This window comes from Miscanthus floridulus, chromosome 10 (genome assembly GCF_019320115.1).
Source record: "Miscanthus floridulus cultivar M001 chromosome 10, ASM1932011v1, whole genome shotgun sequence".
Lineage (NCBI taxonomy): Eukaryota > Viridiplantae > Streptophyta > Magnoliopsida > Poales > Poaceae > Miscanthus > Miscanthus floridulus.
In genome coordinates, this window is record NC_089589.1 from 81248109 (window position 1) to 81320197 (window position 72089).

Below are 72089 nucleotides of genomic sequence, written 5' to 3' on the forward strand. Positions count from 1 at the left end.
TGCTTATTGTAGGTTTAGTATTTTTCTTAGCTAGAGCATGTCAACACAAGATCAGCAAAATTAGAATCACAATTTTATCACTTTCCTAGCTCAAGTTATGCATTTTACAAGATTGAAAATAATTTAAAAGCACTTATATAACTCAATTGAATTCTCTCAGAAAACATCCCAAACAGTGGGTTTCATATTTTTATCAAATAGTACACTTCATGATGAATCTAACAAAATTTGGTTCACTTAATTTGGACAATCCTAGCTCAAGATATGAATTTTTTAAACATGTATTCAAATCTGTGAAAACAAATAAGAAAATCAAAGAATCACTCAGACTGATAGATGGGGCCCGTGGTCAACAGGGCCTGCTTGTCAGCGAAACCAAAATAGAGGACGATGTTTGACCGGCGATAGCTCACCAACGGCGAGGTCTCCGGTGATGAGGTTACCACCGTCGTGTTCCTCTTGTTAACCCACACCCAGGGGTACCTCACGTGGCTCGATGGCTCACCGGAGCAAGCTCTCCGATGAGCATGGCGGACGGTGGTGGTTGCGCGGTGGTGCACCGGCCATCTCTAGCCATGGCAGGCTCCAACGAGGATGGTCCTACCTCTACGCTAACCAAGCATAGCTCTAGAGCAAGATCTGGCCATGGTCAAGTAGTGGGGAAGCTCGACCGCATGCATGGCGGCACGGCGGGGGCCCAGTGCACGGTGGCGACGCTTGCTGTTCCGACAAACCGACAGTGAGAGGTGGGTCTCCATCTTTGCGGTAGGAGCTAGCATTCGTGGCTATGCAAAAACACCTTCGAGCGGGGGATGGCGAGACCTAGGGGCTGCTGGCCACAGCGAGCTCGAGCTCGCGGCCATGGCAGGCACGGCGGGAGCGGCGACGCATTCCTGCGTGACAGTGGCAGTAGCAATAAAATGGATGGTGGATCTAGATTTTAGGACCTATGGTGAAGACCAAATGAGGGAGAGAGTGGAGATGCATGGGTTGTGGCTGGCCTCACTTGGGTTTGAGCGGCTACAATGGCGGGTCAAGGTGGTAGAGCGAAGCAAGGTGGAGCTATTGGTGCGGGTAATTTGGAAATGGAGTGGTGACGGCTGCATGCGAGGTTGTGGGCCTACCGACCAGGGCTCCTCTGCCTAGCGCTCCTTGCCGAGCTGGTACCTTTAGTCACAAGAGGAGGGGGCAGAAGCTACTTTATGAGCAGCCCTCGCCACTAGTGTTTCTCCGTCCTCCTAGTCGTCTTCATCGTCGCTGTCGATGAAATATGATCGGTAGTCTATTGAGGGGTATGCCCACGGTAGTAGATGAATCGATGGAGGTGCACATGATGGGAACTAGATGGTGACACAGAATGTAAGAGATAGCAATTTAGGCAGGTTCAGGCCATCAGCTTGATGTAATACCCTACGTCCTGTGTCTTTGGTGGATTGTATTATGAGATGATGAGATGAAAATGAGAGGGGTCCCTACCCGCCTTATATAGTTTGGGGGTAGGGTTATAGGTCGGTTGTATCTATCTTGATCGGTTACATGATAAACATAAGGACTACGATATCTAGCATATCCGATTAGATTCTCCTTTGTCATCAAGGATGCTTCATGCAGGGTTGCAGCATATGCCGACCTGTGTCGTGCCCTGTGCGGCTTGATCTTGTGGGTTGGGCCTCCCTTGGTGGCTCGGCCCATGTATAGCACTATGGGTATTAGGGGTTATACCCCCACAGCTAGTCCTTGAGCACCTTGTATCTGCTGAGCAACATCGTCTTGAGCTTGTTCGAGCAGTTCATCATGTAGTCGATCACTAGAAGCAGGCGTCCAACCAGTTCATTTGGGAGCCAAGCTATTGAATCAGACATCCAACCAGTTTAACTGGGTGTCGAGTAGTTAGAACATGCATCTAGCTAGTCCAACTAGGAGCCTAGCTCAGACTCACTTGAAGGTAAGCTTTATCAGAAGGATGTAAGGAGCTCAAGTAAAAAAACTGAAGCCTTCACCTTAGGTGAAGTGTGCCCACTTAGGTTCTGGGTGGCGAAGTTGGACGCTTAGTGTCTCTGACTTAGTCAGCGCAGAGGAACATAGTCCCTCATGTGCAACAGTAGGTGCTTAGCATCCATGCCTTAGGCAAAAAGGAGGCTCTTAGAGCCAAGCATAGAACTTGCCATCCATGACTTAGTCATGTAGGAAAACATTGGGTCCTAGAGATAAGCACATTCAGCACAAGGTAAAGTGTGCCTAGTTAGTCCCCAAGCCTAACAGTAGGTGAAGTATTCATATGGTGCCAGGGTAAAAACAATAGACTCTAGATGTCAAATCAGTCCCTAGTTTAGCTGGAAACCAATCCCTAGCTTAGCTAAGAAAATCTAGCATAGAAAAAATAGTGCAGTCATCGTAAGATGACGTGTACACACGTAATCCCTGAGCCTGCTAGAAGATTGAGGAGAAATCTTATAGCAGGATCAAAGAATTTTAATGAAAGCTTACCAACATCATCTGCCATGTACTTATTAAGACCTCGAATGTGCTGCCCAAGATCAGCACCCTGATTCAAACAGCATGGAGCAACTTGATAGCACACTGATAAGACATAGCAAAATCTAACATCCAAAGGAGTCCCTAGCTTAGCTAGCGATTCTTGTATAAAGAAACCAAACACTAAGGAGTCCCCAACTTAGCTAGCGATGCTTGTACGAAGAATCTAAACACCGAGGAGTCCCCCGCTTAGCTAACGATGCTTGTACAAAGAATTTGAACACCGAGGAGTCCATAGCTTAGCTGGCGAGCCCCCTAGTGTAGCTGATGATGAAGCAATGAACAATCTGACCAGCTGGTTAGCGAAGAAGCAAGCACCGACCAGTCGGTCGGCAACGAAGTGAGCGCTGAGTAGAAGTGAGCACCGAACAGTCCAACCAACTAGTCAGCGATGAAGTCCATAAACCTAGCGATCTGACTAGTTGATCAGCGGAGAAGTCTGAATGCCAAGTGGTGAGACCACCCGGACGATGATCCTTCTGACCTTCCCAGGTGATCTAGTCCCTGAGCGTAAAAAATAAGCTCATTGACCGAGCCTGGTCCCTGCTCGGTGAATAAGAAAACAAGACGGAGTATATTAGGATAAACTTATGAAAGGATCCTATAGCTCGCCGAGCAGTTGGAGATAAACATTATGTTTATTTAAAGTTTGCTCATATTTTAAATATGAGTAAGTTTTCTTTCAGTTAGTGTAAACACTAAGTGTTCTTTTAGAGATGCATTTATATTTAATATAAATCGCTCCGAGCAGTTAGTTTGTGATTGAGCTCCCATTCCTGGTTAGCTCATAAACCGTAACGTGGAGCACTGGAGCTCATGTACGTGTAGGAAGACAAGCGTCACCGAGGAGTCACTACCGACCACCCATAACGCAGAGGGATGATGCTCATACATGTGTAGGGAGAAGCCAAAGATAGGGCCGTCTCTAGAAGCACAAACGTAAATGTGGCTGTTCGAGGAGCCATTGAGGCAAAAGCGTATGTCATCTTTAAGATGGTATACATGGAGAAAAGTCATTTGGAGAATAATCATGGAGAGAACAGTATGGAGAAACGTCATGGCAAAAACCTTATTAAATGTAGATATAGGAGAGGTACTTATCTATAGACAGAATGTCTGGTCGGTAGCGACGAAATTGCCCGGCCCTTGAACTTTTTGGCCTGTCGTCATGGCAGCGGTCATGATCGGCATAGCGCCGTTCTTTGTGGCAGACATCACTATGACATGATAGGCGGTCAGAGCGAATAGTTTGGGCTACATCGTCCTTGTATTACTGGTCGGCCTTAGGCAGATTAGATTCTGGGAGATCATTGACGTAGTCGCATTCGATTACTCGGGTGGCTCGCTTGGCGGCTAGCTTGATGGGTCAGTTGATGGCTTGGACGACTCACTTGACAGGTTGGATGGCTCTCTTAACAGGTCGGACGGCTCGCTCAGTGGCTTGGGCTCCTCCTAATACTCCATCGTGGTGTTGAACTTGGGGACATCCGGAGCTACGTCGCCTAGATCTTGTGGTCTTGCGTGGCAAAGGACCATGAGAACAGTTGCAGCGCCTCCGAGCAGGTGACATCCTTGCTCGATCATTGAAACAGAAATAGCTGGCAATGTAACTCGAGTCTGACTTGAATGCATGTATGCTGCTTGATGCCGTACATGCAAGCGTTAATGCATGTATGTTCAGAATCTTGATTACTTTATTTAGCCTCCATGGTTGCTGTCGCTGGTGGCGTCATGCCCTGGGACATCATGCTCGATGATTCTGATCAGGAAAGCGGAGCCTTCCCTTGGCTAGATTCTAGTATGTGGCTGTAGATCCATCAAATTCTCATGCATGTACTATTTGGTATAGTGCTGCCACTAAGATCTAGGTGCTGGCTTCTGACCTTAGAAAGTGTGATGGCACCAGGCTATGTCATGCATCAGCCAATGAATGAATCACATCTGACATGAACTCCTACTGGCGCCGATCATTGTGGCCACCGCTTGACTCCTTAAATCACCGTCGGATGCCCGAGTCATCGCGGACGATGCCGATGAAGAGAATTCTCATCTAGTTCTTTATGGGATCAGCACACACACTACTGACCTGACGCATCACTGTCAATGAAATATGGTCGGTAGTCTACTAAGGAGTATGTCCATGGTAGTAGATGAATCGGTGGAGGTACGTGTGACGGGAACTAGATGGTGACACAGAACACAAGAGACGCAATTTAGGCAGGTTCAGGCTATCAGTTTGATGTAATACCCTACGTCCTGTGTCTTTGATGGATTGTATTATGAGATGAGATAAAATGAGGGGGTCCCTACTCACCTTATATAGCTCAAGTGGTAGGGTTATAGGTCAGTTGTATCTATCATGAGCGGTCACATGATATGTGTTTATAAGAAATACAATATCTAGCATATCCGATCAGATTCTCCTTTGTCATCAAGGATGCTTCACGCAAGCTTGTGGCGCACGCCAACCTATGCCATGCCCCGCGTGGCTTGATCTTGTGGGCTAGGCCTCCCCTGGTGGCTAGGCCTCCCCTAGCGGCTCGACCCTTGTATAGCCCTATGGGTATCCGGGGTTATACCCCCACAGTCGCTCTCCAGCCTACTGATGTAATTTCGGTGCTTGCGGGGCGGGGAATCGCTGATGCTTATCTTGCCATCAATGCAAGGTGGTGTTGCAGCCTTCCTCTTCTTCTTAGCGGCTGGTGCCTCCTAGAGCAGTTGTTTGCCACTCCGTAGGTTGTGCCGATCTAGACTAGGCGTGGCCTCTCGCTCATCAGGGGAATCCAATGGCTCACCGCCGCCACCCATCGCCCTAGCTATCTCCACGGTCCCTCACGGCCTCTTGCCACTCTCCACACTGGTCGGCTAGTCCAAATTCGGTACCTCCAAGACATAAACATCCCGGTCCTGCACGACAACAAGTTGTTGAAGTCAAGTATACATCAAGGACATAAAGGAATTACTAGCTAAGCCAGTTGGGTCTACTTACTTGTGGGTGCGGATGACTCAAGCTATACGGCCTTTGCTAGTGTCTGTTCCCCAGCAACGTGTTGGCTATGGAGAATTTTGAAGCCCATTCGCCAATCTTGTTGTTTGTCAGCCTTTCGGGTGCCGCCCCACAAAATATGCATCCCGGTACTCATACGCGGGGTGTTTACTCTCTCCTTGTATGGATGGATCCACTGGCCAATGAAATTGAGTGTCGCACTGACCCCATTGATGTCAGTATCAGCAAGGATGTCCAGCAGCTCCTCCACCTGATGCATTTCATTGATGTTCAGCCTCGCCGTCCAGTTGGGGTTCGGTCTTGCCATGTTGTCAATGTCCGTAGAAATGCCATCTTCCACATTTTTCGATAAAACCACCTCGATTTTGACCCTTTCATCAAGGTGTTCAGCGGGACTATCTTGTACTCGGACGCCATGCCATCCCGTAGCACAAGATATGCCCCGCCCACTATTTTGGAGCCAGCGAAGGATTTGAGTGGAAGAAATAGCGGAAAAGATTGAAATGCGAATCTATACCGAGATAGGCTTCACATAGATTGATGAAAATGGAAAGATGAAGAATGCTATTGGGATTCATATGGACAAGGGTAATCCCATAATAATCAAGCAGCTTACACAAAAAGGGATGAGCAGGTAATCCAAACCCTTGACAGCCAAAATCCTCAAAGATGACTAGTTGGCCATCATGGGGGTTGTGAAAATGCAAATGAAGATTGCAAAATACAAATTGAAAAATGAAGAATGAAAAATGCAAATTGAAAAATGAAAGATGAGATAACTACCGATTTACTTATCGGCAAGGGCTCCTTGTTTTAAGTCCTTGGAGCAGGACTTCTCCGTCTTGTTCATTCCTCAGCCCGAAGATGGAGACCGAGGAGTGTGCACCTCCTTCACCCGCCAAACCTGTTCGGGTTTGGATTATGGTTTTGGTTCGATGGGTTTATCCTCCTTCACTTGTTCGGCCTTCTTGGCCTGTTCGCCCTTCTTTTGGTTCCCTTGGAGCTTTGTTGGGCGAGACCTCCTTTTGGGATGGGCTGTCTTAACCTATTTGTTAGCTTTATAACCATTGAAAGCTCATTTTACCTTCCATCTTGGGAATTGGAAGTGGATTTGGTCTAATCCCACATAGATGACTACGCTCGTGGTGTGGAGGAATGACCTTCCTAGGATGAGGGGAACTTCCTCATTGGCTCCCATGTCTAAGATGATGAAGTCGACGGGGACATAGTCATCCTAGAATTTCACCAGGATGTCTCTACTAACCCCTCCGGGAACCGGATTGTTTGATCCACCATCTATAAGCGAACATATATATGTAGGGCACAAGGGTCCCCCTAGCAAATTATCATAAGTTACCTTGGACATGATGTTGACGCCCGATCTAGGGTCGAAGAAGGTGTTGTGGAAGGTCTGTGGTCTGAATCTTCCTTCTTGGTGATGAAGGGACGATCGAGGAGATAGGCCCAATTTGATCGGAGCGGAGGCTTAACGTACTTTGTTGTGACCAAGTTTATAGTTTCAATTGGATCCCCAGGTTTCCTAGGGATCTTACCTTGTTCGAAGTATGGGACAGTGGCCGTGGCGGTAATTAAGCTAATTGTGTTTCTAGCATTTTATAAAAACTCAATTGATTTTTAACGACAAAGGAAAAGTTGTCCATTTTCTCACTAAGGTTTTCAAGTATCTTATCATTAGCCAACATCATTTTATTAATGCTATCACTGATTTTAGACTAGCTTAAGACAAGATCTTTTTAAAGAAGGCTGGTTATTATAAGAATTATTGAAATTATTATTGTAACCATTACCTTGGTAGAAGGGGCATCAATTCCATCCTCCTTGTTGTTGGGATCGGTACCCATTGTTGTCATTGTTGTTGATGTAGTTCACGTCTTCCCTTGTTTTGGGACAATTGTTGCCCAAATGATCATCTTCGCCACATACCTCACACCAGGGGTCTACTTCAACGGCTCGTGCGGTGGCGTGGAGTTGGATGGCCTCTTATTACTTTTTAGAACCTTCTTCAATCTTCTTCATCAAGAGGTCCATCTTGGTAGAGAGCATGTCCACCTCATGAACGGTGTGCATACCTCTCTTCTTTCGCTGGAGGCGCTCTTTGTTCCATCCTTGGTTGACCACCATCTTTTCAGTGAGGTCTTTAGCATCCTTCACATTGTGTTGAAGAAATGCTCCTCCAGTAGTAGCATCCAAGTGACTATGGGCCATGCCAGTTAGCCCATGGTAGAAACCTTGGATTAGGAGCCAATCTTCTATCCCATGATGAGGATAGGCATGAATGTACTCCTAGAGATGCTCCCATGCTTCAGGAATCAACTCATCAAACTATTGTTGGAAGCTAGAAATTTTCCCATGAAGGGCGTTGGTCTTGCCCATCGGGAAAAACTTCTTGAGGAATGTGTTGCTGCACTTCTCCCAAGTGATGGCTTCATCCTTGTTGGCGTAGAACCATTGCTTCGCCTTCCTAAGCAAAGAGAACGGTAAGAAGCGAAGGCGGATGGTGTATGATGTCACACCCTTGACGGTGAAGGTGCCACACACCTCCAAAAAGTGTTGAACGTGGGCATTGATGTCCTCATGAGGTTTCCCACAAAACGGGTTGGCTTACACCATGTTGATAAGCACAGGCTTAAGCTCAAAAGTGGCATCCCCCAAGTTGAATTTGGGTCCCATGGCCACATTAGCGGTTGACGGGGGCGAGTAGTTGGAGATCATCCTTTGAGCCACAACTTCCTTAGGTAGTGGTGCAGAGCCTCCTTCCTAGAACGGATTCAAGTTCTAGATGAACCCTTGAGGGGGAACTTGATGGCATCTACTTCTCCTCCATAATTTCTCAGGATCTTTAATGAAATTTCTCAGCAATTGGAAACCACATATACACTGTCTTGCTTCACGATAATGGGAAACAAAGACAGGGTTAAGCCCCTACACTAATTGATAACTAATTTGATGGTAAATTCTGGATTCAAATTTACTAAAATTCCTAGGCTGATGCTTTCCCTGACAACGATGCCAGAAATGCTTGTTGGTATTTCTTATGTCTATTGGATAATTCTGCAAGTTCACAGAATATACCACTGTAGCACTTCACCTAGGAGTATTCCAAGGTATCGTTATTTATTTTATCCCAAGGAAAAGCGGTAGCTAGGAATGATAATAAAAGAGAGATCCTTATATGCCACAACTTAGTATCAAGTAGTATAAGTGGGTAAATGGAATATGATAGGAAGGGATGATGATGCAACAAGCCAAGATAAAGATAAATAAGATAACTAGTAAGTATAGCTAGGTAGGAGGACAACGAGAGAGTAAAGGACTCCTGTATTTCTAACTTTATTCCTGTAACTTAGTCGAATCACACAACTGAGGCACACAAATTGATACCTCACAACAAGTATGCTAGGCGATAGGCAAACAATAGGGAGTGAAACCCTATCCGATACGACTACTTTTTTATGGAGGCCTTACCTTTTAAGAACTTGCCTACAACACGTGGTGGGCTACAAAGGCTAGACAGGGCTGTCACCACCTGCTAGCTACCACTAGCTATCCGTGCAACAAGTAGTAACCAAAAGCAAGATAATGTATAAGCACCACACTTACACCTTCTCTCACTACTCTAGCTGTAATTACACAGGCCAACTAGAGCACCCTATGATAGGCGATGATCGCATACAAACTGTGTTTCTAGGATCATAATCTAGTGTATAACAACTATATGACAAGATAAGCCACAATAATACTATGACTAGTATAATATTACACAAAGTAAAGACTTAGTAAAGTAGAGCAAGAGTAATATATTGAAATAAGTAAAGTCTTACAAAAAGGGAAAGATACAAGAGCTATACTAGACTCTCTAGAAGACAGCTCTGGAAGACCCGAGCAAAGCTCACTACTTAACTCTAATTCCCACACTAGACTACACTACTAAGATAAAGTGGACTAACTACTCTTCACTTGAGCTTCTAGGCTTCTTCACCATGAATGGAGAGGGGGTGTGACCCTATATTTATAGGTGGAGGTGGAGTCGACACCACGTTAGCGATCCATGTGACCTCCATCAAGCACCATTGGATCAAACCACCATTAAATCAAGGGTTGAGATCATTGGAGTGCATGGAGGCATGCACTAAGGCAGTGGGTGAAAGGTGGACGTTGGTGGCTCCATAGGGGGTCGGCCAAATCCCTATGATAGGTGGGACCTCTCTCTCCCTTCTAGAAGGATGGCCCACTGTCAACATAGTGTGCATTTGGCCACTTTTTGTCACATTGGATGCTTTGTTATGGGTCCATGAATCTAAGGGTGGGGAATGTCTTCAGGGTGCTTCTCATGGATCCTACCACCTTGGGAAGGCTTAGTGGGTCCATAGGGGGCCGAGCGGCCCCCATATGTTGGGTCCACAGGCTCATTTGCCTCCATTTGTCATCTCCTGCATGAAAGCATCTCAAGGCACAAGTAGAACTTATTATTGGTAAAATATGTTCATGTCATGTCATTCTTCCTTTGATCCGAGGCTATTGATGGTGTTTTGAGAGTGTGAATTTGTGACATTTTCACCACCAATAGATGTCACCCATGCGATCTACCACACATTCCAAAATGTAGGGTGCATTAGGAGGCACAACAATGTATAAACACCACGCTTACACAAAGTCTGCTGCTCAGCCCGATCGATTACTAGGCTAAGCGCTCTGTGATCCTATGCATAAATATAAAGATAACTATACTAAGCATATAACCAAAGTAAAAATAACCTTGTAGATAAAAATATGGCATATTAGTAATGAAGTCTCACAAGATATGAAAGTGAAGATACATTGACTTTATCGAGTCTTTGAGACCTAGATCCAGAACCTGAGCATGAGCCCAACTCGACCCTAACTCCCGAGCTACTAATTAACTACGTTGGAGAGCTCTAGACTTATTTCTCCTAGTGTTTCTTGATCCGAATGGATCCTTTTTGGGATGGGGTCTAGGGGTCCTTTTATAGGGGGCACCCGGCACCCTGTGGGCCTTGAATCCATGGCATGGCTCCATCTTATTCCTCCAATCCAAACTTACTTCTATGCATGGTGAAGACTGATTCTCAAGGTCGGTGAAGAGTCCACGTCTGAGGGGAGGCTGGTAGGTTGACCCCATAGGTCGCCCGACCTAGGGAGGGTCAACCAACCCCCTCTACCCTCCTCTACCATCGATCTTTGGCAGTAAGTAGGGGATGGTGGATATGAGGCCAGTGAAGTCGGTTTCATTGCGTATCATCTTGATTTTCTGACGTAATATGGCCCACTTAGTCCCATTTTCGGGATAAATCAGCTTGCATACAAATATTTACCAAGGCTTGTGGAATTCGTTAGTTTTAAATCTCTAAACCTATGTTGGTGATTGATTTTAAGTATAAATATATGCAGGTGAAATTGACGGTTTATTTTTGCTGTAGTGACCGTCAACAGGAGGTAGGTCCAAGCAGACAACCCCTAATGGTCAGAACGTTAGGGCCAGAAGCACCAGGCGGCGCCCAAGGCTCCCCGACTCCACAACAACGCTAGGGTCCATCCATGTCATAGCAGTGCCCTCCTAGACTCTGGCGCACGTAGACCATAGACTAAAACCCTCGAACTGCCTTGCACCTGACCTTCCTCGGTTGATAGGGCAGGTTGGATCCTATAGAGGGGGAGGTCGGAAAACAGACTAGAGAGGTCAAGCCTAGAGAGAACAGACCATAGTACTCGAGCTCTCTTAGAAGCAGAGCAAGTAGAGAGGAACGGCTGAGCGTTCCTCCCCATGAAAATCCGGTGAGAGAAAGGAGCGTTCTTCCTCCTCGCCGGGGAACCAACCTCTCTGCCGATGAGCCTAGGATAGCATTGAGTGATCCCCTGCCAAATCTATTTCTCTTTCGTTGTACCCCCCTTATTTGGGTGACCTTGAATACAAAGAACAATCACTGCTGGACGTAGGGCTCTGATAGCCTGAACCAAGATGCATCGCCGTGTCTTCTCTCGTATTCTTGAGTTCACCCGAGCCTCCGAAGACCCACACTCAGTGATCGATAAACAACAATGCTTGCCGTGGCAACGAACCCGTGACACCATGTATATAATCTGGTAAACACTCATGCATAACAATGCATAATAAGTCATGTCTCGCATACTACAAAGGCATTACTTAAGTAGGTCTTGGAGTTCTCTAGGGATATTGTCTTTACATTCATTTGCACTGCTCTTCAAAATGTTCATTAAGAATTCTGTCCTCAATGAATGTGATAGTTGTGCATGGTAGATAATAAGTTAATTATTAATTTGCTATGCAATCTACAAAATATACGTAGAGAATATATATGCTCACAGGGTTGATCACTGCCAATCTTTCACCATTCCACGACTTTAGGAAACTATATACAAGAAAGCCTGCCAATTTCCCAGAGAAGAGCAAGTGTTTGTTTGTTGTAGATAAATCAAATTACTATTTAATAAGAAAGATGAAACATATTATAAGTTATTACCGGTTCAAAGTTTTTGGAAGCCATGTTGGGAATTCATGATGCCAGACATAAATATTGTCGTTCCATGTATCGTCTAGAGTAGCCGATGGTACATATAGTCAATGAGCAAGACATCACCTAAAATATTCGATTGCACTGTTGTATACATCTCATCAATAATGTAAAGCATACCTTTGACATGGTTGTTGGTGACATCGCTTAGCATAGAGCGGGTATCTCTCAGCATAGACATTGTCAAATACCCCGGACGTCATATGCTTCAGCCAATTGCAGCACCACGAACGTCGGGATGAGAAGTATGCAACCGGCTGGGACGGAGACTGGCGTGTTGGGGGCAGGCGGTGTGTGCGCTACATGATGAGCTCCTTCAGATCATCTATGAACCTTGAGTGAGATTTGCTTCACCGATCATGCTATTGCTGCAGCCATAAGTGCATGTTCTTGTTTTCTTCGACAAATTATAAGGTAATGGTCAGAAAAAACTAAAATTAAAAAGGACCTAAAATGTTGCAGGCGGCACGGAGTAGCACGGCGGCTCTCGGTGCGGCGAACAGCAATGGGCTTCGATGGCGGAGCATTAGGGCGAGCGGTCGGTGCGACGCTGCAACACTCACGGCGCTCCTGCGGGGTTCTAGGGGCACTCTTGCATGACGTGAGGCGTAGGGCGTGGTGATGCAAACACTCCTGCGGCAGGCCTTCGTGATCGTGTGCGCGGCGGCAGCGTGGGTCTGCGCCAAACCGCGTGGCTTGGGGCGGTAGCGAGCGACGAGCAGAATCGTAACGGGCGGAGCATGGCGTGAGAGTTTTGGCGACGTGCAGGCGGTATGGAGCAACATGGGCAGGCGATAGGTCCGCGCGGTGGCATGCAGGCAGCACGAAGCAACATGGGCAAGTGGCGTGCAGGCGGTAGCGGCGGCGGGCAGGATCGAAACGACCGGAGCGCGTGAGGCATGAAGAAGGAAATTTTTTTCAAGGAAACTTTTTGGTTTATTTGGGGATTTTGGGATTCGATTATGGGTTTTTGGTTGTGAGGTGCGTCGACGCCGTGTAGGTGTGTGGGGGTGGGGGTGGGGGGTGGGGGGCGGCATGCGTCGAAGCCCAAGGGGTGGAGGTGATCCAAATAACGTTGGTTATTAGATCGAGTTGAAGTCTGTGAGAGAGAATTAGGAGCAATATATAGATTTTAATGTTGTTGAAATCTTGAGTGCAATTTTATTGGTGCACAATGGTCGGATTCTTTCGGCGGGGGACGCATATTTGGGGTTTACTAGAATAATTGATTGTTAGTAGAGATTATGTATCATTTTTTATAGATTTAACCAAATTTAAAAACGTTTGAATTTCTCAAAAAGTTTGAATTACAATTTGTTTTGGATGCAAGGAGTATATAACTGACTGGCAGAATTTTTCTTCGCGAAAAAGAAAACAAAGGTGTCGCGTAGTACATGGACGTGTTCATGGAAAGGGCAACAGTGGCGCAACCCACCCACCACTCCCCGCGCCAGCCCACACTCCCTCGGACGCACGCCGCAGACAGCCGAAGCAGACGAATGAAACGAAACGAGATTCATCCAGGAGAGAGAAGCTATAGAGAGAGAGAGACAAGTGGGAGAGAGGGGGGAACAGAACCACCGCGCGGCCGGAGACGCCAAAAATACATCTTCCCGGCCCAGGCAAGAAATCAAAATCCTCCGCGACAATCCGTCGCATTTGCGCCCCCTGTACGTCGAATCCGCCATGGGGAGGGCGAGATTTCTCCTCCCCCTCCTGCTCCTCCTCGCCGTCGCCAGCCTCGCCCCCGCCCCCGCCGCCGCGGCGACGGCCATGACCGCGGACGCGGGCGTCATCTTGGACCTAGCCATGTTGCTGACCAACCCGCCGCCGTCCTGGACCGGCACCGACGTCTGCGGCGGCGTCTCCTTCAGCGGCATCACCTGCGACGGCGCCGGCCGCGTCACCGGCATCAACCTCGTCAAGCTGCATTTATCCGGCACCCTTCCCTCGTCCCTCGCCAATCTCACCGCGCTCCAGTCGCTGCAGCTCCAAGGCAATGTGCTGGAGGGCGACGTGCCCTCCCTGGCCCGGATGGGTTCCCTCGAGACCCTTGTTCTCGACGGCAACGCCTTCTCCGCCCTGCCGCCGGACTTCCTCGAGGGTCTCCCCTCGCTGCTCAAGCTCAGCATGGACGACCTCCCTCTCGAGCCATGGAGCATCCCCGACGCCATTGCGGGGTGCGCCATGCTGCAGACCTTCTCGGCCTCCAACGCCTCTGTCTCTGGTCCCTTCCCGGCGGTTCTTGCCAACCTGACATCGCTGCAGACGCTGCGGCTGTCGTACAATAATCTCACCGGGGTCCTGCCGGTGGGGTTAGAGGCGTTGGGCGCGCTGGAGACACTGCAGCTCAACAACCAGAGGTCGGCTGGCAAGCTGTCAGGGCCAATTGATGTTGTGGTGAAGTTGCCGAGCTTGAAGACGCTGTTTCTTCAGTCCAACTCGTTCACCGGCCCAATCCCGGAGTTTGACCCCAACTCGCAGCTGGAGACTTTCAATGTCAGGGACAACAGTCTCACCGGACTGGTGCCACCGTCTCTTATAGGGATCGCAACCCTTCAGGATGTGACGCTGTCCAATAATTTTCTTCAAGGGCCAAAACCAAACTTCACAGCTAAGACTAAGGATATTGATTCTGGGAACGGGTTCTGTCACGAAGACCCTGGGCCATGCGATCCGCTGGTGATCACTCTGCTTGGGGTAGCTTTAGGGTTTGGATACCCATTGCAGCTTGCGAAGTGGGCAGGAAACAACCCATGCGATCCATGGCCTGGTCTTTCCTGCATCAAAATGGATGTAACTCAAATCAAATTGCCTCACCAGAACTTGTCAGGGATTATTTCACCAGCTTTTGCAAACCTGACTAGGCTTCAATGGTTGGATCTATCTAACAATCAACTCACGGGGGTGATACCAGATGCCTTGACGACACTGGAAAGCCTCAATTATCTTGATGTCTCAAATAATCGCCTTACTGGACAAGTGCCTGAGTTTAAGCAGCCTATAAAGCTTATGACTGCAGGCAACCGGTTTGTGGAATCAGATGGTGATAGTGGAGGGGGGTCCTCATCTTCCAATCCAACAGGTTCACATAACTCAAAGTCAAATGCTGGAATGATCATTGGAATTCTTCTAGCTGTCATTCTTCTTGTCATTTGCATTGGGCTTTTCCTACATCATCGAAGGAAAAAGAATGTGGACAAGTTCAGTCCTGTCTCAACAAAGAGCCCTTCTGGTGAATCTGAGATGATGAAGATTCAGGTAGTTGGGACAAATGGCCATAGCAACATAAGTGGTTCTGTAGGCCCAACTCAGCTTTACAGTCATTCAAGTGCTGACAGCACAAACATTGCTGACCTCTTCGAGTCCCATGGGATGCAATTACCGATGAGTGTGCTACTAAAGGCCACAAACAACTTTGATGAGGACTACATCTTAGGTAGAGGGGGCTTTGGGGTGGTTTTTAAGGGGACTCTCAATGGCAAGCTGGTTGCTGTGAAGAGGTGTGACAGTGGCACTATGGGAACTAAAGGGCTGCAAGAATTCATGGCTGAGATTGATGTTCTTAGGAAGGTGAGACATCGACACTTGGTTGCATTGCTTGGGTACTGCACGCATGGCAATGAGAGGCTCTTGGTCTATGAATATATGTCGGGAGGAACACTACGTGAGCACTTGTGTGATCTTCAGCAGAGTGGTTATACTCCTCTTACATGGACACAAAGGATGACAATAGCTTTGGATGTTGCCCGCGGGATAGAATATTTGCATGGTTTGGCGCAGGAGACTTTCATCCATAGGGATCTGAAGCCTTCCAACATATTGGTGGATCAAGATTTAAGAGCCAAGGTTTCGGACTTTGGATTGGTCAAGCTTGCGAAAGATACAGATAAGTCCATGATGACAAGAGTAGCAGGGACATTTGGATATCTTGCGCCTGAATATGCCAGTATGTTCACTTCTCACTTCTATAAATATTTTGTTCTCAAGTACAATCAGCATTTGTCTTGCATATAATTCTTACTTCTGTTACTTTGGCTGCTTTCAGTTAAGTCATACTTTATTTTTTACTTGAGCAATCTTTATGCTTTCAATTTACACTAGTCAGCAAGGTAGGATCATCTATAAATTACCTTAGGAACTCAACTCTTTACATGATCCTAACAAGCAGGATTCTTGCCACTGTAGAACTACACACAGCTGTGCTTAATTCAATTTGATTGTTTGGTAATACACTGACAGATTTCTCAGGTTGTATTTGAAAAGCAGAAACAAGAATCGCTAGCAGAGGTGTAGGTTGTGTTTGGTTCTGTGCAATGCATGACGCATGACCTTAGTTTGTCTTGTATCAGGGAGCCACACTCGAGCCAGGTTAGGTGTATGTAGGATCATTTTATCTGGTTGCATATATGTATTCAGCCTGGATGGGAAGAGATACTGTTTGGTTGCCTGCGTGTGTACATGTTTCATGAGATGAAAGTGCAAAATGAAGAGTTGAGGTCAATGTTTTCAAGGCGGTAAGGCGAGGCGTGGCGACTGACTACCGCCTTACGCTTAAGCGACTAAGGCGTGAGGCGAGGCGACGCCTTAACATCTTAAGGGAATCTTAAAAGAGCAGCTTAGAGTGGTAGATAATGAAGAAAAACAAAAAGGAAAAAGGAAAAAGAAAGGAGAAGGAGCAAGAAGTAGTCTGGCCCAGCCCACCAGGCAGCCCATATACCCCTCACCTTTGACCTTCTTGCTTCATCTCTCGAACTCCCAATCCTCTCTCTCCAGCGCCGCCGCACCTCTCTCTCTCTCGTTCTCCACTGCTGCTCCGCCTCCGCCCCTCTCTGTCTCTTGCTTCCCTCTCTCCTCCAGATGTGCTGCACTTCTTGCTTGATAGACGGAGGAACAGAAAGGCTTTGGACGCTGCAGCTCGATGGAGGAACAGAGGAGGCAAGATGTTGCAGGTCAGCGCCGATTGGGGGAACATGGCCGCAGCCTGCACAGGCGGCTGCATGGCTCGGCGGCGGGCGGGCAGCAACTTCTCCTGTCGGCGCGGGAGAACGCGTCCACACGGGCGAGCTGTGGCTTCTGGTTCCCCTCCCGCTCTCCTGCTGGTGAATCTCCTGCGCGCCCGCTCTCTCTCTCTCCCTCCGGCGTGCTCTGTTTCTCCTGTGCACCCCTTCTCTCTCAGTTTTCCCCGCCTAATCTCCCGCGCGCGATGCTTTCCCGCGCGCCTGCACTTTCCCCGTCCTTTCTCCTGCGCCCGCGTTTTCCTACCGTGTCCATCCCTGTATGGCGCCCGCCTTGCTTGATTTCGACGAATCGGACGCCAAATCGACGACTTCCGGACGCCATGGTAGTAAGGCGGACGCCATACCAATTTGAGGCGAGTCGTCCGCCAAATCGTCCCGCCTGTAGCGCCTTGCCGATTAGGCGACGCCAAAGCGATGCCTTAAAAACATTGGTTGAGGTTATAATTATTTTGTGTTATTATATTATAATAACCTTTACTTTTATCTTTCCAAGCCTTAGTCTACTTTAAAAGAAATTAAAGTCACTTAATATGCATTAATCACACACTAATAGCATAATTAGACTAAATCACACGTTCGGTGAACCTGGCTCTAGAGAAATGGCCAATTTCTGTGTATCTGCTCAGTGTGGTTGAGTAGCACCTTTTCGTATCCTGTGAGCCAGACCTAGTACCACGTACATTCAATAAACAACCGCTTCCTGCTTCCTACAGGCTAGGCTCGAGCATATGCAGGAAACCACACACACCCATACTTTTCTTGTGTTCACAGATAGGTCTTCGATGTTGTCAGACATTAGACATTGGTTTTTGGAATTTGGAACAAGGTTGATTCTTGATGCAGTCACTAATTCACTATCGTAGACTAGCGTACATCACTAATTCACCATCGTAGACTAGAGTACATCACTAATTCACCATCGTACACTAGAGTACGGAGTATCCCTTAAACCGAACATAGGTTATTGGCAGGATCGGACGACCCACCAAATGCTGAAAAGCCAGTTTTCCACAACGGACGAGCCGAGTTTCATTACTGGTAGTAACAAATTTAATCAAGGTTAGTCAATCACCCAGATTTATACCCAAGACCATTACTTGCCCTCCAGCCCAAGCACAAAGGGCTTTGCCACAGAAGCAACCAAAAGCATAAACGACAGTGACTATGCCACTCCCAGTAAACTACATGTTTAACACTGACATAAGAAGCTAACACTCAAAACCGACCAGACTTACAAGCCAGATGAGGCTGCCACGGCAAGCAGGCCAGCGAAGACAGACTTCCAAGCAACAGAACTGAAGCCATCACATCTTGATGATCACCTGAGATTCATCCCCCATCCGTTGGACTTGCTGGTGGAATTTCAAAGCCACCGACTTCAGAATTGCCGCCTCATGCTCCATTTGAGTCGCCGACTCCTGATTCTGCAGCCCTGTCCAATATACCAGCATAGAACATATCAAACATAGAATTTCTGTAGGAGCCTTTACTCTCTTCCAACAACAACACAACAACAACAAAGCTTTTAAGTCCCAAACAAGTTGGGGTAGGCTAGAGTTGAAACCCATCAGAAGCAATCAAGGTTCAGGCACGTGAATAGCTGTCTTCCAAGCACTCCTATCTAAGGCTAAGTCTTTGGGTATATTCTATCCTTTCAAGTCTCCTTTTATTGCCTCTACCCAAGTCAACTTCGGTCTTCCTCTGCCTCTCTTCACGTTACTATCCTGACTTAGGATTTCACTACGCACCGGTGCCTCTGGAGGTCTCCGTTGCACATGTCCAAATCATCTCAACTGGTGTTGACAAGCTTTTCTTCAATTGGCGCTACCCCTAATCTATCACGTATATCATCGTTCTGAACTCGATCCCTTCTTGTATGACCGCAAATCCAACGCAACATACACATTTCCGCGACACTTAGCTGTTGAACATGTCGTCTTTTCACAGGCCAACATTCTGCACCATACAACATAGCAGGTCTAATCGCCGTCATATAAAACCTGCCTTTTAGCTTCTGTGGTACCCTTTTGTCACATAGGACACCAGACGCTTGCCGCCACTTCATCCACCTTGCTTTGATTCTATGGCTAACATCTTCATCAATGTCCCCGTCCCTCTGTAGCATTGATCCTAAATATCGAAAGGTATCCTTCCTAGGCACTACCTGACCTTCCAAACTAACATCTTCCTCCTCCCGAGTAGTAGTGCTGAAGTCACATCTCATATACTCAGTTTTAGTTCTACTAAGTCTAAAACCTTTGGACTCCAAAGTCTCCCACCATAACTCCAGTTTCTGATTCACTCCTGTCCGGCTTTCATCAACTAGCACTACATCGTCCGCGAAAAGCATACACCAAGGGATGTCCCCTTGTATGTCCCTTGTGACCTCATTCATCACTAAAGTAAACAAATAAGGGCTCAAAGCTGACCCTTGATGTAGTCCTATCCTAATCGGGAAGTCATCCATGTCTCCATCACTTGTTCGAACCCTAGTCACAACATTGTTGTACATGTCCTTAATGAGCCCGACATACTTCGTTGGGACTTTATGTTTGTCCAAAGCCCACCACATAACATTCCTTGGTATTTTATCATAAGCCTTCTCCAAGTCAATAAAAATCATGTGTAGGTCATTCTTATTCTCCCTATACCGCTCCATAACTTGTCTTATTAAGAAAATAGCTTTCATGGTTGACCTTCCGGGCATGAAACCAAATTGGTTCATAGAGACCCGCGTTATTGCTCTCAAGCGATGTTCAATAACTCTCTCCCATAGCTTCATAGTATGGCTCATCAACTTAATTCTCCGGTAATTCGTACAACTTTGAATATCCCCTTTATTCTTGTAGATCGGTACCAATATATTTCTCCTCCACTCATCAGGCATCTTGTTCGATCGAAAAATATGGTTGAACAGCTTGGTTAGCCATACTATAGCTATGTCCCCGAGGCATCTCCACACCTCGATTGGGATACCATCCGGTCCCATCGCCTTACCTCCTTTCATCGTTTTCAACGCCTCTCTGACCTCAGATTCTTGGATTCTCCACACAAAGCGCCTATTGGTGTCATCAAAAGAGTCATCCAACTGAAAGGTTGTGTCCATATTCTCACCGTTGAACAATTTGTCAAAATACTCTTGCCATCGATGTCGGATCTCATCCTCCTTCACCAAGAGATGCTCCCTTTCATCCTTAATGCACTTAACTTGGTTGAAGTCCCGTGTCTTTCTCTCACGATCCCTAGCCATCCTATAAATGTCATTCTCTGCTTCCTTCGTACTCAAATGTTGGTAAAGATCCTCGTACGCTCTACTCTTTGCCATACTTACAGCTCGTTTTGCAGTCTTCTTTGCCACCTTGTACTTCTCTATGTTGTCCACACTCCTGTCATGGTACAAGTGTCTATAGCATTCTTTCTTCTCCTTAATAGCCCTTTGGACTTCCTCGTTCCACCACCAAGTATCTTTAGCCTCGTGTCTACTTCCTTTGGTTACTTCACACCTCTGAGGCCACCTTCCGAATGTTGGTTGCCATCTTGTCCCACATGTTGTTTATGTCGTCTTCTTCCTTCCAAGAGCCTTCTTTGATAACCCTTTCCCTGAATACCTCTGATGTCTCCCCTTTCAGTTTACACCACTTTGTTCTTTCAATCTTAGCTTGTTTATCCCTATGGGCACGCACCTGAAAACGAAAATCTGCCACCAAAAGCTTATGTTGAGAAACAACACACTCCTCTGTATCACCTTGCAATCCAAGCATGCTCGTTTGTCCTTTCTTCTTGCGAGGACAAAGTCAATCTGGCTACAGTGTTGTCCGCTACTGAAGGTCACTAGATGAGATTCTCTCTTTCTAAAGAAAGTGTTAGCTATCATTAGGTCAAAAGCTACCGAGAAGTCCAAAACTTTCTCCCCCTCCTGATTCCTACTACCATACCCAAAACCTCCATGAACTGCTTCGAAACCTGCGCTTGTAGTGCCTATATGCCCATTAAGATCTCCTCCTATAAAAAGCTTCTCACTACTAGGTATAGTTCTAACCAGACCATCTAAGTCTTCCCAGAACTGTCTCTTAGCACTCTCGTCGAGGCCTACTTGGGGGGCATACGCACTAATTACGTTCAAGACCATATCACCAACGACAAGCTTGACTAAGATAATCCTATCTCCTTGCCTTCTCACTCCCACCACACCATTCTTGAGACTCTTATCAATCAAAACTCCTACTCTATTTCTATTCATGACTGTCCCTGTGTACCAAAGCTTGAAACCTATATTGTTCATCTCCTTCGCCTTCTGACCCTTCCATTTAGTCTCTTGAACGCATAATATATTTACATGCCTCCTAGTCGCGGTATTAACTAATTCTCTTAACTTACCTGTAAGTGACCCTACATTCCAACTACCTAAACGGATCCTAGTTGGTTCGATTAGCTTCCTTACCCTTCGCACCCGTCGACTCAGATGCGAAGACCCTTGCTCATTTTCACTACACCTGGGCGCCGATGTAGCGCGCCACTAAGGAAGCGACGACCCGATCCTTGGTCACTTGACATCATGTCCAGATCACGAACCGGCGCGTCACGAGGGTGACGACCCGGCCCTTGCCCATTTAACACCATACCCGGGTTCCGATATGGCGCGTTGCTAAGAGGGTTACGCCCCAACGATTTTCTTTCGGGTTTCATCTCCATTAAAGTGGCTAATTTTTTACATTGGCTCGCCACGCCTAACACAACCCTCCTCCTTTACCAGGGCTTGGGACCTACTATGCTCGGACACCAAAGGCACCCCACCATAGGCGGAGTTAGCCTTTACTCTCTTCCCTTCAAAGAAATAGAATTCCTTGTTTTCCAGATAGCTCAGCAAACAGCAGCCAAACCAACCATATGAACCTTTTTCCTTCTTGGGAGGACCCAATTGAACCACATCCAATACTGAATAAAGGACGAAGGTCTAACAGATATCCAAAACTAAAGGCCAAGGAGTCCAATCATATTTGATAACATGGCACTCAAAGAAAAGAAGGCACATGAATCGTCACCTTTCCATTTCTTTTTAACCAGGTTATCCTTTGTCAGAATTGCATTTTGCTACACTAGGCACATAAAGAATTTTATTTTTAAAGTCAGAGCTTGGCTTCCAAACCTTCTTATTGTTTGGATCATAAGAGCTACTGCATAAGTGTTTGTAGACAGATTTGACAGAAAACTTCCCAGATTTCTCCGTTCCAACGAGCTACATCTGTTGAGTCATTTACTTTGTATCTGAAAATACTGTCATGTAAGCGCCTAAGCTGGTTGTCGGGTACCATAAAAGGGGTCCCCTAAGCAAGAACCGAAAAAATCACTTAGACCCTGCAAAAATCGAAGCCAAGAGACAACTACCGTCAAACCCCCACCTTATCCGAGACTCGGCTGGACCGCCTGGCCCACCTTGAACAGTACCCCAACTCGCCCGAGGCTCCGCCCGTAAGGCCTCGGACGGGGTGCTGATTCTCCGCCTCGCTCGAGGCCCCGCATGCAAGGCCTTGGACGGGGTGCTGATTCTCCGCCTCGCTCGAGGCCCCGCACGTAAGGCTCGGACGGGGTGCTGATTCTCCGCCTCGCTCGAGGCCCCGCACATAAGGCTCGGACGAGGTGCTGATTCTCTGCCTCGCTCGAGGCCCCGCACGTAAGGCTCGGACGAGGTGCCGATTCTCCGCCTCGCTCGAGGCCGGCTCGGCAACAACCCCGTCGCCTCCGCCTTGACCAACTTCTCCGATAGGACGTCACGTCCAACTAACGCGTTCAACCGCTCCCGCGATATCAGCCGAACGACGGCTCGACACAGTGGAGTGGCCGACGAGATGTAAGTCACATCGACGCCATGCCGTCCGGGACAGTACAAGGCAGGGGTTACCGGCCGCTGTGCTCGACACTGTGCCATGACGGACACCCATGCGGCACTATGCTGCCTAACCCCGCCTGCTCCAAGGACGGCGCGGCGTGGAGAGTCAGGTCCGGGTCCCTGTAGCCTCGGAATCAGTGTACAGGACCAGCTGCTCCCTCCGAGCCTCGGCTATCCGCTTCAGGGTCTCGGCAGCCTCGGGATTCGCGCCCGCCGAGCCCCCCATAATGGTTCGGCCTCGGCACTGACTGGGCCTCGGCTCTCTACGTCGTCAACATACAGCGACCAGCATGTCGTTTGCAGTACGCACCATACCCTGCGCCAAGCCATAGGAGCTCCCACGTCGCACAGGATCGGGCGTGACCGGCGCGTCGCTCCAGTGCATCAAGGACAAGACCACTCCGTCAACCATGCCGCCACAGTGACAAGCACAGGGCTCGGACATATCGCCTTTGTCCGCAAAACGCCGCGTAGCGAATGCATGTATCGCCTCTGTCCTCCCCTTCAACTATAAAAGGGGGTGACCGGGGCCGCTTCTAGGCATCGAAACCACGCTCGCCACTCTGTAATACGCACGCTTCCTCGCTGCCTGAGATCAACATCTCAAGCAACCCACGCCGCTCCACGCAGAGACCTGGGACTAGCTCCCTCTCTCGCCCTGCTTGTAAACCCCTACTACAAGCACCTCGGTGCAAGGAATACAAGATCGCTCTCTCGGACTGGACGTAGGGCACCTATTGCCTAAACCAGTATAAACCTTGTGTCTCTTTGCATCACCATCCGGGATTAGGGGAACACAGTTCAAATTCACTAGTTGGTTGTGGACCCCTCGGTCCGAAACACCGACAGTTGGCGCGCCAGGTAGGGGAGCTACTGCGTGTTAGCTTAATCGTCTCAACAAGTTCCGGATGGCAGACCCCGTGCGACCACTTCGTCTCGGCACGGTGATCTGGTTCGGGAGCCTAGAGTTTATGTCCCTAGGATCTGAGTACGATATGGTACTCCTCACACCCATAGTCCCACCGACTGACGATGACATCACGCATCAGCAGCCCAGGCGCAGGCGGAGCCCGGGCCACTGCTCTCGTCGCGCTCGCCAGACACACGCGGGCGGGACCACCCCGACACCGCGTGAGATCAGGGTGACGCACCGCGCTCCGCCGGTTCCCCATGCCCGGCTGTCGGCACAGAGTCCCTGGTTGGGGATCTGTCCAGCTTAGGCCTGGGCAAGGGAAAGACGCTGGTGGCATGCAGCGACGCCCCGTCATCGAGCTCTGCCCTGCCACCTCCTGAGGAGTAGACTCCGGCGGAGCGAAGCCCGGTGATGGCACCATCCCCGTACCCCTTCGGGTTGCGCAATGCCGCCGCCGCCTATGCTTCCGCCTACGCTTCCGCTCACGCGGAGCCCTCAGGACGCCACCAGCGCTTCGCCCTCGACCTCGACGTCACGACCTCGACCCATACCCACGCCGACTCCTCGGAGGACGAGGCGTGGGCCGGAGCGGACTTCTCCGGGCTTCGCGACTCTGAAGCCATGCGCCGCTTCCTGGCCGCGAGCGACTACTGCTTCGGCTACTCCGACTCCGACAACGAAGGCACTTACGATCCCACTCGTGAGTGCTTCTACGTCGAGTTCGGGATGCCGAGCGCGGGCGATGAGGAAGGAGGGGCAGGCAGTCGCTGCCCGCCCCGCCATGGGGCAGGCGACGCCACACCTCCACGCATCGAGCCTCCGGTAGCGCGGAACGAGAACCCCGCCCACGAGGAACTTCGACGCCTTGACCTAGAGCAGCTCTGTGAGCTTCAGGCCAAGGTCGAACAAGACCGACTCCTTCTGCAGCAGCTCCGAGACACTCGAGCAAGAGCAGCGGGGTCGCGGTGATGGCGGAGCAGCCCGGCGGAGGGCTTGCGATGTCAACCACTGCATCAACAACGACGAAGGGGGCGAGCAACCCCCTATCTTTAATCGCGCTAGCCAGAACGTCGCGGCAGCAGCGATGCTAGTCCAAACGATGCTCGAGCCCTCTACCACGGAGGGGCGACGGGTCCGTGTCGAGCTCCGGGATCTCCTCGAGACCGCCGCGGTACAGCAGGCCGAAAGTTCCGCCTCTCGACGGCGCGGGGGCGCTTCGGAACTACCCGCGGCATCACCTCGGCAAGATAGAGAGGCCTCGGTTTGTCCCGAGCCCGCTCGGGCGCCAACAGCCAACAGGGCCCCCTCGGTGCACGACCGACTCGGCGATCGACGCGAGGCGCAAGGCGACCACGATGTGGTCAGCAGGCGACGGCGCCACGACAATGATGGGCCCGTCCGAGGCTACCACCCGCACCGAGGCGGTCGCTATGACAGTGGGGAGGACCGCAGTCCTCCTGGCCACCTGGCCCTCGAGTCTTTAGCAGGTCCATCCGCGGCGCTCACTTCCCGGCCCGGTTTCGGCAACCGGCCAACCTCACAAAGTACAGCAGCAAGACTAACCCCGAGCTTTGGCTGGCCGATTAGCGCCTGGCTTGTCAGCTAGGCGGTGCGGATGATGACCTGCTCATCATCCACAACCTCCCGTTGTTCCTGTCAGACTCGGCGCGAGCCTGGCACGAACACCTCCCTCCCTCGTAGATCCACAACTGGCGCGACTTGGTAAAGGTTTTCGTCGGGAATTTCCAGGGCACATACGTGCGCCCCGGGAACTCCTGGGACCTCAAGAGTTGTCGCCAGGGGCCGGACGAGTCTCTCGGAGACTTCATCCGACGCTTCTCCAAGCAGTGCACCGAGTTGCTCAGCGTCGGCGACTCAGAAATTGTCTAGGCTTTCCTCTCCGGCACCACCTGCCGAGACCTGGTCCGAGAGTTAGTCCAGAACGTGCCAACCTCGGCGGCCGCGCTCTTCGACATCGCCACCAACTTCGCCTCGGGCGTAGAGGCCGTCGGGGCCATCTTCCCCGACAACGACGCCAAGGGGAAGCGGAGGGACGAGGCTCTCGGGGCCTCGGCTCCCCACCTCCCCAAGACAAAGAAAAAGGGTCGCCAAGGGAAACAGGAGGTCCTCGAGGCCGGTCTAGTCGTGGCCGCAGATCGCAAGGATCCCCGAGGCCCCAGGATCTTCGACGATATGCTTAAGAAACCCTGCCCTTACCACCAGGGCCCGGTGAAGCACACCCTCGAAGAGTGCACCATGCTCCGGCGTTACTACGCCAAGCTCGGGCTCCCCAATGGCGAGGCCAAGAGGAGGGACGCTGGCGATAGGGACAACGACAAAGACGACGGGTTCCCCGAGGTGTTCAACACTTTCATGATCTTCGGCGGGCCTTCAGCGTGCCTCACGGCACGTCAGCGAAAGAGGGAGCGCTGGGAGGTCTTCTCGGTTAAAGTGGCCACTCTCCGGTACCTTGACTGGTCTCGGGAGGCGATCACCTTCGATCGGGATGACCGCCCCGATTACGTCCCAAACCCCGGGCAGTACCCACTCGTTGTCGACCCGATCATCGGCAACACTCGGCTCTCCAAGGTGTTGATGGACGGAGGCAGCGGTCTCAACATCCTCTACGCCAGCACCCTGGAACTCCTGGGGATCGACCAGTCACAGCTCCGAGGTGATGCCGTGCCCTTCCACGGCATCGTGCCGGGGAAACGCACGCGACCCCTCGGGCGCATCAACTTGCCCGTCTACTTTGGCACTCCCTCCAACTACCGCAAGGAGGTTCTCACCTTCGAGGTGGTTGGGTTCAAGGGGACCTATCACGCCATCCTAGGGCGCCCGTGCTACGCCAAGTTCATGGCGATCCCCAACTACACCTACCTCAAGCTCAAGATGCCGGGCCCCAGCGGCGTCATCACTGTCGAGTCCACGTACGAGCATGCATACGACTGCGACGTCGAATGCATCGAGTACGCCGAGGCTCTCGTGGAGGCCGAGACCCTCATTCTCAACCTCGACTGACTTGGTAGCGAGGCGCCTGACTCCAAGCGTCGTGCTGGGACTTTCGAGCCCACGGAGGCCGTCAAGCTCATCCCGGTCGACCCCACCTGCTCCGACGACCGGGAGCTGAGGATCAGCGCTACCCTCGACATCAAATAGGAAGCCGTGCTCGTCGACTTTCTCCGCGCGAACGCCGATGTATTCGCGTGGAGTCCCTCGGACATGCCGGGCATACCGAGGGAAGTCGCCGAGCACGCCTTGGACATCCGGGCCGGCTCCAGACCGGTGAAGCAGCGCTGCGCCGATTCGACGAGGAAAAGCGCAGGGTGATCGGCGAGGAGGTGCAGAAGCTTTTCGCGGCCGGATTCATCAAGGAAGTGTCCCATCCGGAGTGGTTAGCTAATCCTGTATTAGTTAAGAAGAAAAATGGGAGGTGGAGAATGTGTGTAGACTACACCGGTTTGAATAAAGCATGTCCAAAAGTCCCATTCCCATTACCTCGAATCGACCAAATCATCAACTCCACCGCGGGATGCGAAACCTTATCCTTCCTTGATGCGTATTCTGGTTACCATCAAATCAAGATGAAAGAATCCGACCAGCTCGCGACTTCTTTTATCACTCCATTCGGCATGTACCGCTATGTGACTATGTCGTTCGGCCTCAGGAACGCAGGGGCCACTTACCAGCGGTGCATGACCCAGGTCTTTGGCGAGCACATCGGGCGAACCGTCGAGGCCTACGTGGACGACATCGTGGTCAAGTCCAGAAAGGCCAGTGATCTCATCGATGACCTGGAGATAGCCTTCAAATGCCTCAGAGAAAAGGGCATCAAGCTCAACCCCGAGAAGTGTGTATTCGGAGTCCCCCGAGGCATGCTCTTGGGATTCATAGTCTCGGAGCGCGGCATCGAGGCCAATCAGAGAAGGTCTCGGCCGTAACCAACGTGGGACCAATCCGAGACCTCAAGGGAGTGTAGAGGGTTATGGGATGCCTTGCGGCCCTGAGCCGCTTCATCTCGCGCCTTGGCGAAAAAGGCTTGCCTCTGTACCGCCTCTTGAGAAAATCCGAATGCTTTTCATGGACCCCCGAAACTGAAGAAGCCCTCACCAAGCTCAAGGCACTGCTCACCAATCCTCCCGTCCTAGTTCCGCCGACCAAAGGCGAGGCCCTCTTACTCTACGTCGCCGCAACGACCCAAGTGGTCAGCGCGGCCGTAGTAGTCGAGAGGCAGGAAGAGGGGCATACTCTACTCGTCCAACGACCTGTCTACTTCATCAGCGAGGTGCTTTCCGAGACTAAGACACGCTACCCCCACATCCAGAAGCTGATCTACGCCGTAATCTTGGCTCGACGCAAGCTGCGTCACTACTTCGAGTCCCACCCGGTGACCGTGGTGTCGTCTTTCCCCCTGGGAGAGATAATCCAGAACCGGGAGGCCTCGGGTAGGATAGCCAAGTGGGCCGTCGAACTCATGGGGGAAGCCTTGTCTTTTGCGCCTCGGAAAGCAATTAAATCTCAGGCCTTGACTGATTTTGTGGCTAAGTGGACCGACACGCAACTGCCACTTGCTCAAATCCAGACAGAATGCTGGACCATGTACTTTGATGGGTCCCTGATGAAGACCGGGGCATGCGTGGGTCTGCTCTTCATCTCACCCCTTAGAGTGCACATGCGCTACATGATTCGGCTTCACTTCGCCGCCTCCAACAACGCAGCCGAGTATGAAGCCCTCGTCAACGGCCTGCAGATCGCCATCGAACATGGAGCACGGCGTCTCGACGTGCAGGGCGATTCGCAACTCGTCGTCGATCAAGTGATGAAGGAGTCGAACTGCCATGACCCCAAAATGGAGGCGTACTGCAAGCTGGTACGTCGCCTTGAAGACAAGTTCGACAGTCTCGAACTCAACCACATCGCGCGAAAATTCAACGAGGCCGCGGACGAACTGGCAAAGATGGCATCGACGTGGGCCTCGGTCCCCCTGAACGTCTTCGCCAGAGACCTCCACAAGCCTTTCATCGACTACGCCTCGGCGGCGGAAGAGGGCCCACCGGTCGAACCCACCGCAGGGCTCGAAGGCCCCTCTGTCACCGAGACCCCTTCGGCCGAGCCCGAGGTCATGGAAGTCAACGCGGAGCCTCCCAAGGCCAACCAGGGCACGGACTGGCGAGGCCCGTTCCTTGATTGCCTCGCTCGAGGAGAGCTTCCTGCAGACAGGACCAAAGCCGACAGCTTGCGCGACGAGCCAAAACGTACGTCCTCAGCAACGGCGAGTTGTACAGGCGAAGCCCATCTGGCGTCCTCCAACGATGCATCACCACCGAGGCAGGCCAAGCCCTACTTTGGGACTTGCACGCGGGAGCCTGCGGGCACCATGCAGCGCCTTGGACGCTCGTCGGAAACGCCTTCCGCCAAGGATTTTACTGGCCAACGGCAGTTGCTGACGCCACCAAGCTCGTACGCTCCTGCGAGGGATGCCAGTACTTTGCACGGCAGACGCATCTCCCGGCCCAAGTCCTCCAGACCATCCCCATTACATGGCCATTCGCCGTATGGGGGCTCGACATGGTTGGGCCTCTTCAGAAGGCCCCCGGGGGCTACACCCATCTGCTGGTAGCGATCGATAAGTTCTCCAAGTGGATCGAGGCTCGTCCAATCAATCGAATCAAATCCGAGCAAGCTGTGCTGTTCTTCGCTGATATCATCCACAGGTTCGGGGTTCCAAACACCATCATCACTGACAATGGGACACAATTCACGGGCCACAAGTTCCTGACGTTCTGCGACGACCACCACATCCGTGTGGCCTGGTCGGCCATAGGACACCCTAGGACAAACGGCTAAGTAGAACGTGCTAACGGCATGATCCTACAGGGCCTCAAGCCGAGAATATACAACCGGTTGAAGAAGTTTGGCAAGAAATGGCTAGCCGAACTCCCGTCGGTCATCTGGAGCCGAGGCCATCCTCCCGACTGACTTGGAGTACGGTTCCCCAAGGTTACAGGCCTACAACAAGCAAAGCAACCGCGCTGCCCACGAGGACGCCCTCGACCAACTGGAGGAAGCCCGAGACGTTGCGCTGCTACATTCGGCCAGGTACCAGCAAGCCCTACGACGCTATCAAGCTCGGCGCATTCGAAGCCGAGACCTGAAGGTGGGCGACCTGGTGCTGAGACTGAGGCAGAGCAATAAAGGCCGCCACAAGCTGACCCCGCTATGGGAAGGGCCGTACATCGTTGCCCAAGTGCTAAAGCCCGGGACCTACAAGCTAGCCAACGAGAAGGGCGAAATCCTCACCAACGCTTGGAACATAGAACAGCTACGTCGTTTCTACCCTTAAATTTCCAAGCATTGTATACATTGTTTCTCAAAATACATTAAAGAAGCGTTCTTTAGTTCTAATTTTTCGAGAACCCCCCCCCCCCCCATCGACGAGGGATCGACGTTACGATAACGCTATAAGGGAAACTCGGCTCTACCTCTGCAGAGGTGCCCACCGCGGGGCTCGAACAAGACTTAGCTCTGCCTCCGCAGAACCGAGCCTTCCTCGGGGGCTAAAAGGGGGGGACCCCTTAAGTCCCAGGCACCATTTTTTAGTCGTTTTTCGAAAAAAATTTCTACGCCAAACTCTCTCACGTACCCTGACGAATCGACTGTAAAAAACTTAAGGACCGAAAGTCTGTCTCAGGGCCAAAAGGCTGGCCGAGCCGCGAGACGGCCTACGCCTCCGGGCTACGGCAACTCCCTCGCCACCTTTTACCCGAGGGGCAGCTTAGGCTCCGAGGAAGTTTTTTGCAAATGATATGTTCAGAGACGAGACAGAGGGCAGAGGCTCGAAAATACAATAAAACGATTAAAAAGCGTATACACATGAGTACTTTAGAAGGCCTCGACGGCCACAAGCGTCACGGTACGATAATAACCCTAATCTGTTTATATGGCCCCTTTGGCCCAGGCCAGAACTCAGGGTCGCCAACGTTGGCGGTCGGCGCAGGAGGAACCACCTCCTCTTCGAACAGCTTGGCCAGTGCCGTGCCAGGGGCATCGGCCGCCTCCATCAGCTTCATGACTTCCTCGTCGGCCTCCTCGTCATCCTCAGCCAAGACGTAACCGTCGCTGACTGCCTCGAGGTCGACGCCAGCGTAGTGCGAGGAGACGACGGCCAGGGCGCGCTTGACGCCCGTGTGCAGCCCCCCCCCCCGGAGCCGCTCGCGGACTCGGCCGCTCAACGCGATCAAACGGCTCTCGAGGGAGCTGCTTGGCTCGACCCCCCCAACCTCCAGGGCCTCGCAGGTGGTACGGGCGGCGCTCTATAGTGCGTTGTGCTCCTGGATCTCGGCCTTGAGCATCGCCTGCACTTCAACGGAGGCCTCAGCTGCCTAGGAGACCTCCTTCTCCAACCCTGCACCAAGACAAACGGGATGGGGGTTAAGCACAAAAGGAAATAAGCCGAATAAGGGCGAAGGCCTACGGGACTCACCCTCGGCTTTCTCTTTTCAGCTTTGGACCTCGACCGGAGAGGCCTCAGCCACATTGAGGGCCTCCGCCAAGGCACCTTTCATCAGCAGGTGTGCGCCCTGCTCCGCCCCTAGCTGCCCGGCGACGGCCTTGGCAGAGACCTCCGCTTGTTCGGCCCGAGACCTGAAGGTGTCCCGCTCACCGGCCACCCGGGTCAACTTCTGCAGCTCCTTGATCTGCGTTGCCAAAGGGGCGGCCTGCTCCCGAGCCGTGGCCGCCTCGGCCTTCATGTCAGCACAGCAAAGGCGGAGGTCCTCCCCCTCCGCGCTCCGTGCCGACAGAAGCTCATTGGCATTGGCGAGCAAGTCCTTCTGCTGCCGGAGCTGGTCCCAGACGCCCCTCTCCCGTTGGAGGAACAACGACTTCCTGAGGGACCGGGCCTCGAGCTCCTGGATAGGCAGAACGGACGTCAAGCACTGCGAGAAAACTCGGGAAAAAGACGACACCGCACGAGAAAAGAAGGCGCGTACCTGGGCAACGCCGGGCAGATCGTCGGCCATGACGGACAGCGCTGTCCGCAGCGACCGCTCCGCCAGCTGGCGGAATTGCTCGAAGGAGCCCCAGCGCCCCCCCTCGGTCGCGTCCTCGAGGGCGAACAGAGGCTCCCCCTGATGGATAAGTCTCATGTGTGGCTGGTCTTTGTGGGGCTGTGCTGCTCACATGGTTCTTGTGGCTGTTTTTCTATTTTTAGGACAGCATCTTAGACTAGCATCTTAGCATATGCTTGGCTAGCTAGCAGCCTATAAATATGTAACCCCAACCCCTTAGGTTGGTATGGCATTTGTGTGAGTTTGTGTGAGAAATAGACAAGAAAATTGCCCCAACTCCTAGTGTCATCCTCTCTCGATGAGAGTAAGAATTCTTCTACTACCAAGAGTGAGAATTCAACGACTAACAAGTGGTATCAAAGCCGTATTATCCTGTAGCCTGAGCATATCCTGCTCATCTCCTCTTCCAGCCACACAACAGCCCCAGCTACGAGCAGCAGCTCCGGCCGCTCCTGCTCACTCCTCCCCTGCGCAAGCAGCCCTCTCCCCACGCAGCAGCCCCCCGGTAGCGCGTCATGTCCGCAGGGTAGTATCAGCGCTCGGCCGCCTCGAGCACGCGGCGTCGATAGGAGGCCGAACTTGCCGTGGCAGAGGAACGCGAGCGAGCGGCGGCAAGGGCGTCGAGGCTGGCAGCGGCGGAGCTGGCAGCAGCCAGAGCGGAGGCGGAAGTAGCGGTGGCGGCGAATGCAGCGCGTGCGGCAGCAGTAGAGGTCGAGGCTCTGCGCGGCAGCATCGGCAGCTCCATTTCCGCTGACGACACTGCCGACGCGGACCTCGAGCTGCTAGAGAGGGAGGCAGCGCGAGCGCGGGCGGCGCAGTGGGCAGCCGCGCACGCCCACGAGCGTGGCGGCAGCCCAGACAGGCGCTGACGGCACTCCTGGAGGAGGCGCACACGGCGGTGGCGCTCATGGGGCAGCCGCGCACGCCCACTAGCGCGGCGGCAGCCCAGACAGGCGTGGACGCGCTGGCGGCGCTCTTGGAGGAGGCGCGCACGGCAACGGTGGCGGACGGGTCGATGGAGAGCGCGGCCTTCACAGGCAGCGTGGCTCTCTCCCCGGATCGGTACCATGGTTACCACGGGCTCCAGGCTGTTGTTAGGGACGTCGGTCCCGGCGGTGGGTGGCCTACCCTCACCAAGACCAACTACGTTGAGTGGGCTGCGGTGATGAGGGTAAAGCTCCAGGTGCAGCACATGTGGGAGGCAGTCCGGTACGGCGACGTCGACTACGACCTAGATCGACGGGCGCTGGATGCTCTCATCGCTGCAGTCCCACCCGAGATGCAGTTCTCGCTTACCAGCAAGCGGACTGCCAAGGAGGCTTGGGACGCCATCGCTGCGGCACGCATCGGCAGCGACTGCGCCCGTAAGTCCACACTGCAGGCACTTCGCAAGGAGTGGGAGAACCTGGCCTTCAAGCCAGGTGAGGACGTTGATGACTTTGCTCTCCGTCTCAACACTCTGTTGCAGAAGATGGTGCAGTTCGGCGATGACACCTACGGCGAGGAGAGAGCTGTCGAAAAGCTCTTCCGCTGCGTTCCCAAGAAGTACAAGCAGATGGCTCGCTCGATCGAGTCTCTGCTGGATCTCTCCATGATGTCGATCGAGGAGGCGATAGGTCGCCTCAAGGTCGTCGACAGCGATGAGCCACAGTCCCTCTCGGGGCCTATCACCACTGGCGGGAAGCTCCTTCTCACTCGGGAGCAGTGGCTTGCCAGCCAAGGTGACCGGAGGAAGGGGGAGCCTTCTTCCGCGATAGGCGGCCGCAGGCGTGGCAAGCCGCGCAAGGCACGCAGAGACGCCCAGGCCGGGGCGCGAGGACGTGCCGAGGGTGATGCCCGCAGAGGCGCCCAAGGCGGCGCCGCCGGCAGGCACAAGCCGGCACGAGACGACACCTGCCGCAACTGCGGCCAGGTTGGCCATTGGGCCAAGGACTGTCGACAGCCACGACGTGGCTAGGACCACGTCGCACAGGCAGAGGAGCCGGCTCTGTTCATGGCACATGCCAGCATCGAGCTACCTCCAGCGGCACCGGCCGCAGCGGTTCTCCTCCACCTCGACGAGCCAAAAGCACACGCCCTCCTCGGCGACAGCTCCGGCAACGACAAGACTGACGGGTGGTGCCTCGACATTGGCGCCACCCATCACATGACCGGTCAACGGGAGTTCTTCACCGAGCTTGACTCTAGTGTTCGAGGCTCCGTCAAGTTTGGGGATGCCTCCGGCGTGGAGATCAAGGGCGTCGGCTCCGTCATCTTCACCACCGTGTCTGGTGAGCACAGGCTGCTCACCGGAGTCTACTACATCCCTGCGTTGAGGAACTCCATCATCAGCTTGGGACAGCTGGATGAGAACAGTTTGCGCGTGGTGGTTGAGGACGGAGTCATGAGGATTTGGGATCGTCGTCGTCGCCTTCTTGCCAAGGTATCTAGAAGCGCAAATCGACTCTACGTCCTTAACGTGCAGGTGGCACAACCCCTCTGTCTCGCTGCTCGTCGGGACGACAAGGCGTGGCAGTGGCACGAGCGTTTCGGGCACCTTCACTTTGAGGCCCTGAAGCGGCTCAGTGCCACGGAGATGGTGCGAGGCCTGCCGTGCCTCGACCATGTGGAGCAGCTCTGCGACGTCTGCGTGTTGACGAAGCAGAGGCGACTCCCCTTTCCACAGCGGGCTAGCTTTCGAGCCAAGGAGAGGCTCGAGCTTGTGCACGGGGACTTGTGTGGCCCAGTGACACCAGCCACACCGGGAGGATGACGTTACTTCCTGCTGCTCGTCGACGACCTCTCCCGCTACATGTGGGTGATGGTCCTCGGCAGCAAAGGAGAGGCTGCGGACGTCATCAGGCGTGCGCAGGCTGCTGCGGAGGCGGAGTGCGGCCGCAAGCTGCGCGTGCTGCGCACCGACAACGGCGGCGAATTCACGGCGGCTGAATTCGCGTCATACTGCGCTGACGAGGGCATTCAGCACCACTACTCCGCGCCGTACAGCCCGCAGCAGAACGGCGTCGTCGAGCGGCGCAACCAGACGGTTGTGGGGATGGCTCGGGCCCTCCTCAAGCAGAGGGGGATGCCGCCGGCTTGCGCCCATGCCAAGCCTCGTACGGTGTCCTGCCGTCGAGCGCCTCCTCAAGCAGGGGGGGATGCCGTCGAGCGCTCGACGGCAGGACACCGTACGAGGCTTGGCATGGGCGCAAGCTGACGGTCTCCCACTTGTGGGTCTTTGGCTGCCTCGCGTTCGCCAAGGAGCTTGGCCACATCAGCAAGCTCGACGATAGGAGCACTCCTGGAGTGTTCATCGGCTACGCGGAGGGCTCGAAGGCCTACCGCATCCTCGATCCGAAGACAGCGTGTGCGCACGGCGCGCGATGTTGTGTTCGACGAAGGGCGAGGATGGGCGTGGGACAAGGCGGTGGACGACGGCTCGGCTCCGACGTACGACGACTTCACTGTCGAGTACGTCCACTTCGAGGGAGCTGGGGGAGTAGGCGGCTCTTCTTCGGCGAGCGCGTCTACCCTAGTCCCCGAGCCTCCACCGACCCCGGCGCCTGCTACTCCGACAGCACCACGCTCTCCAGCCAGGACCTCGGCTGCGATGAGTTCTTCGCCGGCTCCACCACAGCCGGCAATGCCACGCCCTCTAGCATCGACAGGCACTTCTCCGGGCACGTCTACTCCAGCTCGTGTCGAGCACAGCCCGGTTGAGCTCGCTACTCCGCTCTCTCACGACGAGGAGCGCGTCGACGCGTACCACGACGGCGAGCCATTGCAGTACTATACGATGGAGAACCTTCTCGGCGACCAGCCGGTGCCGGGACCGGTGCCTCACGACCTGGAGGCGCAGTTGCACCTTGCGTGTGACGACGGGGAGCCTCAGTCGTATGCAGAGGCCGAGAGACACGCGGCATGGCGCGCCGCGATGCAGTTGGAGATGGATGCGGTTGAGAAGAACCGCACCTGGGAGCTTGCTGACCTTCCTCGTGGTCACCGTGTGATCACCCTTAAGTGGGTGTACAAGCTGAAGAGGGATGAAGCCGGCGCCATCGTCAAGCACAAGGCTCGCTTGGTGGCACGAGGTTTCGTGCAGCAGGAGGGGGTCGACTTCGACGACGCCTTTGCTCTCGTGGCACGGATGGAGTCCGTGCGACTCCTCCTTGCGCTAGCTGCCCTGGAGGGTTGGCGTGTTCATCACATGGACGTCAAGTCGGCGTTCCTTAACGGCGACTTGAAGGAGGAGGTCTACGTGCACCAGCCGTCGGGATTTGCGATCCCCGACAAGGAGGGCAAGGTACTCCGCCTGCGTAAGGGCCTCTGTGGCTTGCGGCAGGCACCGAGGGCGTGGAATGCCAAGTTGGATTCCACGCTAAAGGGGATGGGCTTCGAGCAAAGCCCGCACGAGGCGGCCATCTACCGACGGGGCAATGGATGAAATGCCCTGCTGGTGGGTGTCTACGTCGACGACTTGGTGATCACCGGCACCAAGGATGCGGAGGTGGCGGCATTCAAGGAAGAGATGAAGGCCACCTTCTAGATGAGTGACCTGGGTCCTCTCCCCTTCTACCTGGGAATCGAGGTGCACCAGGATGACTCTGGGATCACGCTTCGACATACCGCCTACGCCAAGCGCGTCGTTGAGCTAGCTGGGCTCACCGACTGCAACCCAGCTCTCACTCCGATGGAGAGGCTGAAGCTGAGCCGCGACAGCACGACGGAGGAGGTGGACGCTACGCAATACCGGCGTCTTGTGGGGAGCATCAAGGCGAGCTACATCAACACCAAGGAACAGCTTGCGGACCTGCTCACCAAGCTCCTTGTGAGGATCAAGTTCCTTGAGCTCTGCTCTAGGACCGGGATGGTTCAACTCTCCCATAAGACGACGCACAAGACTTAGGGGGAGAATGATGGATAAGTCTCATGTGTGGCTAGTCTTTGTGGGGCTGTGCTGCTCACATGGTCCTTGTGGCTGTTTTTCTGTTTTTAGGACAACATCTTAGACTAGCATCTTGGCATATGCTTGGCTGGTTAGCGGCCTATAAATATGTAACCCCAACCCCTCAGGTTGGTATGACATTTGTGTGAGTTTGTGTGAGAAATAGACAAGAAAATTGCCACAAGTCCTAGTGTCATCCTCTCTCAATGAGAGTAAGAATTCTCCTACTACCGAGAGTGAGAATTCAGTGACTAACACCTCCTCAGGGTCGTCCCGGCTCCGCCACAATACACGCGGGTGATCCCATCTGCGGGGCTCGGGTTGTATCCGCACGAGGGCCGAGCTTCCCTCGCCAGAAGTCGGAGCTGGCTGCTCCACGGTGTTGGCCACCTCGGCATCTGCCACCTCCTTCCCCCGGGAAGTATCGTCGGAGGAGATCGAATGGACCTTCGCTTCCCGGGCGCTCTCTTGTGACGGCGGCGGGTCTTGGATCGAGGGCTGTACTGAGGCTTGCCTCGCCCCCATCTCTGCATCCTGGCCTGCCGGCTCCACCATACCCAAACTGGCCTCCGCCGCCTCGACCCCGGCAGTCCGAGGAGCCCCGACGCCCGCCACTTCGGCCTTCGAAGCCCCAAGGGCCCCGGCCTCCGTCGCTTCGGCCTCGGAGGTCCTAGGGGCCTCGGCCTCGCCCTCGGTGGCCTCAGCGACTAGGGGCACCTCGGCTTCATCTGACGCGCGGGCCTCGGCCTCGCGGGGCGTAGGCGCCTCCTGCCCCGCTTGCTTCATGGCCCCCTCGGCAGCCTCTCCTTGGGCGGGGGAGCTGGTGCTCACCTTGAGCGCCTTACGTGGCGCCAAGGCGCCTCCGCCTGACGCTTCCGGCTGAAGACAAAGCGCTCACAGGGTTAGCTTATGCCCAAAGAACGAGCAGGAAATGCCGCAACTCCACCGACAAAACACTCACCTCGAACAGGGACACAACCGCTTCGGCACTGCGTCCCTCCTCTGCAACGGCGGTGGCGGCGGCGGTGGCACGGCCTTCGTGTCCGCCGGTGCCGGCCGGCCTTCGCCGGACTCCGGCGCCCCCTCGACCCTCTGCGGAGGTGGTTGCGCCGCCCCCGTCGTCGCCTGCTCCACCTCCGCCGTCGAGCCCATCGGGCTGACGGCGCGCTTCCCTAACGCCCATGCCTTGGGCGCGTCGGCCTCGGCCCCGGGGCGGGCGATCGCCGGCCCCGAGGCGTCCTCTCCTCCTCCTGGAAACGCCGGGCTGCTCGCCGACGCCCCGAGCGCCGTCCCCCTGACGTCAGGGAGATGGTCCAGGGTACCCCGCCCCACCTCGCTCTCGTCGTCATCGCTCGAGGAAGCCGACAACGACAGTGACGGAGACGACTCCACCGGGAGACCATCGTGCCTCTGCTGCCGGCGACGCTTCTTCAGCTCTTCGCGCTCAAGGTTCTTCCTCTTGCGCCTTGCCTCCTCGGCGTCCTTCCGCTTCTTTTGCGCCTCGGCATGCGCCCTGTTCACCGCCCGCCGCTCCGCGTCCTCGAGAACGGGCGGCGGGGAGGCTCGCACATCCATCATCCCTTACAGGAACAGCGAACGCCAATAAGGGAACAGGAAAAATGCAAGGAGCAAAGAGGCCTCGGAGGCCGCAGCGGCGCATGACTTACCAGAGAGAGGTACCCCCGCGATGGGCGCATCGCGAACGGGGTCAGACCACCGCTCCTCAGCCGCCCCTCCACCGTCTCTCTCACCCGACGTAGAATCTATTCGTCGGAGAGGGCGACGGCAGACATCCGGATGCCCTCGATCGGCTCATCCGGTGTCATGTCGAACAGGCGCTGTCGCTGAGCCATCAGCGGCAGCACCCTCTGGCGGTGGAAGGCCGCCACGACCACAGCCGCCGTAAGGCCACGGCTGTGTAGCCTCTCCAGCCCCTCCAGGAGCGGCTGCAGCTTAGGCTGATCGACCACCGAGAGCCGTACTTCCACTTCTCCGACAGGCCCTCCACCGTCATCGTTGCGAAGGTAGAACCAGCTGTTGTACCAGCGACGGTTGGACGACGCGAGCTGGGCCGGGATGTAGAGGAGCTGCCGGTCTTGGCGCACTTGGAGAGTGCAGCCGCCGGCCCTCATTGCCTTCCGCGTGCCCGTCGTGCCCGTCGGCTTGGTGGTGAGCCCCGCCTGAAAGAGGTGAAGCCACAGCTCCCAGTGGGGAGCAATGCCCAGGTACCCCTCGCAGACGACGACGAAGATTGCCGCCTGCGCGATGGAGTTGGGGTTGAAGTTGTGGAGCTCCACGCCGTAGTAGTGCGGGAGCACCCGCATGAACCGGTCCGCCGGCAGGTCGAGACCACGCTCGTGGAAGGACACGAAGCTCACGATGTAGCCATCGCGTGGCCTCGGCTTCGGCTCGCCCCCCGGAGCAATCCACTCTGGTCTGTTGGGGTCGGTAACCGGGTGGAGAAGGCCGTCATCGACGAGCGACTGCAGCGTCTCCACGGACACGTCGGACGGACCCCAAGGATCCGCCTGAAAGACAACAGCGCCGTCGGCCATGGGTGCGGTGAAGAATGCGGCTACGGTGGTAAGGCGAGCTCTTGCTATCCCTCTCTCTCTCTTCCCCTTCTCCCTCCTCCCCGGCGCTTTCTGTTCTTAGCAACGGCTCGAGGGCAGAAAAGGCGAATGCAGGTAAGGTAAGGAGGAGAGGGACGAGGCTCGTCACGTATTTATGTGGGAAGGGGGCGAAACGGACGGGCGACGAAACCGGGGAAGTTTCCCTCAGATCTGGCGCAGTTAATCCAGATCCGATTAAACCGCCCACGCGCCCACCTTTCCCTTATTAATCGCGCACGCACAAGTAACGTCACATCCGCTGACATCGCGTCGCATCCGACCGCAGTGACGGCAGACGCCGTTTCGTCTCCCCAAGAAACCGCCTCAAAAGACGCACCTGCCGTTGTCAGCCAATGGGAGGGGAATATCCCCCACCCGATTCCTTTCAAACGAAGGAACTGGGCACCGAGCCCGTTACGGTCCAGGGGTTCGAAGGCTGGGCCCCCAAGGGTCTCGACAGCCGCCCCAGGACAACAGAGTCAGGGACGACTATGGGCGAGCCCGTACATGGCCGAGGCCCGAGCAAGCGATCGCTCGGGATGCCCTAAGTCGTGTCCGAGACCAGCAGGGAAGTCTCTGAATGGGATCCCACCGAAGGGAAGCATCGAGCCCCCGGGGCCAATCGAACGGCCCTAGGACCCACTAGAGAAGCCCTCTAGTACTTTTGGAGTGCATCTCTGGACCGCTAGCGGACCCCTATCGAATGGAGCACGGGCCTCCACTCGGACTTACCCGATAACAGCTCACCGGAGGGTCATTGCTCGTGCCCACCGAGGGTAGCCTGGCACACTCCACCCCTCCTTCCGAACGAAAAGGATGCGCGAGGGTCGCACAAAAAAGCCAGGGGAACTCCTGATCGCCCTCTCGCTCCGTACAGAGGCGCGGGGACTCTTCCTGTAACCAAGCTGAGACCCAGCGACCCAAACTCGCACCTGAGGGCTCGGCAAACAACCCCTCCTTCCGAACGAAAAGAATGCGCGAGGGTCGCATAAAAAAGATAGGGAAACTCCTGATCGTCCTCTCGCTCCGTGAAGATGCTCGGGAGCTCTTCCTACAACCACGCCGAGACCCAGCGACCCAGGCTCGCACTCGAGGGCTCGGCAAACAACCCCTCCTTCCGAACAAAAAGGATGCGCGAGGGTCGCACAAAAAAGACAAGGAAACTCCTGATCGCCCTCTCGCTCCGTGTAGAGGCTCGGGGGCTCCTCCTGCAACCAAGCCGAGATCCAGCGACCCAGGCTCGCACTCGAGGGCTCAGCAAACAACCCCTCCTTCCGAATGAAAAATGATGCGCGAGGGTCGCACGAAAAGCCAGGGGAACTCCTGATGGCCCTCTCGCTTCGTGCAGAGGCTCAGGGGCTTTTTCCTGCAACCTGGTCGAAGACAAGCAACCCGAACTCGCACTCGGGGGCTCGGCAAAACGCGATAAAGGGCACCGAGCCCGTTACGATCCAGGGGTTCGAAGCCTGGGCCCCCGAAGGTTTCGACAGCCGCCCCAGGACAACAGAGTCAGGGATGACTATGGGCGAGCCCGTACATGGCCGAGGCCCAAGCAAGCGATCGCTTGGGATGCCCTAAGTCCTGTCCGAGACCAGCAGAGAGGTCTCTGAATAGGATCCCACCGTAGGGAGGCACCGAGCCCTCGGGGCCAATCGAACGGCCCTGGGACCCACTAGAGAAGCCCTCTGGTACTTTTGGAGTGCGTCTCTAGACCGCTAGCCGACCCCTATCGAATGGGGCACGGGCCTCCACTCGGACTTACCCGATAACAGCTCACCGGAGGTGTCACTGCTCGCGCCCACCGAGGGTAGCCTGGCATATTCCACCCCTCCTTCCGAACAAAAAGGATGCGAGAGGGACGCACAAAAAAGACAGAACTTCTGATCGCCCTCTTGCTCCGAGCAGAGGCTCGGGGACTCTTCCTGGAACCAAGTCGGGGCCCAGCGACCCGAACTCGCACTCGTGGACTCGGCAAAACGCGATGAAACCCCTCGCTCAACATGAAAAGCCCCTGGAGGAATAAATTCACTCCTCCAGGGCCTCGGGGGCTACACCGGGCGGGTGCGCTCGCGCACACCCACCGAGGCCTCGACTACGAAACACCATCCCGCCAGGAGCTGACGCAAGCCTAGCCTAGTCAAAACCACAGGAAGAGCGCTCACGCTCTCACTAAGGCTCGGGGGCTACTGTCGGGTACCATAAAAAGGGTCCCCTAAGCAAGAATTGAAAAAATCGCTTAGACCTTGTAAAAATCGAAGCCAAGAGACAACTACCGACAAACCCCCACCTTATTCGAGACTCGGCTGGACCGCCTGGCCCACCTTGAACAGTACCCCAACTCGCCCGAGGCCCCGCCCGTAAGGCCTCGGACGAGGTGCTGATTCTCCGCCTCGCTCGAGGCCCCGCATGCAAGGCCTCGGACGGGGTGCTGATTCTCCGCCTCGCTCGAGGCCCCGCACGTAAGGCTCGGACGGGGTGCTAATTCTCCGCCTCGCTCGAGGCCCCGCACATAAGGCTCGGACGAGGTCCTGATTCTCCGCCTCGCTCGAGGCCCCGCACGCAAGGCTCGGACGAGGTGCTGATTCTCCGCCTCGCTCGAGGCCGGCTCGGCAACAACCCCGTCGCCTCCGCCTTGACCAACTTCTCCGACAGGACGTCACATCCAACTAACGCGTTCAACCGCTCCCGCGATATCAGTCGAACGACGGCTCGACACAGCGGAGTGGCCGACGAGATGTAAGTCACATCGACGCCATGCCGCCCGGGACAGGACGGGGCAGGGGTTACCGGCCGCTGTGCTCGGCACTGTGCCCACGACGGACACCCATGCGGCACTATGCTGCCTAACCCCGCCTGCTCCAAGGACGGCGCGGCGTGGAGAGTCAGGTCCGGGTCCCTGTAGCCTCGGAATCAATGTACAGGACCAGTTGCTCCCTCCGAGCCTTGGCTATCCGCTTCGGGGCCTCGGCAGCCTCAGGATTCGCGCCCGCCGAGCCCCCCGTAATGGTTCGGCCTCGGCACTGACTAGGCCTCGGCTCTCTACGTCGTCAACATACAGCGACCTGCACGTCGTCTGCAGTACGCACCATATCCTGCGCCAAGCCACAGGAGCTCCCACGTCGCACAGGATCGGGCGTGACCGGCGCGTCGCTCCAGTGCATCAAGGACAAGATCACTCCGTCAACCATGCTGCCACAGTGACAAGCACAGGGCTCGGACATACCGCCTTCGTCCGCAAAACGCCGCGTAGCGAACGCATGTATCGCCCCTGTCCTCCCCTTCAACTATAAAAGGGGGTGACCGGGGCCGCTTCTAGGCATCGAAACCACGCTCACCACTCTATAATACGCACGCTTCCTCGCTGCTTGTGATCAACATCTCAAGCAACCCACGCCGCTCCACGTAGAGACCTGGGACTAGCTCTTCTAGGCATCGAAACCACGCTCACCACTCTATAATACGCACGCTTCCTCGCTGCTTGAGATCAACATCTCAAGCAACCCACGCCGCTCCACGTAGAGACCTGGGACTAGCTCCCTCTCTCGCCCTGCTTGTAAACCCCTACTACAAGCACCTCGGTGCAAGGAATATAAGATCGCTCTCTCGGACTAGACGTAGGGCAGCTATTGCCTGAACCAGTATAAACCTTGTGTCTCTTTACATCACCATCCGGGATTAGGTGCACGCAGTTCAAATTCACTAGTTGGTTGAGGACCCCCCGGTCCGAAACACCGACACTGGTCTTGCAGGCCTTCATCTAACCTCCTTCGAAACTGTTCCAGTTTTTACCACATAGCTCATTCATTGAGCAAGTTTGAGTAGTACTTATGTCATTTGTCATATAAGCTAGGAAACTTGTCCTTCAGAGAAACATTTGCACACCAAATATCTCTCCAAAAACTTGGCCTGCAGGGACAACACAGCCCCCGGGCATTGCATTAAGAAGAAGAACTTACGCAGGTCGAGAAAACCCCTGAACCCCTGCCCCACCGATACACAGCGGCACCAAAATCACACATACGGCCATTTCCAACTTTCATTGACCTACCCATCAAGTAGACATGGTTTACTTTAAAATCTCATTCCACACAGGGGAATTATTAGCCTTGTAGGTAATTTGTTGCAAGCATTTCCCTTTCAGATACTTTTTCCTTACAATCTCCTGCCAAAGAAATCATTTTCAAGTTTCCACCACCATTTGCATAGCAGACTAATGTTCATCTTTCTTAAGTCCTTGACCCCCAAGCCCCCTTTTTCTTTGGGTTTAGTTATGGTTTCCCACCTAACCAAGTGGTATTTTCTTCTCAAACCCCCTCCTTGCCACAAAGATTTCTTCCTGGTTTTATCAAGCTTGTCAGTAGTAGTTATGGGAAAGAGGTACATACAGACATAGCATATATGGGCATGTTACTTAAAGATGAGTCCAAAAGGGTGGTTCTCCTACCAATGGACATTGAGCTGCCTTGCCGACCATCTAATCGTTTGAGCAATTTCTCATCAAGAAGAAGCCAATCGGCTATGTGTAGTCTGGATCTAGACACAGGGGCCCCTAGGTACTTTATAGGCCATTTCCCAACAGCGCAACTAAAGGTGTCGGCATACTCCAAAGACGTATCAACATCTTGGCTGATCATAATAGCTTCACTTTTAGCAAAATTAATCTTAATCCCAGACATGGACTCTTACAAATGTAACAGGAACTAGAGATTAGTTGCTTGTTCTTTGCCATCCTGAATGCACAAGATTGTGTCATCTGCGTATGCAGAATCACAATACCATTATTTACATACTCCTGATATGGATTGGCTGCGGTAGCAGGAAGAACCATTTCGTCCATAGACTATTTCTTAGGTTCTTCTTGCTTGATTACAATTGACACCGGGTTCTCTCTTTTATAGAGATGACTAACTTGACTCCTAAGGAAATATCCTAACCGAATTAATCTAACTTATCTCTTTCCTAACAAACCAAACCAATCTAATCTAATCTAATCCGCCACTGTTCACGCACTATAGTGCCGCGTGGGCCCCTGGGCCGGCTCCACTTGCCATAACACTACTCCACCCCTTCAAGGCAGCTCATCCTTGAGCTGTGGCGATTGCTGGAGCCTAAGACCTTGCAGGCCATGAGTAAGCTGCTTGGAGAATGTTGTCCACATGCCAATCATGGTGACTTAAAGGAGGTCGCCATGGCAGCTCGTGGAGATGGGCCCCCGTTAGCTGCCTGGAGCATGAGCATGGAAGGCAGCATCAGGTTGGGCGGCTGCGATGCTGAGCACCGCACCTAGACTTCACGGCCCCACTCCGGCAATTTTGAGTAGAGGGCCGCTAGTCCCATCGCGGTCCCAGGTGAATGAGCCCCTGGGTTGGGGACGCAGCCAAGGTTGCAGGGGCCGTGGACAGCAAGTCCGGAGTCTTCGCAATCTGAACTGTTCCCAATGGTGCCGCAGGTGTTGCCGTGGCTGCCAGTAAAACTGTTGGCGATGGCGCAGGAGGCGTTGATGCAGTCACCATGACCGCCAAAGTTGGTGCAGGAGTGATGGCATGTGCCAGCGGGGCTGTTGGCGAAGCTGCCAGTGGTGAAGATATACAGTGGCTGCTGGTACGGCATTCTGGGACTTTGTTTATGGCGAAGGAGGTGATGCCCGCAGAGGAGGTGGTGCTGCAGATGCGAGTGGTGTGGGTGGTGCCGGGATTGCCGCAGAAGATGCAGAAGGCACGGGCATCAGGGTGGGTGTGCAAGATGCTGCCGGAGTCGTGGCAGCATGGGCCTTCGCTGGTGGTGTCATAATTGTCGGGGTAGGGGTCGGTGATGCCGGAGATACCAGCGGCCCGGAGACAATGCCGAACGCATGTTCCAAGCGCCGGTTCACGGGCGTCAAGGTACTTGTTGAGGGTGACGAACTGGGCCAAGATGAGGTCGAGCTTGGCAGAGATGGTTGCAAGATCGGTGTCGAGGCCGGCCATGGACGGCGATAGCCTCGGTAGTGGTCTTTGATACCAATTGATATGGATTGGCTGGGTAGCAGGAAAAACCCTTTCATCCGTAGACTACTTCGTAGGTTCTTCTTGCTTGATTACAATCAATATGGGTTCTCTCTTTTATAGAGATGACTAACTTGACTCCTAAGGAAATATCCTAACCGAATCAATCTAACTTATTTCTTTCCTAACAAACCAAACCAATGTAATCTAATCTAACCTGGCACTGTTCACACGATGTATGTAAAGATTAAGACTAGTCCATGGCCTATTAGGGTCAATCTTCTTTAACTAGAGCCATCGTATCTGTAATGACCAGCTCATTATTTCAAGACTAAGGATCCCCAGCCCTCCCAAGTCCAGTGGTCGCTACACTTTATCCCAAGCTACCAAAAATTACCTCCATTGGCATTCTCTCGCCCCTTCCAAAGAAAAGCACGGCAGATTTTATCTACTGCCTGAATAAACCACTTGGGAACGTTTATTGCTATTAGCACATAGATAGCTATAGGAGAGAGAACAAAACGAACCCAAGCTGTTCGACCAGCTAAGTTCATCTATGATGCTTGCCATCCAGGAATTTTATTGCCAATCTTTTCAATCCAAGTAATAGATCATCTTTCCTTAATTTCTTGGTTGACACAAGTAAACCCAAATAAGTACAAGGAAAATCCATTGTGGCACATGACAGGGTGGAGGTGACCACTTGTAGCTGATCTTGTTCACATCTAATTGGTATCACACAACTTTTTTGCATATCGGTTTGAAGACCAGAAGCTTCACCAAAGCAAGCAAGGATGTTCATTGTCAGATTCATTTCATTCTCTACTGGTCTTATGAAAAGGGCAACATCATCAGTGTAAAGAGAGATCCTTTGCCCTTGATTACGGCGAGCCGAAGACCAGAAGCTTCACCAAAGCAAGCAAGGATGTTCATTGTCAGATTCATTTCATTCTCTACTGGTCTTATGAAAAGGGCAACATCATCAGCGTAAAGAGAGATCCTTTGCCCTTGATTACGGCGAGCCAATGGCTGTAGAAGGATTCTGTTCATTTGATTACCACTTATCCACAATAGATTTAGCTTTTATATCCTTTCCCCAAATGTGACCGGAAGGTCCCGGGTTCGAGTCGCGGTCTCCTCGCATTGCACAGGCGAGGGGTAAGGCTTGCCACTGACACTCTTACCCGGACCCCGCACAGAGCGGCAGCTCTCTGCACTGGGTACGCCCTTTATCCTTTCCCCAAATGTCCCTGATCTTAGTAGTGAAGCTAGGGTGTTTTAGCCAAGAAGTTTCAAAGCAGAAGGCTCTTGATACTACTTAATTTTCCAGATCAGAACCATAGACCAGAGGGTTATGGTCAGATTTATATCTGGGTATTTTCTTCACATTGCATAGAGGGAAGTCCTGTTCCTAATCCTTTGAAATAAGCACCCTATCAAGCTTTTCAAGAGTAGGGTTCATTCTATTACTCCAGGTGAACTTGCCTCCTTGCATTACCACTTCCCTTAGTTCATAGGAATTGATGATTAAGTTAAAAACCTCATTGTATTTGTTGTTTATAAACTTTGTATTCTTCTCACTACTATATCTTAGAATATTGAAGTCACCCCCCAAAATCATGGGGTATTTCATTTTAGAACAGAAATTGGCCAATTCAGCAATTGATCCTTTGAATGCTCTTGGGCACAAAAGCCAGTTAGACAATTACTTCTACCATCACACTCCAATTTTTTAGAGTGATAAGTTACAGGTGCATATGATCTGTCTGTTGCTATTATGATTGTTGGAGATCATCGGCACTCTATTTTCACATGAAAAAACAACTGCACGATATGATTGGAATCACATATACGCAGTACACATTTCATTTTGTTGGTCATTTGAGATGGATGTGAGTAGTTTTTGTCACTGCCAGTTATGTGTGTGAGTTTTCTTTCGCTTTTTTTTAGGAAGGGGGTGGTTGATAGTAAAGCCTCAGCGGCTAGTGTGCTGTGTCCTGTACCTTTGCTTACAAATAAGTGGTTTTAATAACTGCTTTACATGATCCTCACCCCATTTTCATCTCAAGATGGGTTCTGTAGCAACCGCTTCATGAGTCCTTTGTCTTGCCATTTTTTTTAGGGATTGTCTTGCCATTTTTGACTGTACAGATGATGTTTGATGCATCCAAACATTTGTTTGATAGTATATAGGTATGCTTCGTTCAGTCATATGCTTGTGAGGACGAACATTTCCCAAGCAAGCAACACAACAGTTATTCAGTTTTCTGCTGGTGATGCAATATTAACACACAAACTTTTGCTAAGCAGATATCTGGAAAAACGTACAATGTTATTGCTGATAGTTGAGGCCACTGGTCAAGTCCAAATGAAATTACTGAACCTTTTCCTTTGGTTTACGTCCATTCTTTCGAAAGTACAGAAAATCGTTTACATGCCTGTTCTTTTTTGTGATGTCAAAAATCGACTAGTAGTATATCTGGTTCATATCATGCTCCGCACCTAGTAAAGCCTGACCTTAGTTCTGTTATTCCTACTAAACAGTAACGTGGTTTTGCACCATTTAGTACATTGGAATACAATTAGGACAACTTACTCAAATAAAATTGGACTGGAACTGATTTCATGTATCCATTATTGACGGACAAAGATTCAAAAGACGGTGTCATAAATCAATTCTGGAGGACTTTTCAGTCATTTCCCAGACATTTTTTTCATTTGAGCTTAAATTTTATCCTTTTTCTGTACGTTTTCTTCAAATTCAGTATTTCAGCATTAATTCTTTTGGAAATAAATGCAGAGAATTGTATGTGAACAATTGTTTTTTCCCCATGTTTTTGCATTGTCATGTTTTTTATTTGTTCCATTTTGTGGCATAGTATTGACAAACATACTATTGATATGTATACAGCTACAGGAAAGGTCACTACAAAAGTTGATGTGTATGCATACGGTGTGATACTAATGGAGATGATTACAGGAAGGAAAGTACTCGATGACTCATTACCCGAGGATGAAACACATCTTGTAACAATCTTCCAAAAAAATATGCTTGACAAAGAGAAGTTCAGGAAGTTTTTGGACCACACCCTGGAGCTCAATGCTGAATCTTGGAACAGCTTGCTGGAGGTGGCTGATCTTGCTCGCCATTGCACGGCGCGGGAACCATACCAGCGGCCAGACATGTGTCACTGTGTGAACAGGCTTTCCAGCCTAGTGGATCAGTGGAAGCCAACAAATATTGTTGATGATGATGAGGAGGGTGGGACAAGCGAGATGGGTCTTCACCAACAGCTAGAAAGATGGAGGTGCGATGATTTCACTATATCAGATTCGGATTCATTCAGCACATACAACACATCAAGGAAGTACCATTGACAATTAGTGAGGCCTTTTTTGTCATATATAAATGAGGAACCATGATCTGACGCATCAAGAGGCTCTCTACAGTTCTGTGGATCACGGACAGCTTTGAAGGTCACTGTGCCAGCCTGTCAGGTGTTGTAGTTAGCCCATTGAAAACAAGGTTACTTGATAATCAGCATCTTCCTTCATTAAAGGCTGCAAACCAGGCTCAAACTTGAGGGAAGTCATGATACTTGAAACTTGTGCAGTATCTAGCTTATCCAGTTTATATAACTTGGTCACTGGGGACATCGAGAAACAGTTTGTTCTTGAATGGTCATGAGGGAAAAGAGATGAAAGAAACCATAGCTTCCGAACTGCATTCTGGTGGTTAGTTTTTTTAGGCCGTAGAGGGTTGCTTTTTGTGTACAACAAACCTTGATTTGTTATTATTTATCTAGTATTTGTATTTGCTCTGTACAACCAACCGTGAGGGTTGCTTTCTTCGAAAATACCTGAACATGTGAAATGATGCTACCTAACGTTCAAGTTCTGCGTTAGCTTTTTTGAAGTAAATTAAGAGGTTGCCAACCCGTACATTCCTATAAACCAATCTGTAGAATGTTATACCATTAAACAAGTCGCATTTTATAGAATCTAGTTGCTTTTATAGAATCTAGTTGCAATTCTTAGAACATTGACATGAACACATGTAAAAGTGCAGGAATCGGCACCATAGAAAATGTATTTCAATGACCTTTACATGAGAAATTGAAAAATGCAAGAACATGTTTTAAAGCCTATATCATCATGAGATACTAGGCCTGTCCACTCACGGTTTCCACAGGTTTGTTTTTTCATTCCAGTCTGCCGGTGTCCGGTTTGGCTTGGTCAGTCTGGTTAATTTGTATGTTGCTGCACACTTCTCATTGTTGATTGGCTGCCTCTCGCATTGGCTACTTCCTGTACAGAAAAAAAGGCGGTAACGATGGAACTCGGGCGTCCCGACGGACACCGAGTTTGGACGCCACCTCCGCGCTCCGTCGCTCCCATGCGACCCCGTGCCCACGTCCGTGTGCGCCTGCGCCCCACCAGAGATGAAGACGATGACGGCGGCAGCCTCCCTCTCCAACCTCTTCCCCTCTTCTTCTCCAACTCCGGCGGGCTTAGAAGGGGTTTTGGGAGGCAGGGTGGGGATGGTGGGCAGGCAGCTTAGGGTCCTGGCGGCGGTGGAGGTGGCTGGGTTAGGACGGGGCGAGGGCGTGGCAGTGCTCGCCAGCGCCCATGGCCATGGCGAGGTGGGAGGGGGAGAGGAAGGTGGAGGCCGCCGTGTCGGGGTGGTGGGCGGTGGGCAAGGAGGAAGATGACCATCGCGCGGGGAGAAAGTGGGCCGCAGGGGCCACCAGCGGTGGAGGGCTAGAGAGGGGCAGTCAGGCACGGGGAAGAAGAGGGCAGAGAGGAGGGTGTCCGGATTTGGGGGTGAGGGGGCTGCGTCGGGCGCGGGCGCGGGAGGACGGGACCGGTGGGAGAAAGCGAGTGGGAGCAGGCGCGGGTGTCCGGAGGTGGGCGTCCGTCCGGATGTCCGAGCGCTAGAATTCCCGATAAAAAAAGCTAGTAAGGCATGGTAGTACACATAACTTATGCTAATAACTGTGAAATATGGAAAGCCAATGTACACTAAAAACCAATGATACAATTTTCATCAGTGTAGGCATTGATACAACTAGATCAAACTTGAAATGTTGAACCCAACTTTGACAATAATAAACCGGAAAAAAATAAAGGATGAACACAAATTCTGTGAGTAAGAAGCATTTTTCAGCACCTATATATCAGTTCAACAATAGTACAAACATGGCACCACTTAAATAGTGTGCCATGCGTGTAGTCAAGCTGTAATCCCCACAATTTTGTGACCTGAACTACAACAATAATCAAAACAATGTTGACCAAAGTTCCTCCCGGAAATACGTATTTGATCGAGAAGTAAACATGGCACAAAGTGCAGTGGGATGAGTTCACTACTACTAGCATGCAAATTTTCATACTAGAAGCCTTGTACTAGCAACAACTAACAAACAAATGTCTAAGCTTTAGCTTGTACAGCTTGCATCCTCTATTGCAACTTGAATATCTGCATAGCAAAAGATAAGATGAATGAGAGAAATGTCCTAAATATACCTTGTCTTGGTAAGCACCATCAATCGTTATCATAACACCATTACCAAGCACACAACCAATGAAAAATCACGTGGCATATGTAGATCGTGGATGGATAAACATTACGTATAGGCGGGTTGGGCAAGTAGGGATGGCCACATGAATAGGAGTCGACAAGAGCATGGTCCAAGGATAGAGACATGACATGAGAGAGAGCATATAGATTAATTGACGAAGACAACCGAGCATGAGACTCTTACTTTAGTTCCAAGTACATCTTATGTCCACCAAAGAGATTACCAGATCAACAATTGTCACACCCGATTTTAAGGCCAAAATCAAATACACAGCATATGTATGCTAGGATCAATTTATTCATACATTTGTCGACTTCATTACAGTATTATAGTAGACTTGCTTACATAATAAAATCATTATTACAAAAACGACCCGTGGGTCTGAAAGAAAATCTACTAAGCTTCCAGTGGAAATGGACGTCATCTTCACAGGTACGTTGACCAGGGGCAACACCAGCCTAGAACACGTCGTTGGGGTCAAAGGCATCGTCTTCAATGTACTCCTCATCATCTCCGGCGTCTGGGTGGGGTAGCAGGGGGACAAAGAGGAAGGGTGAGTACATCGAAATGTACTCCGCAAGTGTAGGAAAAGTATGACATGAGGCTTAAAACAAGGATAGGCTTATACAGGTTGACACAGCACTTAAGCGACACACCTGTTACCTTAAATCTTAAGTACCTATTTATCTAAGTGAGATTTCGCCTTGTCCTCAGAGAACCAAACCACACTTGGATTCCATCCAAGCTCCCAACTGAACCACCCGTTCCCTTACCAAGGGAACCACCCAACCAAAACCAGCGCCATATAATCACGAAGAAGTCCAAGCCCGCTCTTGACCGTGAGCATGACTGATATATCAGTTTTACACTCTGCAGAGGTTACACACTTTCACCATGAGTCAAGTTTTCCCCATTACACTTCACACTACCTAGGTGCTTAGTAGGGTCACACTACAAGGCCTTTACCAAGCCCCAACAAGTCTGTTTTACACCTACCTCTAAGGTTTCTCCCCCGTACATAAGTCAAAGACCCCAGGGGACCCTCTTGGGCAACATAAACCGTCCCGATGTAGCATAACTTGGAGGAAACTAACTACCTAGCCAGATCCAGCCCATCTAGACCAGGTTGCACTATTTTGCCCGGTTACTTGTCCATGAACCGGTCCTTAAAATCTAGAGTAGGTACGAGCACCAACCCAAGGAACCCTATTATGTACCAAAACCAAATAACCATCATACCAATCCGCCCATCTTGCTCAGATTCCCTACTCACCATGTTGCTAAAAAGATTACCATCCCATGTTGCATAAGCCTTTAATCAATATTAAATTATATCCTTCCCAATCCATCCATGATAGCAAAGCTAAGCATGACTTCTACCCATCCCAACCGAGTTACAAGGATAATGTGACAAAAGCTAGTAAACCCTATCATAGGATTCAAATTAAGACTCTGCATGCAATTAATGGTCTAACTACTCTAACTCAAAATAAAATAAATGTAGGAGCAAGTATGGTCGAGGACATTTGCCTTCGAACTCCTGATCCTAGAAGTTCTCGCACTCAACACCTTCTGCTGACACAACAACAAACATGGCCCACAAAACATAAAAAGAACAGTACACCAAACAATGTAAAAACATGATATAAAGTTTATTAACGTGTAGTACTCGTCAATATGAACTCATGAGCAAAAGAACCACCTACAACGGCTACGGTTCGAAAGTTATGGGCTTTTGAAGTTCAGTGGCAAAATTGTAATTAAAAGGAACTAATTTTGCATTTTAAACAAACAAAACTAGAATTAAAAGGGATGTTGGACTACGAGTACAAACACGAGGGAAGGTAGGGGCTAAAATGGAAGAAAATAGGACTGGATTCTGATGCTTTTTAATAGGGCTTGGATGGCGGGTTGATTTCGGAAATGTTGAGGGCCTTTCTACAAAAGACTAGGGCCGGTCGGGGTTTGCCACGTCACCGCTGATGTGTGCGTCGCGTGCGCTGCGTGATTGGCCGGGTGCACCAGCTATGCGTGGACGCGGTGCGCTGGCGTTGTGGACCACGTCTACGGTCCCGTGGACAAAGAGAGAGGGAGGGGAAACTGGTGGATGGGCTGGCTCCCATGCCGGATTGGGCCACGGCCCAGGATGGGAAGGGGAGGTGGGCGCGAGAGAGCGAGAAGATGACCGGATTCAACCCAGGGAGTGACAGAGAGGGAGTTTAGCCTTTTTAATTTTTTGTAAATTCATTTGAAGTTCAAACTCAAATCCTTGTTAAACAAAACTTGCTTTTCAAATCAATTCTGAGTTTTTGGAAATTGAAACTATCTTTTGGGAAATAAAATTTTGGAACTTTACTTTTAGATAAACTTTTAAATAATTTATTTTATAAATTGAGCAAAACCGATTCGTATCTAAATCGAATTCTAATAAATTATTTTCCACTCAATAAAAATAATGCAAGCGACATAAATGCAACACAATAAATTTTAATTATCAACACATTATTTTCCCCCAACTATTGTTTGGACATAATCTAAATTTAAATTCTAATAAATTTTAGGAAATTACAAAATTTAAAATTTAGGGTGTTACAAACCTACCCCCTTAATATGAATCTCGTCCTCGAGATTAGGAAAGATCATCGAAGAGGTGAGGGGACTCTGCCTTCAGATCATTTTCTCTTTCCCATGTGGCGTCTTCCTTAGAATAATGCTTCCATTGCACTTTGCACATTCTAATTGTTGACGGTCACTACAGCAAGCATAAACCGTAAACTTTACCTTTATTAATACTTAATTCAATCACCAAACATAGGTATAGGAGTTTAAACTAATAAATTTCACAAGTTTTGATGAATCTGTGAATGCAAGAGGATTTATCTAGAAAACGGGTTAAGTGGGCCATATCATAAGAGTAAATCAAGATCATCTACGACGAAACTGACTTCCAGGGCCTCACATCTACCTTTCAAGACAAACCACTGAAGATTGAGCCGAACGGGCCTAGAAGGAGGCCGGTTGGCCCCACTTGTTGGACGGCCGGCCTGCTGAAAGGTCCTAAATGGCTAGAGGGCGGGTGAATAGCCAATAACAAATTTCTACAACAACACTAACACTACTACAGATTGATTTATCATTGTCGCCACTTTCACTATCGTAGCGATAGAAGCGACGGTGTTATACTTCCACCGCCGGCTGGACTGATAGCGAGGCCTCATAAGGAAGGAATCCGACAGTTGAACTTCTACCACCCATGGGTTAACAATAGATGCAGCAGTGGTATTTTCTCTATTGTCTAAAAAGCCGAGCCGACTAGGATAGGCGTTATGGCCGCTGGCCCTACACGACCGTTTGGTGTACCGGCAGTAGTAAATTCAGTGTGAGTTATTTCCCCATTTCCCAACTACCCACAACACAGTTGCATCACCATTACTTCCCTACGGAGTGTGCCTCGTCTTCCCTGATACATATTAACTGCTCCTCTCTGTTTCTCCATCTTCAAGGTTGGCCTATTTAAGTCAGGGCTGGATGCACTTCTTTGCAATCCACACACTCTTTCCTCCTTAGATATAGATAGATATAGAGAAAACTCTTGAGCCAAGTATCTATATTTTCTTCATTGCCATGGCACTCCTTCTCTAACTCCTCCGGTGGCAGCAGTGGTGTTGGGAGAAGGCCTTCAAGATTGGGTACTGCCAACATCTAAGCGCTGCGGGGGCTGCTCAATCTAGGTGCTAGTGGAAGCTTTGCGATTAAGGGGGTTTGCTTATTTGGGCAAGCCAAGGGGTACTGAATTCACTTTGGTAACCCTGGTTTGGTATCCGATATGTGCAGGGCCACTAGGAAGGTGATATGTCTGTATGTACAGTTGCCACCTTTCTACCCTGTGTATTTCTTGTACTGTCGCCGATTCATCAGTCCTGGTGCCCTAGCGATCATCTCCTTCCTCCAAAGCAGCAGCGATGATAGCGGTGCTTCTCTTCCATGCCTCCTCTTCTTGCCTCTGTTTCTCTCTCCTGACCATGAGAGGTGCAGTAAGGAAGGTAAAACACCTCACTAAGATACTGGTGGAAGTTTTGCGAGGTGCTACCTCATCCTTAGTTTGCACTGCTTGTCTCTAGACTCGACTATGGGATGTACCTGTACTCGATAGGTCTTTGTTATTGTATGCCCAGTAGTCTCCGATAGGTCTTTGTTATTGTACAACTATGGAACATAACTGAAGTTATCAATGAAATTGTTGTGATGCTTGTTACTATGTCATTTATATATAGTTTTTGCCTTAAAACAATTAATAACTGAATGGCTATGATGCTTGTTACTCTATTTTTTAAGTGTCGTAGTATTTGCCTTGGCTACATGGACGTGAGATAAAGAATCTCACTGAGATGGTGCTAGGGTGGAAGTATTTGCCTTGGTTTATTTGTAAATTGGTTTGTTGTATTTGCAAATTGTCATTATTGCAGCCCTCGTCGCCATTTCATATGGTGATTCAGCGTTAGTGTTAGATCGCAAAGTGCAGGGAATCAAATGGTCCGCATTGTCTTCCCTGCTCTGTCGCCCGTGACTCATGTGGGTGGCTATGGATGTCACGAACCTTGACTGTTGCCTTCCCCGCTTAGGTTTATTAGTGGAGATGACTGAATAACTTGTATTAAGAAATTGGAAACATGTGCAAGGGAATCTGAACCGCATCATACGAGAAGGAAGGTAACTGTAATGAGTTTAGAAAGAAATCGTACTTGCATATGATTGCATTGAGGAGAATGAAGACTTTATCATATAAATCCCCATCATCCAGATATATACATATCAACATTAATCTACCTAGAATCTACCACATACTTCTGAAGAACCTATCACACTCATTGCAGATCCTACACTCCTCGCTGTAGAACATAGCCCACTCCTGTCAACCTTTCCATCCTGCGTGGTCTCTGCAGCCTCTGCCTCTGCATTGATGTCCATCCTGGTGATGCACCGTCATGGCTAGAGGAGGTAGAGGACTAGACTCACCCAGCACTAGCCGCCCAGCCAAGTCCTACAACACCCATGTCCTGTTGGAGGCACCGTGTACATTTCTCGTTCTTCCACATCACATTCACCGTCAGGCCCGCTTCATCACCTTTGACTGTCCTCAACAACCACGGGGAAATGTTGTCATTACCGGCACCGCTATTGGACTTGTGGAGCACAAGGGAGAGAACAAATGCAGCAACATCATGGCCTATCACAATGGAGCACTCAAGCATGTCGAGCCATGGCATGAGCGCGCTGTGGTCTTCCACGAAGACGGTGTGCATCCCAACATAGAAGTAGGCCTCTGGGTTGCCGATGCTAGCAAGCCTGGCGATGAGCTTGGCATGGTACTCATGGTCGTAGAACTGCTTCTAGGTCCCATGTTGCATCCCATGCAGCAGCACCCGCTGTAGTGGTATGCTCCGTCCCACTACGATGTCGCCGCACAACCTACACATCTGCGAACAGGTTGCCCGTAGGTTGCCAAGATCTTCCATGGGATCTGCTGCAGCCGCAGTGACATAGCTAGCAATCTCAACAGCCATCTCCGTCAGGAGCTTCTCCATGGAACGAGGACATGCGCGGCGGTAGCAAAAGATGGATCCTTGGGCCAGGGAGCGACATCACGACAGAGTGGAGCACTAGGGAGGGGGATCAGAGAGGAGCAATGTGAGTTCCAAAAAACCCTCTTGGGATTTTATGATCGCTCCGTTCTTGAAGGTTCCATGACGTGGGGATGTCGAACATCTCGAGGAAGTGAATCGTCATCCTCTGAACCATGTGAATCGTGAAAACCATGTATGAAAATGCGACAAAAATTCAGAATGAAAGAATTTTATCTTACTCTCTTATTATTACTAATTAGAGGCCCCAACAGTATAAACCATGTGAACCACGTACATTGTGTATGTAAACCATGTGAACCCCCTAATTTTGCATGTAAATTACCCACCTCTACCATTACAAAAGATAATTCAAAGCAGTCGATAAGAATAAAATAGGCTAGCGGTTCGTCACTTCATCTCCCCCAAACCACGAGGTTAGCGCTAGAGGGGCCGAGCCACATGGTCAAGTCAATTTTCTCCGTCCAACTTCCAACACCATTCCATCAACATTACGTCCATTGGGAGAAGCGTGCTACACTAAGATCGTGCGAGATGTGGCCTCGCCTTAACTCCTGCTCTCGCTCAGTGCAATCGAAGGGAACTCCAACAGGCACCTATCTCACCCATCCTTCTATAAATGCGGAGGCTAAGGTGGGGAAGCAAGTACACGATTCCTTTTCTAAACTCGTTACACTTACCTATCTTCTCATTCTATCTTCTTCATCTAGTGCTCTGCCTCGACACCCCATCTTTTAGATCTCATCCAATGGTGGATCAGGCAATGAAGCACCCAATGGAAGAGTCATTGGAGGTTGTCCCTACTCGTCCCCGTATTCGTGCGATGCTGTGACGGGACAGGGATGGCAGTTCGGTGCCGTTGCCACTAGAGAGCCTATCCCCACTTCCGACTATCTCCTTCGACGATGATAGGGGGGATGATGTCCTCGAGTTGGTAGAGCACCTAGACGTGGCAACCTCCACCCTCCGCAAGGAGAGCTAGGAGGCAAATCGGTTGCACCTCTCTGTTGCCGCCGCGAGGCGGGAAATGGCCATGGTAGAGCTTTCCGCCACCGAGGCCCGGGTGCACCTCACTAATAAGGCATTAACCATGATATGATCTTGCTCTTTCACTATGTGTGACATCATGTCTTCAGTTGTAGCATTTTCTTGTCTCCATTTTAGCCATCCAGGAGCAACTGATCGTCACGCAGGTCGAGGCAGCGAAGGTGATTTGCCTTTGCCAGGTAGCTGAGGACAATGTCGGTGTCTCCTCCCGGATGGTGGCGAGAGCAATAGGCGCTACTAGGACCTCCACGCCATAGCAGGCAACACCATCCACGTGCTTTCGCCTCCTACGCTTGTGGGGATGACCCTAGTAGATTGCCTCGGCACCGTGCCACTACGGGTCATGGAGGTGGCCACGTACTGCATTCGCCTAGGGGCTACTTTGACCATGGTCACCATCCAGCTTTGGCTGGGTGAGGACCTGACCGTGGTGGATCCAAGGTTCTTGAGACAGACGGGCTATCGGCAGCGTGAGAACCTGATCAGCGAGTTCTCAATCATGGGTAATGGTGTCGTGGCCACGGTGGATGTAGAGGACATCATTCATAATGCTCCCCATGAGTAGTTCGATTGTAACATGCCTCTGCATTCTAAATAAAAATGTTCATAATATTTGGTAGTTATTACTTTGAGTTCATCTCTGTTTGCTATGACTTGAATGTTCCATTTGTGCGTCTTAGAGTTCACAGACCGTATGACACATCCGTCGTTAGTAGGTGCTAACATCTCCCAATGACCACCGCCGGTAACCTTCACCGCCACTTTTGTCAATTTCCAAGCCCAAGCGTGAGACCTATGCGTCACTCCCATGCATATTTATAAAGTTTTGCAGAAATTTGCATTCCCATGTCTGATATAGTTGCTTAGTGTTGCTGTTCCTCATCGTATCTTTCTCCTCCTCAGTGCTGCTGTTCCTCATCACCGCCCCTCCTCCCTAGTGCTGAACTAGGCGACCACCCCTACTCAGCGGCGTGTAGGCCACCAGTCACCGCCAACAAGCTAGTGCTCCGCACCGATACGCCTCATCAGTAGGTAGACAACACAGACCCACCGGTGACTAGGCTGGTACTCATCATCGTCGTCGCCACTCGAGCTCAATGCCACAAGATCCAAAGGCAATGGTAATGCTTTCGCACTTCTCTTATGCATTGTTCTTGGATTTTTATTCCCTTATTTACTCATCTGACTACGAATGAAGCTTCCATATGATTATTAACGAGCTCACGAACACATCCCCACAGTCGCTCCATCTCTGATTCAAGCGACAGCGCCGCTGCTTCCATCACCGTCCCCGCTCCACTAGATCCTCATCAAGATGGAGGAGGCCCCCAACAAGAGGAACAAAGTGGCCATCCTCACAGACCATGTCTTGATCCTCATCCTTAGCCGCCTCATTGCCTACTCCTTGTGTAGCTGCAAGTGTTTCTATCACTCCTGGAATAGCCTCATCTCAAGATCCGAGTGCCATAAGGAGCTGCCCCATATTCTCGCCGGATTCTTCTATCGCAGCTGGAAATGCAAACGCAACTTCACCAGCATCAATGGTGAATACCCCTCCTTGTCCTTCTTGCCCTTCCCCATTTAGGATGTCGTAATGTCAGATTACTCCCAGGGCCTCAACCTTTGCTGATACTTTGGGTTTTGCTATGGTGTCTACAATCTAGTGACTAAGAAATGGTTGCTACTGCCGGGTAGCAACCATTTTTTTGGTTCAGCTCGCTTGGGGTTTGATCCGACAGTCTCCTCGCACTTCCATGTGTTTGAATATTAGATCAACGATGATGACTCCTTAGGTGTCAACATCTACTCATCTAAAACTAGAGCATGGATCTTTAAAGAATCCAAATGGGGCGAGGGTATTGTAGTATCCATATATGGGAAAGGTGTGTTTGTTAATAGTTTTATGCACATGCTGGAGTTCACCTAGATAGTTGCTGTTGATATGGAGGGAAAGACAAGGAGGAAAATTCGTAGGTCAACTGGTGATGCAATCTCCATCCATGAAGCTCAGTTTTAGTTGTGTTTATGTACTGTTGATACTTTCAATAGGTATGAGCTTTCAATCTAGATCCTTGAAGACTATGGTACTAGTAAATGGACATTGAAGCATAAGGTGACCACGCTGAAGCTATTTTGTGGGGGGTATGACCATGAATACCCATGGTAGACCATATGGGCTACGCCCCTAGGGGTGGCCTAGCCCACAAGACAAAGCCTTGCAGGGCACGGCGCTGCTCGGCGCATCCCGTGAGACACTGGGAAGATATCCTGAAGATACCATGAGATCTGTTAGGATACGTATGATCCCATGATTCCTATAATCTATTATTACTTTCCAGTTATCTCCTAGATCTAACCGACTTGTAACCCTACCCCCCGGACTATATATGGTGGGGAGGGACCCTCTCCAAACACATGCAATATCATACAATAGCCAATACAATTCAACAGAACATAGGAGTAGGGTATTATATCGTGCTGATGGCCTGAACCTGTCTAACTCATGTGTCTCTGTTGCCTTCTTGTTCTCGATTACACGTACCTCTACCGATCAATCTACCTTCATGGGATACCCCTCGGAGGACTGTCGATGATATTCTGTTGACATATTTGGAAAGAAGAATATTAAAATTGGTACCGAGGTTTGTGATGCGGCCTATAGAGTGATTGTAATTCACCTAGAATAGAATTTGATTTTCCTTGTTGGGGAGGACAAAACACTGCTTGTATATGACATGAACCGTAGTAAAGTTCATGTCCTCCTTTCCTAGGCCATTAGCTATACTAGAAGTATCGGGAAACTATTATGTATGAGCAGCGGACCTCACTATCTTCCTTATGTTCCTTGTTCATGGAATCATTAGCAGAGCAGTAAAGGTGCATATGCTGTATTTTGTTGTAATTACATCATGCCTTTGTTCAGGTAGGTAGTTGTTTTGATTCTATATATAGGCCAATTTGGGCTTCGTAACTAAAGGAATGGTGTGTTGAATATTATTAATTCTGCTGCTCTGTGCAAGTGGAGTCTGAGTGCTTTTGAACAATTTTCCTACATTGGCTAGGAGGAAGAAGAGGGGTTCCATGGTGCATTGCCTACTAATTCGAAGGATGCACTAATTATATTCATTTTTTCCTAGCAAGCAGGAGCATCACATAGGAGGAGAACATCCACGTCATTTCGTTATATAAGTCTGAGAGATTAGTACCTTTAGTTTGCAATCTATGTACCGCTTGTGTTAGGACATCGGTTGAGAAAGATATTATGGTAAGCGTCCATTGTTATTGTAAGAACATGGTTTATGGATGTAATGATTATATCTGTATGCTTTGTGTTCAGTAAGCTATTAAGGGCCATTTATTGTTTTGTTATCACCACCACCATCGGTGGTGCAAATGTCCAACACCGTCGCTATACGTATTATGCGGCAGGGATAAAAGTGTATCACCGCCGAATCGTTTAGTAACCTAACACCGACTAAACAATCATCAAAGGTGGATCATAGTGCAAGGCGATGGTGACCATGACCTTTGTACTGACGGTTCATATGCTGAAGCAACGGGGATGTTTACCTCTACAGACGTCTTGGCCGTTGAAGCGATAGTGAAGCTACACCATAGACAGTCGGGTCGAAGTACAAGGCGACGGTGCTAGTGACCACTACACAAGCGGTTGATGTGCCCACACAACGGTGATGATAGCCTCCACACAGGTGGATCGTTTGCCAATGCGGCAGTGTTAGTGTATACCCACAGACGGGTCATGCTCCAATGCGATGAAAGTAAGGACCTTATCATGGATGGATCATAAGCCAATACGATGGTGTAGTGTACACTGTGGTCAGTCTCAGATTCCGACAGTGAGGGCTATGACCATCACTGCCAATAGCTTACTGCCGAGGCCAAAATGAGGCTGCGATGGGGGTTACGATGTGGCTATGAAAGGTCCGAGTGTAGTAGTGTAAGACAAGTGGTTAGATCACTAAATGGCAAAACAGGTGTTGCACTACCACTACTAGGGTTGCAAGCCACCTAACCACAATTCTAGTATTCTATGATCTCTATATATCACACGAAGGCTAAGTCACTACTTTACACCTAGTGAGCAAACTAAAGAGCTAATTACAACTAATTAAGCTACACTACTAACTAGCTACAACTAGCACTACATAAGAATGATAGAAGGTAAATACAAGGGCTAGAAGTGATGTACCGAGCCGAGCAAGAGATCAATTACAATGAATACCAATGAAATCCTTGGAGACAAGATGAAACAATGATTTTTCTCTAAGGTTCACTTGCTTGCCGACAAGTTAGTCCCCGCTGTGGCGATTCACTCACTTGGACGTTCACGCGCTAATAGGCATCACACGCCTAACCCGCAACCGGGTACCGCACAACCAACACAAAATGAGGATCCTCAAGCCACGAGCAATCCACTAGAGTACCTTTTGGCTCTTCGCCCGAGAAAGGTCAAGAACCCCTCACAATCACCATGATTAGAGCCGGAGACAAGCACCACCCTCCGCTCAATGATCCTCGCTGCTCCAAGCCGTCTAGGTGTCGGCAAACACCAAGACTAACAAGCGAAATCCACAACAAAACACAATCACCAAGTGCCTCTAGATGCTATCACTCAAAACAATGCACTTCGATGCTCTCCAATCTCACCAAATGATGAATCAGTCAAGCAAGATGAGTTACAGAGGAATGGCTAGGCTCACTAGATTGTATTCTCAATAGAAATGGCCATTGATAGTTGCAGGATAAGGTTCCCAAGGTCAAGCTTATAACCATAAACAAAGCACTACCGGGAGATACCCCAGATTATCATGAAAAAAATAAAAATATATATTAATAATAAAAAAAGAAAATGAACAAATAAAAACAAGTTCCTCTTCAATAAAAAGCAAGAACATGTTGTTAGGGTAGTATGCACCTTCAAGTATTCTTGTTTGCTAACCCTTTCAGGTTAAGATCAAGAAGAACAGGGGACATACAATGCCTAAAAACATGAGAGCTGCATCGACTACATACCTTGATGATCTTTTGTGATAGAACACGCTCAAAAAGGAGACCCTAAAATTACACACTTGAATTTTACACAAAACTCCAAGTGTGGGGGAGGATGGTGAGAGTCTCACCACAAGTTCCTTACACACCAAAAGCCATCTTGGTCAAAAAGAAAAAAATAATAACAGCTCTGTCTTGCTGAAAAAAGAGAAAAATATATGTTATAAAAAAGAAAGATATATATATAATAGAGAGAGAGAGAAGAGAGAAGGAGCAGGACACCATAAACACAAAAGTGCCGCTTGACTCCATCAAAGGTTCTCCTCTTTTATACCTTTGCCGCTAGCACCAAAGCCATGGTCCCTACACACTATTTGTGTGTATGGTCTAGCCTTGTTGCTGCCTGAGTCAGTATGGTGTGCCTTCCTCTATTTCAACTGAGAGGAGTCAACAGCAACCATATGTGATCATGCAACCGTTGTAGCAACTTAGAAGCTTCATTTACATATGCTACCGGTAAGAGCACTCAGGTATGCAAGGGTAACCAAATGTTCACCAACCCTTTTGCTCATGTTTATCTCCATGTGAATATAGCTTAATCATACAAATACATGCTTCTTTTGTTTATGTCGTATGCTCTAGTTTAGATGTATTCACAAGAGATACATCCATAGGCATTTTAAATTAAGCATGGTGCTTAGGATAAAATTGCCTTCTTTAATCAAACTTAGACATAGTGTTTAATTTGGTTAATGAACTTGAGTAATTACTTTCATAAATAATAGAAGAAATCCATGATGGAGATGAATCAAGGCTAGGATTATTTTGCAAACTTTACCTTAGCCTTGCTTGAGCTATGCTAAAAAGATGAAAAGTTGGATGAACAAATTAAAAAAATAGTATATTAATAATTTTTTTACAATAATAATAATAATAATTAATAAAGGTTAAGGCTCTCCAGTGTTTGAGCTGGTAGAACCCTTATTTGTTTCCATTTTTTTGTTTCTCTATTAAATAAATAGGTACAAGAATAAGTGTGGGGGAGATCTCTCATGTAGTACGAACACACATTCGAGATCTCACACCAACATGTTGCACAACATTGGGCAATCCAACATGTAAGAAGGACAGGACGAATAGCTCCAGAGGGAATTGACTGAACCTCAGGTTCAACCAAATCACCTCTGATCCCTAAACTGCCTCCTCTTCAAATGATGATTTGTGCAACATTACCCTCAACTCCCTATAATCTTGAGTTTAAAACAAAAATAATCTTGATCATTAAAACTAAACTCAATAATCCAACAATGCCTCTATGCAATTTTACAAACCACACTTCATTTAATTTTTTTTGAAAAGTGACATGTTCATAACATTTTTAAGATAGAAGCATAAAGTTTGTTCCATATACATACACTTATGCTTGTGGGAAAATACTTTAATAGGACAATCATGTTGACTAAGTTGTTGTGAGGTGTGATATAGTTCTGACTTAGAAATCCTACCATTTCTATTCAAAGTACTTGGAGAATTTATTTTGATAAAAAATGTTGATGGCAAAAAGAGCCTCGCTGCCAACATGTTAGCAAGCCGAGAGAAACTACATGGAGTAGATCCCAAGCTCTCTCTGGGCTTAGGGAGGACACAGGACTGGATGTCATGACCTAAGGCATGCAAGTCAATTTGACCCTACAATTGACAAGAAGAGAAAATAGATCAATAATTGAAAGTGGAACATGCCGGTGTTATTCCAGATAGTTCCAAATATGTGGCTGAATAGCCGATGAGATAAGGCTATCGACTAGAGAGTCAATATCCAGCATGTTCATGATACATAATAAGTAAAATAAGCATACGACAATTATCAGTTTTTCAAGTGTATAGATCTTAATAATCATGAGAGCATGTAAAGGTGTGGTGGATAAACATGAAAGTATAATTGAGAAAACATTCTAGCTTTTAACCAAGATAAAAGCAAGTACAATCATATGAATAGCCAGTGAATTCTCAATAAGCAGGTTATCGGCTAAAATATCCAATTCCAGCGAAAGAAGGTTCATAACATGTAGACACTCAACCATTAAACAAGGACAGATTCATAAACCTATCAAATCTAACCTATTATCTGTAACAGTGGGTTTTGACCGGATCGATGGCAGCCGTAATAAAGATAACAGATTAAACCTTCAAAGAATATAAATCTATTCACACTTAACGGGATCGTGAAAGCATGTTATGGTCATGAAAGCATAGGCGATCGGCTAAATAGCCGATGCGAACATAGCATGCAGCTAGAGGCCTTGTTTGACCATAAGCAAGACTTACTACTTGATAATTTCTAATCTATAGTGCTAACAGTGGGGATCGATCGGATCGATGGCAACCATAATAGCAGTTCTAGACCAGATTTCATTAACTAGCAAGCTTACTTAGGATCAAACATGTCCTGACCACATGCTATCTTCGATCAAGATTGTGACAGAACCACCAAATTTATACAAGATCAAGTACGGCTGTCCCCGTTTAACACGTTAACGCGCACATACTTTCACTTATACAAACCCGGTAGTCCACCGAGTGTCACAAAGGACCTTGGAAAATCAACATCATAACCAAGATCACATGATTAAGCAAATACACATCACATACACAGAGTTGCAGCAGAAATAATATTACAAATGGGTTCACAAATAATAGTACAAGTTTGGGTTTCAAAACCGGTTAAGGGAAACAACATAGCTTTCAAATAATTACATTAATATAAGTTCCAAATACATTGCTTGCATAAGTGACATCCTCTAACAAAAGCATATAGATGAGAAATAAATATAGAGTCACCGAGCCCACCAGCGGTTAGCCACCATCTTCAGCAGGCCGAGAACTTCACCTGCAACCAATGTTTTCCTAAATGGTAAACGGACTTTACACGGTCGCCCTTCGTTTAGCGTTTAGGCTGTTTACATGGTATTTAAATGAAGTTAAACAGTCTAAACGGTTTTATACTTTAAAAAATACATATAATTATATATGTCCATGTAAAAAATTAAGTATTCTAGCATTTATACATATTTATCCGAGTAAAAATCAATTATTTTGATATGCATATATATTTATGCATGTGAAAAGAACCAAATATAGATATTTATCCATGTAACATATCAAGTGTACACATTTATAAATATAATAAATTTAAGTATACAAATTTATCCATACAAAACTAAACTAGATTTACCTCGTGTTCGTCTAAATAGCCGTTTAAACAGCTGTTTAGCCCGTTTAATACTATTTATCTTCGTTCCGTTTAGGCCGTTTAGACCATTTTTCCCGTTTTTTACCGTTTAAACGGTCAACCATTTAATTTCCGTTTACCCCCTAAACAAAATAGTTTACCACCGTTTACCGTTTAGTGGCTGTTTAATCGGCCATTTAGGCTGTTTAGGCGAACACTGCCTACAACATGGTGGGATTAACCCTGAGTACTCAAATATACTCAGCTAGACTTACCTGTCATAAACCAAAAATAAAGTGACACCAAGGATTATGCAAGGCTTTATAAGTGGAGCTAGCTTGATAACATTTTGCATAAAAAGCCACTAATTCAGCTATACATTTTATAATTTGGCCATCAAGTGAATTATAGCTATTCATCTCTAGATTAGCAAGTAACCTGTGCCAAACATGTGGTATACTATTTAGTAGCATAACAATCGTAACCATAGCCGGTGTAAGATTTTCATATTCATCAGAACCATCATATTCCATAATCCAGTTACTATGATGTTGAAGCTAGCCAAGTTTCACACTGTCCGAGAGAGACGACGATTCGATTTCAACCAGCTAGGAATTTATTCCTAACACAAACCCAGACATACCTGTGCCAAGGTAGTCTTAGGTCACCTTTGGTACAACTCAGGTCCACATTTCATGGGTTCGACTAGCACCGCACAATCAGGGACAACTAGCTACCAGGACGATCAGGACTACCCTGCCCTTGGGCTCACGTCTGGCTCCCCGCACATCCTTACTACCATCTAGTGTGCGCACTTTTATAGAACGGGGCCTAGCCTGAGTTGAGCTACTCGGCTTCATGGTAGGAACGAGTTATCCGGCTAGCCAAGTGAGAGGCATGCGTTCAATCTCGACAGAAGTGCCAACAACGGTACGATCCTTAACCGGCACAGATGGAATCATATGAGTCAACCTACATAGACTCTGCCCAGCCTCCAGTTATATTACCCCATGGTTGTGTTCCACAATATCAAATATAGCCAACCGTGCTCTAGTATCCACCTATATCTCGTAGGTGACAGGAAATCACCTGACTTCTACCGGTCTAAGCATTGCTAAGCATATGTTCGATTCTAAAGCTACATAAGGTTCAAGGTATATTTCTGGACAAGGTAGTTCTATGCATCAAGTGGTTCCAATCAACTCTTATAACATAATGCATCAAACATAAAGGACTCAAGTGATATTTGTAAAAACATAGGAGGCTTAGAATGCTCCGGGGCTTGCCTGGGATCCAACACAAGTTAGTTCAGTTAGCTCGGCCCATCTTGATGATATTTTCGGTCCTAGCACTTGCTTAGTCCTTCCATCTTCAGGATAGGTCCACCATACACCATCTTCGGGTTAGGCTCTAATGGGGACAGAGATCCTAATCTTCCATCAGGTATAGGTAACTATCGTTGTGGCGGAGAATGACACACCAATCCAGCTTCAGATCGAAAGATCGAACCCTACAATCTTAGCACCACAACTCCTCTAGTTATCAACCGAGATACGGATCCAGTTGACCTCGCCAAGAAGGCTAATCCATGCCTGCACAATGAAGAATACAAGCAAGAACAAGAAAGAAAACAATCAAATTACAGATGAATGATTAATCTCACGATGTTGGAGTCTCACAAACCGATGAACGATAAAACTGTTCTTAATAGATTAATCTAAGAAAAACCCAAAACATAATGATGGTGGCGGCGTATGATTATAAAGGTCTTAGGGTCATCGCCTACCCTAGACTCGCCCCCTCTAACAGGCTCCAAGACGATACATGGCCCATTGGACCAAATACGGTGACACAACACCTAGATAGATTTTAGATGCTGACTTGTTTTGACAATTCCTATGGATTCCGAAGAGCTTTTGATGTGAGACCACTTGAATTGGCTTCCTTATCAAATTAGCTTTCCAACCATATGTGGATTGTCGAAAACGGAGTCCGGATGTGTCCTGGGTGACCAGTTTAAGGCAGACTGGTCCTAGAGGCCAAGGCAGACTCGAAATTATATTGGACCGGGCCTCTGGTTTCTGTTGGACGTCCTTGCTGGTCGTCATCACCTCCACATCTTCCTCTAAGTCCCTCATGACCCTCTCCAATGTTCCTAAGCAAGATAACATCATTTGGTAGTAGTCTATTCTCAAAAGTATGAAATGGATCGCTTAAGAACGAGCTCACCTCTAAATTGAGTTGACGCATTCGAGCTCAGGTCATTGGACCTTGCATGACGGTTGGAGGATCAGCGGGTACATCTAAAGGAGTGATATCCTCATCATCCTCCCCCTCTTGAAACTAAGTCTTCCTCAACTCAAGCTCAACTTCTTCTCCGAAATAAGGCTTCAAATCTGCAATGTTAAAGGTGGGACTCACCCTGAACTCGGGTGGCAACTCAAGTTTGTAGGCATTATCATTTATTTTCTCAATTATCTTATAAGGACCAGCTGTTGTTGGCATTAATTTAGACTTACGCAGCTCAGGAAATCTATCTTTTCTCAAATGTAACCAAACCAAATCACCTGGTTCAAGTTTAATTTCTTTCCTACCTTTACTACCAGCCATTCTATACTTTTCATTCATTCTTTCAATATTTGCTTTAGTTGTTTCGTGCAACTTACAAATGAAATCAGCATGCTCTCTAGCATCACTATGTGTTCTTTCAGTGGTAGGTAAAGGCAAAAGATCAATAGGAGCACAGGGGTTAAAACCATACACTACCTGAAAGGGACTTACCTTGGTGGTGGAATGTTCCACCCTGTTATATGCAAACTCCACATGCTGCAAATACTCTTCCCACATCTTCAAATTGTGCTTCAAAATTGCTCTCGACATGGTGGACAATGTTCGATTCACTACCTCAGTTTACCCATCAGTTTGGGGATGATATGTTGTAGAAAACAGCAGCTTGGTTGCCAATTTATTCCACAAAGTGCGCAAAAAATGACTCAAGAATTTTGCATCGTGATCTGAAATAATAGTAGAAGACATACCATGCAAGCGAACGATTTCTTGAAAGAAAAGGTTAGCAATATGAATAGCATCGTCGCTCTTATGATAAGGAATAAAATGTGCCATCTTAGAAAAATGATCAACCACCACAAAAATACTATCCCTCCCCCTCTTAGTCCTTAGCAAACCCAACACAAAATCCATAGATATATCAGCCCAAGGAGTATAAGGAATAGGAAGAGGCATATACAAACCATGTGGGTTCAACCGTGACTTAGCTTTTTGACATGTAGCGCATCGAGTCACGTACCGTTCTACATCTTGCCTCATCCTTGGCCAAAAGAAATGTGTGGACAGCACCTCCTCTGCCTTCTTGGCACCAAAATGTCCCATCAATCCGCCTCCATATGCCTCCTGCAACAACAAAAGACGAATAGAGCCAACTGGAATGCATAGGCGGTTAGCTCTAAACAAAAACCCATCATTGGTCATAAACTTATTCTATGTACGTCCCTCTCTACAATTCATGATGTGCACACGCCTATGCAACGCGTGTAGCAAGTTTTGTGGCCCGATCTTCTCGTAGGATCCGCGAACTTGATAACTTGTCGCTGCGTGACCTGGTGAAGAGGCAGTGCACCACGAGGCTGTCCACGCGACGAACTACCGAGACAATCACCCTTCCACGTACCGACGAAACAGCCCACGCAATCACGCCCTATAGACGTGAAGGCACAAACTGGGTGAACCGCAGTTCGGCGTTCTACAACTCCCTCAGGAATCGAAAGAACAAGTTTGCAAGCCTCTCAAGACTCACGCATAAACAAAACTCCACGAGTTTGTGTATTCTGAATTCAGCTAATCAAGGTCTGACCTTTCATTGTCTAGTACAAGATATATATAGGGATAGGGACGTTCAACTTGGAGTAAATGGCAGCATGCGCATGCACCAGTGGATTTCGTGGCTAGTTCGCGCGTCTTTCAGCTTCTGATAGTAGTTACTAAAATGAGCATAACTCTTTATTGGGAAGTCCAAATAATGAGCCGTTTGATGGGCTGGAAAGTAGACTTGAAGACGCTTCCATCCACATATAGAACACCGTCTAACTCCTTGTATTCTGTCCACGGTGATGCTTGGAATTCATACCATGTATCAGTCATCTAGCTTCTGGTTGCATTTCCATGTAAAGGTGATGAACCAACATTTTATTCTTGCACACCATAGGCTTCTTGGTTCAAATGTCCAGAGGCTTGAATCCATCTTCATCCCATGCTGGTTCATACACTCCATCATTCCTAAGGACATTGGAACAAGAACTCAAAAGCATAGGCTCATTCAACATAAATTGATTATTAAACATAAGGTTAGCGTTCACCTGAGAATGAATTTCCTTCTCCAATTGTTTAGCTCTACTTCTTGTAATTGGACCAGCTTTATCAAGTGGAGTTTCATTTGAAGATGAGTGAATGCTAGGAATGACCTCATTAGCCTCCCCCTCTTGAGAAGGAGTCGTCCTCGACTCAGGCTCACCAACAAATGGAAGCAAGTCTTTGACATTGAATGTTGTACTCACATTGGAATATTTAGGTGGTAGCTCAATTTTGTAAGCATTATCATTTATCTTGTGTAAAACCTTGAACGGACCATCACCCCTAGGAGATAACTTACTCTTGCGCTGTTGGGGAAATCGATCCTTGCATAGATGCAACCACACGAGGTCTCCGGGCTGGAATGTAACCTTCTTCTTACCTTTGTTCGCTTGCTTTGCATATTGTGCGGATTTCTTCTCGATATTCCTTCTTGTCTCATCATGTAGCTTCTTGAGAAAATCTAATCTCTTTGCTGCATCCAAGTTAACTTGTTCCTGTAATGGTAAAGGCAAAAGATCCATGGGAGTATGCGGTTTAAACCCATAAACAATTTCAAATGGACAAAAGTTTGTTGTGGAATGGACTGCCCTGTTATAAGCAAATTCAACATGTGGAAGGCAGTCTTCCCACTGCTTCAAATTCTTTTTCAACACAGCACGCAACATGGTGGACAAAGTACGGTTGACAACTTCAGTTTGCCCATCGGTTTGCGGATGACAAGTGGTGGAAAATAACAACTTTGTACCAAGTTTAGCCCATAACGTCTTCCAAAAATAGCTTAGAAATTTTGTATCCCGATCTGAAATAATAGTCCTTGGTACTCCATGTAAACGAACGATCTCCCTGAAAAACAAATCAGCAACGTGTGAAGCATCGTCATTCTTATTACATGGAATAAAATGTGCCATTTTAGAGAATCGGTCAATAACAACAAAGATAGAATCCCTCCCCCTCTGAGACCGAGGTAACCCCAAAATAAAATCCATGGATATATCTTCCCAAGGTACATTCGGAACTGGTAATGGAGTATAAAGACCATGGGGATTAAGGCAGGACTTAGCTTTCAAGCAGATTATGCAGCGTGCAACATGTCGCTGGACATCACGTCGCATATGTGGCCAAAAGAAATGATCGGAGAGCATGTCCAATGTCTTTTTGATGCCAAAATGACCAGCTAAGCCACTAGCATGTGCTTCCTGCAAAAGAAACGGATGAATCGAGCAGGCTGGAATGCATAGTTTGTTAGTGCGAAATAAAAAACCATCATGCACATAATACTTGTCCCAGCCTTTTCCAGCAATGCAATGAGAGAAAGGTTCTTTAAAATCAGAATCAGCTGCATAGAGTGTTTTAATGGATTCCAAACCAAGCACTTTTGTATCTAATTGTGTAACCAAACCACATCTCCGTGATAAGGCATCGACAACAATGTTATCTTTTCCACACTTATGTTTTACAACATAGGGAAATGTTTCAATGAACTCAATCCATTTAGCATGTCTACGGTTCAGTTTGCCTTGACTTTTTAGATATTTCAAAGCTTCATGATCAGAATGGATGACAAATTCTTTAGGTAACAAATAATGTTGCCAAACTTCCAAAACTCGAACTAAGGCATAAAGCTCTGTATCATAGACAGAATAATTCAGATGTGGACCATTCAACTTTTCAGAAAAGTAGGCAACAG

General features: G+C 49.6%; 3 protein-coding genes and 1 non-coding gene across 4 annotated transcripts in view; 2 read left to right on the forward strand and 2 right to left on the reverse strand.

Moving 5' to 3' along the window:
- Positions 1 to 7814: 7814 nt before the first annotated feature.
- Positions 7815 to 7921, forward strand: LOC136490515 (small nucleolar RNA R71). Its single transcript, XR_010767794.1, has one exon. It is a non-coding gene; the product is annotated as a small nucleolar RNA R71 (small nucleolar RNA).
- Positions 7922 to 13606: 5685 nt separating this feature from the next.
- LOC136486806 (receptor-like kinase TMK4) lies at positions 13607 to 49451 on the forward strand. Its single transcript, XM_066483829.1, has 2 exons — positions 13607 to 16063; positions 48436 to 49451. Exons 1-2 carry the CDS (start codon positions 13801 to 13803, stop codon positions 48900 to 48902), a joined length of 2730 nt encoding a protein of 909 aa, XP_066339926.1. The 5' UTR covers positions 13607 to 13800; the 3' UTR covers positions 48903 to 49451.
- Positions 49452 to 70266: 20815 nt separating this feature from the next.
- On the reverse strand, positions 70267 to 70923 carry LOC136489916 (uncharacterized). Its single transcript, XM_066486430.1, has one exon. The coding sequence runs from the start codon at positions 70921 to 70923 to the stop codon at positions 70267 to 70269; it is 657 nt and encodes a 218-aa protein (XP_066342527.1).
- Positions 70924 to 71576: 653 nt separating this feature from the next.
- The window catches only part of LOC136488953 (uncharacterized), a 3625-nt gene continuing 3112 nt past the window's right edge, over positions 71577 to 72089 (reverse strand). Inside the window, exons 2-3 of the mRNA XM_066485719.1 lie at positions 71681 to 72089; positions 71577 to 71598 (exon numbers count right to left, since the gene is read on the reverse strand). The exon at positions 71681 to 72089 is cut by the window's right edge and continues 2033 nt beyond it. Of these exons, the coding sequence (XP_066341816.1) occupies positions 71577 to 71598; positions 71681 to 72089 (431 nt within the window). The remainder of the gene's footprint in view (positions 71599 to 71680) is intronic.

Excerpts from the sequence above, each read along its gene's own strand:
- LOC136486806 (XM_066483829.1), top strand. The coding sequence starts at position 13,801 with ATGGGGAGGGCGAGATTTCTCCTCCCCCTCCTGCTCCTCCTCGCCGTC. Across the intron at positions 16,064-48,435 it reads TCTTGCGCCTGAATATGCCA|CTACAGGAAAGGTCACTACA; the intron begins GTATGTTCACTT and ends ATATGTATACAG.
- LOC136489916 (XM_066486430.1), bottom strand. The coding sequence starts at position 70,923 with ATGGATCTTTTGCCTTTACCATTACAGGAACAAGTTAACTTGGATGCA.